Raw genomic sequence first — 66,028 nt, 5'->3', positions numbered from 1 at the left:
GTGATATATATTATACACACTGCTCTGCTTTCTGCATGGACCTTACAGCTGTTCTCTCTGGAAACATCGCTACGCGATGAAAGCAGTTTCTAAAATAATATCCAGGGGATGCATGCATAGCTGTCATTGGCTGAGATAAGTCCGGCCGTGCGTCACGCCTCCACCGTTCCCGGAAATGCATCCGTGGAGGAGCCGTGGAGGAACCATCAGTGTATCCTCGGTTATAGCTCCTCCAGAGAGCCTCCTCGACGCTCGATGCTCGGTCCTCGGTGTGCATTTAGAGAAATGAGACGTCCTTCAAAATGGCGCGCTGAAATTCATTTCCGGGTCACTACCGGAGGACCGAGGAGTCGAGGAGGGGAAATTTGAGTATTGAGAAGCCTCTCCTGTCTGCTAAGATAAGGTCGCCAGCCACTAAATGTTCCAGAATGCCTGAATGCTGCATAATGGCCTTATCAGACACAGAGCCCGGGAATAGTTGGCTGCATAAGTTGATGACTCCATTTGGGGCCACAGAGATGAGCACTTTGAAGGAGTGCATCCCTCTGTAGGTGGAGTACGTCAGTTTGGCTTGGTCCATCTGACTTGGGGCGGCCACGTGGATGTCGGTGCAGTCTACAATCATTCTGCAGTTGAAGGCAGAGGACTGGAAAGCAGCAGGCATGCTCTTTTGTTTTTGTTGCCTACTGGGCACAGTGGACATCATGTTCTCGAACAGCAACCTGTGGAGCAGATGGACCATTGTGTCCTCTGACCACATTACCCACTGTTGCGGTACTGCAGTGGAACAGCTGTGCAAGGTGCAGGTGTGGATAATTCTGCCGGATCTTCATCATGGCCATGAAGACCTGGTCTGCCAGCAGGATGCCCTCCACTTTCCATCCAGCGAAATAGACAATGGAGCCCTCAAAGCGCTCCACCAACAACCGCCACCCTTTTAAACATGGCCTGATCAGGAAGCCCTGTTTCCATTCGGATGACATCATCAGGTAAGCCTGCTGCTGAATATTTGGCCATTCTGATACAATTCTCCCCTGCCAGGTCTGCGGAACAACTGGACTGCACGCTGGAGGGTTCGGCGTCTGCGGACTGCACGCTGGAGAATTCGGGGTCAGTTTCTGCAGACTCAGGCCCTTTGCTGTAGCTGTGGTCCCTGGACTGATTAACAGCTAAGCTCCCTTTCTTTTTTGTCCACTCAAATACACTTGGCCCTTTCTCTTTTCCATGTGGAAAATGGCAGCTGCTTATTCTGCTTTTCTCATCTGGCTCCCTGTCTGCTCGTCTACAATGAGAAAATGATATAATTAATTACTAATAATCATTTAAACCTGTTATTACCAATATTTCACAAATTCTTCATGTAAACTTAAGAGCACAGCTGTATGTTGAGTATGTCAACTTTGCTTGGTTCATCTTACTGGGGGGCAGCTACATGGATGTCGGTGCAGTCCACAATCATTGTGCAGTTGAAGGCAGAATGAATTTATTATTGACTCAGAATGAAGCACAACTTCATGTCATACAATACATTGACTTTATTTGTAATTGTGTAAAAAAATATGAGCATTGATTAGCAAGCAGGACCTGCAGGAACAGAGAATGGTGATGGATGGAGCTGGGAAGAGAGAAGAATAAAGAAAACAGATCAACTTTATTATTGGATATTAAAAATTCAATTTCAAAACAAGTTGCCGCTCCTACAGTTTTCTAGTATGTAAAGATGATTTCACATGACCTATGCAAAATATCACACTCAATACATGTGTGTCTCTGGGGGGTGCATTGTGCCTTTGATGTATATAAATAATATACCATAACCAAATACTATTACGTACAGTGGAAATCAGGTTGCCAGAGCAGGTCAGTCCAGTGTGCATGTTCCTCAGGGTCTCAGCAGTTACAGGTGAGGTAAAGAAAATAAAAGAGAAAAAGGTCAGTAACAACACTTAAAGTAACAACACTTTGAATAATGATCTCTCTTTTAATAATTTACTCTCAGTAATCACTCAACTACTGTCTTTCCAACAAACAGATTGACTCACCCTCATTATCATCACAATGAAACACGTCCAGAAGAATGTCATGCAAAGCTGCCTGCCTTCCTTCGACTCTCTCTGAACTGCCTGATCTTTTAATGTTCAATGTTAACCATTTGTGCAGATAGCATTAAGTAGAAAAGATTGCCGATGCTAATGTGGTGTTAGCCTACCTCCCGCCCCCTTAGCACCTAGTGGAGGGGGCGATAGGCTACTCTTCAAATGTTTCACAAAATACTTACCATCTTACTGTTTAACATTTTGGTTTACTTCATGTTAAGGCTAATACAAATGACAAGGCTAAGTAATGTAATGTAATGCTAACTAACGTGCTTGCTACTAGCTAGGTAGCTAACTTGACTATGTTCCAATGACGTGCGGTGAGGTTCATGGCTGGTGAGGCACTGACTCTTTCAGAGTCAGATTTACAAATATTATATTTTGACCTTGATCGAAATGTTCGGTTATTTTCAAAAGCTTTTTTAGTCTGATGCTTCGATTCATTTTAAACAGACCGTTCAACAAAAGGATACCCAAAATCAAAATATTGGATTGTTCTTTCTTAGTAAGATTCCATGTTCATTACAATTGTGGTCTTACCTTGACTTGAAGATGAAGTCCATGCTATCCTTCTGGACAACAATCTCCATTAAATTTTTGTAAAAGTCCTTCTTCTTTCGTGTAACGTTAGAGGTCCAACTCGGTGTCGTGTAGCCATGCCCGCATCTCTGGTCCTAGGTCGAAGAGGCCGGCTTCCGAGGGTGGTCTATATAAGGGGCAAATGGTGATTATATGGACAGCGGTCTGCTCAGGGTCACCGCACTCGCATGCCGCACTGTCCGCCAAGCCCCACGTCTTCATCGATGTTTTAAAGCGACCGACCCCAGTTCGTAGACGGTTCAGAGTGGTCCACTGCCGGCGCGGTAGGTTGTCTCCTCCAATGGCGCCATCTCCTGGGTCCCAGATGTAACGGTGGATTCGGGAGGGCCCGGCTGACTCCCACTCCTGCTTCCAAGCTGCTGCCAACCATGCATCTCTGGAGATGTCCTCAGAGGTGGAGTTGAGCATCTCTTGAGCTGCTTTGTTGTAGGGGTGGCGGGACTTGAGTCTGCTTGGAGGTGCTGGTGTTATTGTGGTGTTGTGCAGGATGTGCCAGTCATACTTTTGTGCCTTCCTGGCCAGGGCGAGGGTGGCAGCCTCCCGTCGGAGGCCGGCCGGTGCTATTCCCGTGAGGACTGGCAAGAGGGACACAGGGGTAGGCTTTAAGCATCCAGTTATGATTCGGAGGGAGGTATTGATAGCCACGTCAACCTTTCTCGCATGAGGGCTTCTGCTCCAGACTGGGGCGCAGTATTCCGCTACAGAGAAGACCAGGGCTTGAGTGGATATTCGCAGCGTCTTAGCGGAGGCTCCCCAGGTTGTTCCAGCGAGGCGGCGGATCAGTGCGACTCTGGATGTCACCTTGGCCTTGACTTCTTCCAAGTGTTTTTTAAAGGATAATGTCCGATCCAGACGCACTCCAAGATACTTCGGGGCTTGCTAGACCTCCAGACATTTGTTGTCGACGCGCACCTCAAGTTCCCTCCTGGCTTCTCTGGTGCTAAGGTGGTATGCCGCTGCAACTGTTTTTCCGACGCTGAGCTGTAGACGCTACCTTCGGAGGTATGTAAAAGTCCTCCTTATCTTCCTCTAGTTTCAAAAGTCTAGCTTGTTGTTTGCGTCTGCGTAGAATAACAGTAGCAACAAGAACCTGTGGGCTCACTTGCGCCCCCTTCAGTGCGGCAGAGGTTATGGCTGCCTCTCCTGGTGCTTTTTTCATTGCCGTTGTATGATGAGACCAGCGAGCCTAAATATCATATATACGTGAAATAAGTTATTTAGAGACTATGGATGGCGAGGATACATGTAATAAAGGGATCTACAAACATTACATTGGTGACATAGAGTGAGATGGTGCAGGCATGCGCTTAGGGCCCGCTTTCCAGCCAGTTTCTGTGGGGTGACGCGTTCTGAGGTGAGGCAGAGCTCATCTGTGCCTCACCTCACCCCAGAGTAACTGGCTTGAGCGCGCTCACAAAATAAGTGCCCGCGCTACATTAGTGCCCGCGCTCCAGCCAGTTACTGTGGGCTTACGTGAGGCAGAGCTCGTCCCTGCCTCACTCCTCATCGCTCCCATGTAGGAGTTGTAGCGGAGCTCGGCCAATTTGCTGATTTTGACTATAAAAAGCGATTGGAATCATACAGAAATCAACACAGATCAGTGGAGACATGTTATTATTATTATTATTACTATTGAGTTTTTCATGTTTTTCCGTTACATTGGAGTATGACAGGTGAGGCTCTGCCTCCCCTAACTGCACGGGGATGTGTTTTGCTATGTTCCATGCAAAACATGTATATTACCTGATATGTTTGGTCCAACGACTCCTGGTCCTTTCATCAGACGGGAAGCGATAGAACGAGCAAGTGGTATGATCACTTTTGTGATTACAACTAGGGATGCTCCGATCGCCAATTTCGGGGCCGGAATCAGTATCGGCCGATACCGATCGCCGATCCGATCGAGTGGGTGGGGCCTAAATGGAAGATTTAAACATCACTTTAAATCTTCCATTTAAAGTGATGTTTAAACTCAGTTAATGGGGCTCATTCACTGGAGCTTCCACAAACAACAATCAAATTAATTATTACATTCAAATGATGTACATTATTCAAGTTTACATTCACTTTGGATAATAACACGGGAGAAATTAGCGGAAGCACTCTCTTTTCCTCTCTCTCTCTCTCTCTCTCTCCCCTCTTTCTCTCTCCTGACAGCCTGTCAGTATCTCATGCAGCTCACTGATCTAGTAATGAGTGACCCGACAGTGAAGAATAAATATATTTATAATAACTAGTTTAGCTTGTTCCAGAGGTAGATAAAATAGCTAAGTGTGTTAGTAGGTCTAACTCTTGTGTGTTTCGTCCCGCTTACCGGTCCGGCGGGCGGAGCTGCAGGATTTCTGCTTGACACACACGTTGCATACCGCTATTTTACTGTCTTTTTCGGACACCTTAAAATAATGCCAGACCGGTGAAGCCATTTTGGCGAGCTTGTTTTGCCGCACACAGAGAAAAGTGTCATGTATTTTACGTCATGCGATCGGCTCTCGCGATAGGCATGTTTAGAGAGCACCGATCGATAGGTAGAGAGTGAGTATCGGCCGATATCGATCGGTGACCGATCGATCGGAGCATCCCTAATTACAACCTGGTACAAAGCACACAGGCATCTTGTAAAAGTGAATGTATTGGAGCAATCTCTTATATTTATTGGAGGGAATAAATTAGTTAAGAGATCTTCTTCTTATGACATCACTTACGCGACCCAGAATGGGATTTGGAATTTGTAGTCTTTCTAGTTGCGTATTTTTCATACTTATATTTCAACAGTTTTACGACAAACTGTGACTTTTTTTTACATGGAAATTATTGTTTAAGATTGACAAACATCATATGTGTCATTCGTGGCACAATTCAAACGGGATCAAAAGATAACTTTTCTCTCTCCATTGACTTCAATGTATAATTTTCCGCTTCCGGGGTCCCATGGACCGGAAGTAGATGGGCGTGACTTCGCCACTCTATAAGGCCTGTGACCAGTAGTGGAAAGTAACTAATTACATTTACTCAAGTACATGTACTTAAGTAGACATTTGAGGTACTTGTACTTTACCCGAGTATTTTTTATTTATAATACTTTATGCTTCTAATTTATTGCATATTGGAAGCAACTTTTGTACTTTTTACTCCACTATATTTATTTTACAATTTTTTTTCTGAAATGTGAAGATTTGCTTCTTTTGCTATACAATATTTAAAAAATGTGAGTATATTCTGCAATGAGTACTTTTAATAATTTATGTACATTTTCCTGATCGTACTAAAATATGTTTACTTCAGTACCATTCTTGTTGCAGTACTTTTACTGTATTCGTACAGTGTGGTATGAGTAGGCTACTTTTACTCAATTAAAGAATGTGAATAGAGAGGCGAAGTCCCTCCCTTTCCGGTGGACCTCCATGGGACCTTATTTCGGAAAAATTATGTATTGAAGTCAATGGCGAGAGAAACTTTATCTTTCGATCCCGTTTGAATTGTGCCACGAATTATGATGTTTGTCAATTTAAAAGATAATTTTGCAAGTAAAAAAAAATATGTTTTGCCGTAAAACTGTGAAGTAAGACTTTTTTTGTTTGAAACCACTCAATGAACTACATCTCTGGTCTCGCACAACAACACACGTCAACAAGATGGCCGTCACTACTGTCTTGCCAAACAAGGGATTGACTACCCTCACTATTGTAACGTCCGAGGTGTTAAGGCTTCAAAGATACTTCTGTGTAACAAAAACTCAGGAACTTAATACTTTTTGGAGCGTCCCAGATAGTGCCTCCGTTTATTATTGTCGAGTCACACCACACTCTCCTTCACCACTCCAGGACAGACTGCACATGCTCACAACACATGACCTCTCAACCCAATGCTTACATGCGTCCCCCCTTACTGAAAGAAATGTCCCCATTTCCACACACCCATGGTGAGAACACAACAAAACATTAAAAAAAAAACAATACAACCACGAAAAAAAGAAAAAGAAACTCAAAACTACACAATACCCTGCAGAACAACACATGTACGCATGACGTACATTTGAAGAAAAAAAATAATCTTTGAATAAAAACAATACACATCCACAGCCCAAATAAAACATCAACTTGGTATGACATAACCTATTCCCCTGTCCTGCACACTTGAAATGGAAAAAAAACACAACTATGCAGCATAGAATATACAGGAGAAAAGAAGCACACAAGCATGTAAACACCAGTCACCTTGGACAGTTTGGAGAGAGGATTCATCCCCAAACGGGCTACTTAGTTGGTACGTGACTAGGGCTGAACGATTAATCAATTATTTTTTTTTCTTCTTGTGTGTCAGTCATCCACACCAATCAGAAGTGCTGTGCTTCACATGTACCAGCCATTGTTAATCAATCAGAAGTAGCCCATGATAGAAGTTGATAGACAGATTGATCCAATTACCTGCCAAGTGCTTTTGAAAGTGCCTGCCCTTTCCAAATGGCTTCCAATGGAGCTTTCCTAGATGGTTTGGTGAAACAAACCATCTGAGTCAGGTTAGTAATGCTCCATCACATGTTTCTATTACAGGGTGAATCTTAAACTGAAGCTTGACTTTAAAGCAACCCAACGGAAGTTTCATGTAAGTTTAGTTCTTTCACTCGTAGCTCGGGCTGCGGGGGTGCTAGAGACGGGAGTACGTTGATACGACCTTCCTAGCCGGAGTTATGGCCTCATTTTACAATAAACTTCTGTTGGGTCGTTTAAAAACAAATATCGCAAATCGCAATCGCAATATTTGTCATAAAAATCGCAATTAGATTTTTTCTAGGGATGCACGATATTGGTTTTTTGAAACCGATACCGATAACTTCCTGCTTCTCAAGACCGATACCCGATAATAATATAATATATATATATATTAAATGTACCTGTAGTTTTTGCACACCTGGTGGTAAAAAAAAGACTAGTAGTGAGCAAATGACATGAGCATTACTACTATGAACAAAACAAAGCCAAGAACAGTTTTGACTCTTCAAAGTGACCATATTTATTTTCCCAAATAAAGTTCTTGCCTTTTTCAAAAGCCTCGTCGATAGGTAAAAGCCCCGGTGCCTTTGCAGCTGGCTTTGGATTCGCCGCTAGTTTAGCAGCGCAGGCGTCTTTGTACGCTTTTAACACACCATCGTAGCGATGGCGATGTTTCAGGTGACTAATCAGGTTGGAAGTATTATAGCTCGTTGCCTTTTTCCCTCCTCGTGGAACTTCTGCATTGCATTTGTTAATACAAATAGCAAGCGAACTATCTAACTCTGAAACTTTGAAATAGTCCCATACTACCGACGACATGTTTGTTTACTGTCCTGGCTTCACGGCCGCACACCATTTACGTCACAGCCAGGCATGAGTTAGGGAGCGCTGGATTTGTGAAAAACTCCCCACTTCCTAAACCACTAATACCACAGTACTGGCAAAACGGGAGGAGCCGAGTGAAAAACAAGCGCCCCTCATCCCAATCCACCCACACCGCAGTATTTTTTTCTTTTTTTTTACCCAAAAAATATATTGTATATTATCGGGGCTATTAATACTTTTATCGGGTTTATCGGGATGACGTCATAATTCCTAATATCGGACCGATAATTATCGGGCCGATAATTATCGTGCACCACTAATTTTTTCCCAAAATCGTGCAGCCCTATAAGTGACCCCCACTTCATCACCCCTATCCATTCGCCTCTGCACCAGATAAGGCCCCTTCCAGTGGGGAAAATACGGCGTGAAGCTTGTGCTGGAATGTACACTGGTATTGTACGCAAACGCGACCTGTGACAGAAAAGAGTCCCACTCCCCCTCACATGATAGAAGAGATTTCGCCAACTGATCTATAAGTGTCCTATTAAACATCTCTACCATGCCATCAGACTTCGGATTGTAAGGCGTGGTGTGCGTCTTCTCCACACCTAACATGCCGCACAACATCTGATTCGAACTGTCTGCCCATATCAGTGTGCAGAGTTTCCATTACCCCATGCTCCAAGATGTAGTTCTGAAAGAGACACTCCGCGACCGTGGGGGCTTTTTGATCGGGGATGGCATACAGATTTACACATTTTGTGAAATAGTCCTCAACAACCAACACATACCGGTTGCCTTTTGAGGTGACCGGCAACTCCAGTATGTCAGCCGCCACACGCTGGAAAGGTCAAACTGCATGCGAAGTTCTCATGGGGGCATGGTGTTTAGGCACCGGGGACTTCCTTCTCTGACAGGCATAACATTGGTCACACCATGATCGAATGTCACTGTGCATGGAGGGCCAATAGCACACACTTCTTGCGCGTGCCAAAATGCGTTCATACGCCAGGTGAGCACCATGCAAATGTCCCAGGACCTCTGGAACTAAGACAGCAGGAACAACAACCTGAGTAGACTGCCCTGCCTCAGACAGCCAAACAACTCTACATAAAAGTCCCTCCACAAAAGTCAGCCGGGGAAACTCATGCCAAAGTCTCTTCACACCCCGACTAGCATCTTTTAACCTCCATCTAGGGGGCCGTTGGCCATGCTCAAGCCAGGTCAAAACATGTCCGATGTCTGCATCCTTTTGCTGGAGCTCTCTAATACCGGAGCCATCATGTGACAGAGTGAAGATTAGGATCTGGTCCACTGGGGACCCTGAGTCAGGAGAAGGTGGGCCTGAAATCGGTCCCTAGGCTTGGGCCGTGGCAGGAGTCCCCACAGCACACACATCACTAGGACTACTGTCCCCAGCGCCAGGGAGAATTGTACTCAAGGGAGCGGATGTGGCATCGAGACTGCCTGAGTTCTCCAAAGCTTCAGGGGTGTCAGGCCTGCGTGAAAGGGCATCTGCATTTGTGTGTTTGGCCCCACTCTTGTGCACAATCACCCAGTCGTATGGGTCCAGCTCCAGAGCCCAACGGCTACGACGCCCCGTCCTGTCATTGTCAACCTGAAGTCGTCGCAGACCCAACAAAGGTTGGTGATCTGTGATAATTGTGAAGGGGAGAAGACCCAAGTAATGCCTGAAATTACGCACTGCCCACACTATCGCCCACAGCTCCCTGTCGTAGGTAGACCAACGCCGTTCAGCTGCTGTGAGGGAGCGACTAGCGTAGGCCACCACTCTCTCCAGGCCATCCACTTCTTGTGACAGCACAGCCCCCACAGCAATCTGCGAAGCATCTGTACACTAGTGCTGGGGGGAAACGATTATTTTGAAAACGATTAATCGGGCGATTATTTGATCGATTAGTCGACTAATCGAACGATTATTTTTCTGTTGTTCAATTCATAAAAAACGTAATGTAAAAAAAACGTAATGTAAACAAAAATTTGTTCACGATACTGTGTCTCAGGGGATCTTAATATTTAAGAACCTATTAATGTGTTATACCAGATTAACGGAAATAATCTCAGCTAACTGACGATACAAACCATGTTTACCAAAACAAAACACAAGTCTCATAAGAAGCATCTAAATGACCCCTGAGCGAAAAATGCTAACGGACATTGGCACAGATCTCAAGATAAAAGTACCCTTATTACTTATCGTAGCTGCACATACAAGATATCCGATTAAAGCTGAGACTCCACAGATTATGTAGGTACATAGTATCATCACTGAGTGATCTGGACTCGCGACAGGGGAAGCAAATACAGTCATCACAACACGTACCTTCACAGTAGTGCTGTAGCGACGCGTCGACTTCAAAATATCGTCGACGACATATTTCCGCGTCGCTACACACGTGGGTCACCCAAAGCAACAAGCAGTTCGCAATCGCACTTCAAACACAATGGAGACTGAAACGGCTACCACCTCCTCCTCACAGGATTGCGCACGAAGCCCCCAAACGAAAACATCTCGCCCTAGGTCTTCAAAAGCATGGGAATATTTTAAAGTTAGTCCAAAACGCAAAGATATTTATATATTTATATCTCACTGAGACTGCTGCATAGCCTAGCAGAAGCAGCAGCTAGCTGTGGTGGCTACCATTAGCAGCTAGCATTTGCTCTCCGATTTTTTACATAAAATGGAATTATGGATTATAAATTCAATCATTTTTTTATACATAGACGTTAAAAACCTATGGATTAACCGATTCAGCCGCGTTTTTTCTCATTTGAATGCCATTGAACACGTCTTTTGATCAGATTGACAGCTACGGTGGTAAGACGATCTCCCTAGAAGCTCTGTGAAGGTACGTGTTGTGATGACTGTATTTGCTTCCCCTGTCGCGAGTCCGGATCACTCAGTGATGATACTATATACCTACATAATCTGTGGAGTCTCAGCTTTAATCGGATATATTGTAAGTGCAGCTACGATAAGTAATAAGGGTACTTTTATCTTGAGTTCTGTGCCAATGTCCGTTAGCATTTTTCGCTCAGGGGTCATTTAGATGCTTCTTATGAGACTTGTGTTTTGTTTTGGTAAACATGGTTTGTATCGTCAATTAACTGAGATTATTTCCGTTAATCTGGTATAACACATTAATAGGTTCTTAAATATTAAGATCCCCTGAGACACAGTATCGTGAAAAAAAAATTTTTTACATTACGTTTTTTTTACATTACGTTTTTTATGAAATGAACAACAGAAAAATAATCGTTCGATTAGTCGACTAATCGATCAAATAATCGCCCGATTAATCGTTTTCAAAATAATCGTTTCCCCCCAGCACTACTTCACAGAGCTTCTAGGGAGATCGTCTCACCGCCGTAGCTGTCAATCTGATCAAAATACGTGTTCAATGGCATTAAAATGAGAAAAAACGCGGCTGAATCGGTTAATCCATAGGTTTTTAACGTCTATGTATAAAAAAATTATTGAATTTATAATCCATAATTCCATTTTAATGTAAAAATCGGAGAGCAAATGCTAGCTGCTAATGGTTGCCACCACAGCTAGCTGCTGCTTCCGGTCAAGCAGCAGTCTCAGTGAGATATAAATATATAAATATCTTTGCGTTTTGGACTAACTTTAAAATATTCCCATGCTTTTGAAGACCTAGGGCGAGATGTTTTCGTTTGAGGGCTTCGTGCGCAATCCTGTGAGGAGGAGTTGGTAGCCGTTTCAGTCTCCATTGTGTTAGAAGTGCGATTGCGAACTGCTTGTTGCTTTGGGTGACCCACGTGTGTGTGTCGACCATATATACAGTCTATGGTGGCGACGCGTCGACGCGGAAATATGTCGACGATATTTCGCTACAGCACTACTGTACACAGCACGAAACTCTTGGTGAAGTCCGGGTGACACATGATAGGTTCGGCACAAAGACCATCCCGCAAAAACTCAAATGCCCCCCTGGCAATCCTTTCCCGTCAGATGGTTGAGGGGGGGCAGCACGCTGGGCAAAACTCCTCACAAACCTCCTATAATAAGAGCAGAAACCCAGAAAAGCATGCACCTCTGTAGCGGACCGTGGAACCGGCCAAGTCTTCACCTTATCTGTGTTACGGGGGTCAGGATGAAGCCCCCCGGCGGAGATGACGTGACCAAGGAATACCATGTGATCACGGGCAAGATGGCACTTCCTGGCGTTCAATCCAAGCCCAGCTGCCCCAATCCGAATGAAGACCTCCTCCAAAGCAGACATGTGGGCCTCAAACGAACTACTGTAAATCAGTATATCGTCAAGATACACCATGCAGATGTGCCATGGCAGCCCCCTTAACACCAGCTCCATAACCCTCTGGAAGGTAGCGGGTGCATTGGTCAGACCCATAGGCATGGATTTGAACTGGTATAGGCCCTGGCCAGTGGTGAATGCTGTCTTTTCGCGGTCCTCCTCAGCCACTTCCACCTGGTGCTGAACCAGGAGGCCCCCGCCAATGCGTCCAATGTCTCATCCACCCGTGGCAGTGGATGAGAATCCTTTATTGTCACAGAGTTGAGTCCCCTGTAATCCACGCAGAATCGCCATGTGTTGTTCTTTTTCCTGACGAGGACCACGGGCTACAACTCTCTTCAATTATGTCATCCTCCAACAGGCACTGAACCTATCTGCCTATCTCCTTCCGTTTTTCTGGCGAAGTACGGTAGGGCCCGACGCTTGACCGGGGAATGATCACCTGTCTGCATGCAGTGTTTGATCAGACCGGTGTTTCCTGTTCTGCCCTTCCCAGAGCCTAACACCCCTTGGTGTTTCCCCATCAAGGCCTGCAGCTGCAGTCTCTGTTCAGCAGACAACGGGAAGCCAGCCACATCCGGCAGAGGGGTAGCCTCCTGCTGAGAGGGGAAAACCTCAGAGGGGGTGAGTAGCTCACAGTCCTTAACATGGTGGAACACACCTAAATGGGAGCTGGGGTGCAGCTTTAACTCCGTCTCTGTCGGGTTGAGCAGCCTTGCCACAGTATATCCATTCTTCACAGGTGCAACTGTACGTGCAATCACAAGTCCCAATTTATCCCGCACCTCAGGCTCCAGGTAGCCTAAGAAAGAGTCAATGGGCAGACCAGCAGTACGGGGAATATCCACATTAACTGGGACAATCATTTCACTGAAAGGGGGAATAATAGCATCAACAGACATAGAGATGTTACAACATTCTGGTATGAAATCGGTGGCATGCATGAGAGGAATATCAACATCCCCCAGGTGAAGCAGACTATGGAGTCAGATTTGGGTCAATATTCTTGCGCGTAAAACAAGCTACTCACGAGCGGAAAATGTGCTTTTACACGCGCATAAAATGACCCTCGTGCGCAGATTAAACCCCCGCGAGCGGCTCTGCGCTCGCTCGCGAGAGGCTCTGCCGCTCGCTCGCGAGAGGCTCTGCGCTCGCTCGCGAGAGGCTCTGCGCTCGCTCGCGAGAGGCTCTGCGCTCGCTCGCGAGAGGCTCTGCGCTCGCTCGCGAGAGGCTCTGCGCTCGCTCGCGAGAGGCTCTGCGCTCGCTCGCGAGAGGCTCTGCGCTCGCTCGCGAGAGGCTCTGCGCTCGCTCGCGAGAGGCTCTGCGCTCGCTCGCGAGAGAGACAGCCCTCTTGCTTGCTCGCGGGAGTGTTAGCCTCGCGGAGTCTGTCTACGCGCGCGTGAAAAGTTTCTGGCACTTTGGGGCGGAGCCACTGGACTTTGATTGACAGCTGCCAGGAAACCCGGGGTTGCCAGGTTTGATAAATGCCTGAACTGCCAAGAGCCGAGCAGTGACGGCAGCAAAATCAGTTGGACGAGATTGAATGGTAAAGTTGTCCATAAAAAACTATTATATTCGTAACTATTATATTCGTATATTCGTACAGCTAATATATATATATATATATATATATATATATATATGATTCTGTTTTCTTCAAGGTTGTGTCTTCCTGGTCGAATGTACTTATTGTAAGTCGCTTTGGATACAAGCGTCAGCTAAATGCAATGTAATGTAATGTAATATACATTAATTTGATATAAAACAATATATTTTTCAGTGGGCTGTGCCCGTCGAAAACTGCTAGCTACTGTCTGCTGTACGCACCTAGATTTTGCTGCCGTCACTGCTCGGCTCTTGGTAGTTCAGGCATTTATCAAACCTGGCAACCCCGGGTTTCCTGGCTGCTGTCAATCAAAGTCCAGTGGCTCCGCCCCAAAGTGCCAGAAACTTTTCACGCGCGCGTAGACAGACTCCGCGAGGCTGACACTCCACTCTCTCTCGGGCGCAGAGCCGCTCGCGGGGGTTTAATCTGCGCGCGAGGGTCATTTTATGCGCGTGTAAAAGCACATTTTCCGCTCGTGAGTAGCTTGTTTTACGCGCTAGAATATTGACCCAAATCTGACTCCATACAGACCACGACCAACATCCATAACAGCTCGAGCCTGTAACATGAAATCAAACCCCAGCAGAATAGCTTGTGTTGCCCCTCGCACTACATGCATACTTGCCAACCCTCCTGATTTTCGCGGGAGACTCCCGATTTCATTGCCCACTCCCGGTTTCCTCCCGGGGTCATATTTCTCCCGCATTTCTCCCGATTTCTGACAAAATCAGATTTACTCAGGACTGTTTCCACTCGGACTTTAATACAGCTACACCATTGTTTGGTTTCCATGGTAGCGCATCTCTTTAGCAGCGCGCGCAACTGAAAATCTGAGAGGGTGAGGAAGATTGTCACAGAAAACTGAACAAGAATCGACAACAAGATCCTCTGCTCACTCCTTTCCTGTAAAATACAGGTCCAGCCCACACATATGCTACAGGCCGCAAGGCAGTGCACTTACCACTACAATAAGCATGTTACTGTTAATCTAATACAGCTCCGGCGATGATCCACTAGCACCCCCCCCCCCCGCGGTGGTTTTGAAATGCCCCCAACATTTCTGGAGTCTCAAGGTTGGCAAGTATGACTACATGTACAGCCTGCTCCCAATGTTTGCCCCCCAACTGTATGGGGAGAGTCACAGTACCCAGAGTGTCCAACAATTGACCATTTACTGTGCGTGAAAAAGTGTACTGGGTATTTAGTAGGGCTGCACGGTATTGAAAAAAACTGACATCGCGATTTCCCCCCCCCCCCCCGCGGTATATATTGCGGGGTTTTTTAACCTGTTAAACCCCAAAGTCCCGGCGGGTACTTTACTTTTTTTTTTCACGACAGTGTCTCAGGGGATCGTAATATTTAAGAACCTATTAATGTGTTATACCAGATTAACGGAAATAATCTCAGCTAACTGACGATACAAACCATTTTTACCAAAACAAAAACACAAGTCTCATAAGAAACATCTAAATGACCCCTGAGCGAAAAATGCTAACGCACTTTGGCACAGAACTCAAGATAAAAGTACCCTTATTATTACTTATCGTAGCTGCACTTACAAGATATCCGATTAAAGCTGAGGTTCCACAGATTATTTAGGTCAGGGGTGGGGAACCTCCGGCCCCCGGGCCGTATACGGCCCACGAGACAATTTGATAGGGCCCTCGAGGTAACACATGCAAAAAAGAAAAAAAATTAAGAAATCTAGACCGCAAAATAATTAAACAAGCGAGTGCCTGTTTTTCCTGGCCACGGTCAGGGTCCTTGAACACAACACGAGCCTAACGTGTCATCACGTGGTATAGGTCTCGTCCGACAGGGGTTTAGAGCAGCCGGAGAGCAGAGCACCAGAACGCCGCTCCGGGCCGGGACTTCACAAATGTCAGTAGCCATAAGGAGCCGTACACATGCCGCAGTTTTTGCGTGGCTGTGTCTTTAGTTGTAAGCCCAGTGGCGATCTGTTCATCTGTCATACTGATCATACAGTCAATAACTTTGTTGTTATTAGCATCTGGTTAGCTAGCTATGCTAACGAATATAAGAAGCTTTTTCTCCAACCAGTGAGGTAAAGGCACATCTTTATATGATCATTATAGTTATAAAAAAATAAGAGAATAAAGTAAACGGGTATAAAATACTATATGACAGTAAAAAAAAGTTGTTATTAATAAACAAGAATAGTTTGAAAGGGGAGTGATTTGTAAAATATCCATAAAGAAAAAGAAAATCTGCTTCCAGTTCTGTTTCATATGGGTGTTGAGAGATGTATCCATAGATCTACTAATGTTGCTCTTAAAGTGCACCAGATTTATGCTTTTAACTTCAATATTTAAAAAAAAATCTTCTCGGGAGAACATGCCCCCGGACCCCCCTAGAGGAGGTTACGTCCCCCCCCCCCCCACTTAAATCATGTTCACATGGATAGGAAACGAAATTGCACACATCTTGTGTCCTTATCTTTCTGTTTTGATGGTCATGCCACAACCGTGCACGTGCATGCATGCGCGTGTCATGGTAAAATATCTGGATTAAGAGGTTGCTTTTTCTTTGCACAGCATGAAAGAAAGGCCAAATTAATGGGCTGTGATTTTAGTATTTTTAAGCAGACGTCAATAATTTGAACGGCCCTCGGAGGATGTTAAAAAAAGAGACGGAGAAAGGTTCCCCACCCCTGATTTAGGTATATAGTATCATCACTGAGTGATCTGAACTCGGACAGGGGAAGCAAACACAGACATCACAACACGTACCTTTACGTAGCTTCTAGGGGAGATGTCTCACCGTAGCTGTCAATCTGATCAAAAGACGTGTTCAATGGCATTAAAACGAGAAAGAAAAAACGCGGCTGAATCGGTTAATCCATAGGTTTTTAACGCCTCTGTATAAAAAAAAGGATTTAATTTATAATCCATAATTCCATTTTTATGTAAATATCGCAGATGGTAGCCACCAGAGTGGCTACCATTAGCAGCATTTTTTAATGAATAAAACCGCACATCCCTGCGGTGTGAATACCGCGCATGCGCATACCGCGGTTATCGCCATGACACGGTATATCGTTCAGCCCTAGTATTTAGCACACGTTTACGTAAGGCAGACATGGACATTCTGAAGTCCTCAGAAATAAGTGAAACATTGGACCCACAGCCCCACCTAGTGTCAGCAGAAAGTATTAAAATAATGATTACAACAAAATGAAAAAAATAAATTAAAATAGATATAAAATATATTTTAAGATCATGTTTAATCATCTGATTCGTCTGTACATTGCTGTTTTATATGTGTTCTTCTAATTAGTGTCTACAGTGTGTGCCTATTGAGCTGTTTGTTTAGAGCCATGTGGGACAAAACCCGATCCTGCCCCTCCCTCTTACTGTCTAAGTGAACGGTGACTGTAAAAACTACACTGCGCATGCTCAGAATATTTTCCTATTTAATGTGTGTGGCAAAAAATAATGACCATAGGGGCATAGAGCTGCCATCCCCACCATACGTCAGCTCACATCATTCAGAGCTGATTGGCTGTAAGTATGTGTGCCGCGAAAAGTGTGGTGTGTGAAGAGCAGGTGAAGAGGAGAGAGATGCATCCTAAAACCAGGAAGTAAGCTGCGCATGGCTTCCCTCCACAAAAAAGCAATGAGATCTCTCCATAGGATTTTAGAAAATAGCTCAAAATAAGACCTGTGGGAAACGTAGCTGATAGATAAATGTAAGTTTTGTTCAGCCGGATAAGATCCACATGTCAACCCTACTTATATAATTTTCGAATCATAAATCCATCATTTAGATTTATGATAGACTTTTGAAACTACAAGAAGATAAGCAGGACTTTTACAAAAAAGTAATAGAGATTTTTGTCCAGAAGGATAGGCAAATGGACTTCATCTTCAAGTCAAGGTAAGAACACCATTTTATTGAAAATGGGATCTTACTAAGAGAGAACAATTCAATATTGAAATGATAAAATTACATTTTTTGGGTATCCTTTTGTTGAACTGTCTGTTTAAAATTAATTGAAGCATCAGACTAAAGAGGCTTTTGAAAATATAATATTCTGATTTAGGTCAAAATATAATATTTGTAAACCTGAAGAGTCAGTGTCAGTGCCTCACCAGCCATGAACCTCACTGCAGAAGTTTATATATAGACATCTAAGTTGTTTGTGCCCCACCACTTTTGTATAGAAACGCCACTGAGCATTACAGTCGAAAACACCAGCCGATGGTGAATTTAGCGCTGCATCAACAGCAGGATGCGGAGGACAGTAGGGCAAACCAGGCGTGTTCAACCTCATTGCCTGCCTGGCCCGCTCACAACGCCCAGCAATTATCAACGCCTCCTCCATATCAGTCGCCCCCTGTTCATGGCATTTTGCTTGAAGTGCAGGATCGAGGCCAGCCAAAAAACGTCTGAATTTCTCACCATTTACTGCAGCGTGGTCATAATCGGGAAAAGCCTCAGCCACGAGTCTGAAAATGTCCGCCGCATACACCTCCAAACATTCGTTCGCCTGGCGGGGCCGTGCAGATACAGACGTCTGGAAATAAAGCAGGAACTGTCTCTGGCCAAAAGCCTCCGCCAGCTTCTCCTTCACACGTTCGTAATCACACTGCACATCTGCCGGCAAGGTGTCCCACAGCAGGAACGCTGCACCGTCCAGTCTGGTAGGTAGAATGTTCAGCAAGGTAGCTGCGTAGCTCGTGCCCCTAGCACCCCTCGTCTAAGCACGAACAGCGGCTTCAAACTGTTTTATCCATGTAGCGAACTGCCTCTGACCGTCACCCCTAAACATCGACGGCAGCTCCACTTTAATATCATTACTCACAGAACCAGTCCAAGAAGCAGTACATCCGTTATAATCGTCTTCCATATCGCCGTCACTCTTCATTCCTCCGAACACGACGCTTCGACGCTAGCACCGTTAGCACAGCTAGCCAGCAGAGCCGACCAGAAAGTCCAGTAATTGTCCACAGAAAATAATAATCCAAGAGCAGATAAAACACACTCCGATACCGCTGCCACCAATGTAACGTCCGAGGTGTTAAGGCTTCAAAGATACTTCTGTGTAACAAAAACTCATGAACTTAGTACTTGTTGGAGCGTCCGTCCCATATAGCGCCTCCGTTTATTATTGTCGAGTCACACCACACTCTCCTTCACCACTCCAGGACTGCGCATGCTCACAAGTTACAACACATGACATTTCAACCCAATGCTTACACTATTCACCACAATGAAACACGTCCGAATATCATGCAAAGCTGCCTGCCTGTTTTCATTCAATTCTCCCTGCCTGATCTTTTTAATGTTCAATGTTAACCATTTGTGCAGATAGCATGAAGTAATAAAAGATCGCCGAAGCTAATGTAGCGTTAGCCTTAGCATGTCTCCCTCGGGGGCATCCGGGCTTAAAGGTGTATTATAGAATGATCACACCGGTGTGACAGTAATCTTCAAAGGGTTCACGAAATATGACAACTACTCTACGGTTTAACACTTTGGTTAACTTAATATTACTTCATGTTAAGGCTAATAAAAAAGGACAAGGCTAAGCCGGCTGCTAACTAACGTGCTTGCTACTAGCTAGGTAGCTAACGTGGTCCAGCCAGCCATAGATATATATATATATAAACAAATATATTTGTCCCGTTTATATATAGACACATATATTTTATATATAATATATTCTTATGGGGCATCTCTCTGCCTGAGACATCAAAAGGTTTTCTCCTCCCATGATGTCCTGTTTCCACCCCTGTCCACGCGGTGGCGGTAAGGCGCCTCTAAAATGGTCTGACAGCCGCCAATAAACAAGTAGAAGAAGAAGTTCAACGTGTATCAGCTGAGCTGGCTGATAACTCTTCCATAGTAGCTGATTTAGAGCATAACCACAGAATATTGGGATGGAGAATGATACTCTCGTCTCTCTTGAAGATTTAGGGTGAGTTATAAAAGTGACATGTGTGCCTCTGTGGGAACATTATGTGCGCAAGCTGCCATTCAAATGAAGCTTATCAGTCTTTCTTATTTTGGCTTTGAAGTGTAGCTTGCTTTAGCATAACGGCTAACTTGCCTTTAGCTAACAGTTAGTGCAACGGTGATGTTTTTTCATTGCTAATCATGTGAACATTAGCCACTTGTGTGCTGACCAGTATTAATAGACGTTCAGGCTTTTTACATGTTGTGCCAGCAGCTGCGTCAGCACAAGCTGCTCCCATAATTCCCATCAGAGCTCCAACACATTCCTGTCATTTCCCATTCCAGCTCCTCTTTCTAAAAATACACCACCTATTCATTACTATCCTTAAATATATTGTAGCCTCTCACAATGCAGTACACGTCCTGTGCCAGTATTGAGGTGGCATCACCTTTCACTGTGTGCAATTTTACCAAGAACAAAAACCAAGAGAAAAATAGAGAACAACATATTTATGAAAGATGTAGAAAACCTGAACTGCCTGCAATTACCCTTCACAATAGGCAAGAAAAGTATTAGTTTTTCAGTTTTTAAAATGTGCTTAGTCTTGATAGGCAAAGGAACTTCGTACTTGAGTGTGGACTGGAGTCTGCTCTTTGAACCTCAGGACAGCTTATCACTGCTGCATGCTGTCCTGATGGAGCCTCGCGCCGTGCCTGTCCGGGTGGAGGTGCTTTAACATGATCTGTGTGTCTGCAGGTACCAGGGCCCTCTGTTGGAGGATGGAGCTCTGGATGGTGCATTGAGCGGAGGAGCAGCTTCCCCTGAGTTCACTAAGCTCTGTGCCTGGATCAGCACCGAGCTGAGGCTCTACTGCCAGCTGGAGGAGAATGTGCACGCCACTAACTGTGAGACTCATCACTGGTTGTTCTCTATCATGTTCTCTTGTGAGGTTGGGGTTGATGACAATGGCAAAACAAATGTCATATGTGCTTATGTTGATGACTCGTGCTGAGGTTTGGATATTGTCCAATATTGAATAATTAGGCCTGATTAGTAAGATATTATCCAATGGTAGAGGGGGGGGCTATTCTTAATCACCTGTCACCAGGCTTGGGGAGTAACGGGTTACATGTAGTTAGATTACATCATTATGATACAAAAAACAGGTAACCGTATTCGATTACAAATACATTAAAAAACAAGTAATCAAATTACTGCTACATTTAAAAAAGAAAATGGAGATTACTAGCAGGATAACAATGTTTATTATATTATTAAATGTCGATGTACTGAATGAATTGTTTGAATGGTTTATATTTATGCTACTTTGGTTCTTCTTTATTTTAAATGTATTGTATAATGCAGTAGGTGGATACCTAGGTAGGTGGATTTATTAAACAAAAATATAGTCTATGCTTTTGATTAATATATTACATTTACAGAGAGTTTGTAAAATGTACTGTTACTATTTTTTATATGAAATATCTCGGTTTCTTCTTTCCTAAGGTTACATCGTTGCATACACACATCTTAATGATATTTATACTGTCTTGTTTTCATTTGCATTGTATTTGATATTGAGGCAATCAGGTGACATTACTTTCATATTGTGATATTCAGATTAGGTTACTGATGTTTTTGACATGTAACTAGTTATTGTAACAGACACGTTCTCTCTAAGAGAGAGAGAGCAGACCTTTTCCTTGTCTTATGTCATCATGTTTAATGTGTTCGTCTACCCTGCCCCCCCCCCCCCCGCAGGTCCGAGTGAGGCCGAGGCCTTCCAGCTGGAGATGAGCGCCTGCTGTCGGAGCTGGCCTGTCCGTAACCCTGTCCTCGCCAGCGGAGACATCACCCAGAGGTTCCTGAACAGCACCGACTGCCTGCTGCTCCTCAGTAAGATACAGCAACTAATGCCACTTTACTTGGTTACTCACTGCTGAAAGTAATTAGTTACACTACTAGTTACATTACTTTTGGATTACTCTGTAACATCACCTTAGATGGGCCATAAATCAAATGACAAAAAACAATATATAGTTTAACCTCATTAAGCCCAGATCAGCACAAATCCTTAATCTAATAAGGACAGTACTGCATACAGACCTCAGCCTTGTTTTCTTAGCTGAGTTACTTGTAGCGCGTTACCCCCAACCCTGGTTATCATACAATACTAAACGCATTGGTGTGACAGTGACAGTAACCAGTGGACAGTACCAACTGAACAAAGTAACATCTGGTATCCATGAGTAGTACTCTCAAATAATTTGCTATTTAGAGCAACTATTTTGTTACTGTGTTTTTTAAAAAGGTGTGTAGAGCAACAAGTCTGGATGTTCCACTGTTTAATTTTCCACCATACTGTAAGCTGTTCTTCCAGCAAATATCCTGACATTTCAAACAAAGGTGTAACTAGTGATGTTAATAACAGCAGGTAGTCGTTAAGGTGTGTCTGTGTTGTTCATGATGGCTAGTTGCCACACTCAAAGCTGGACAGATATTTCCTTATAATGTTGCACGTTGCTGTGCAGCTACATTAATCCCTGCGCTGCTCACACTGAACCTCACGCTGACCTCACGCTGAACCTCACGCTGAACCTCAACTCTGACCTCACTCTGAACTCACGCTGAACCTCACGCTGATCCTCACTGACTCACGCTGATCCTCACGCTGAACCTCACTCTGAGACCTCACGCTGAACCTCACGCTGAACCTCACGCTGAACCTCACTCTGAACCTCACTCTGAACCTCACACTGAACCTCACTCTGAACCTCACTCTAACCCTCACTCTGAACCTCACTCTGAACCTCACACTGAACCTCACTCTGAACCTCACGCTGAACCTCACTCTAACCCTCACGCTGAACCTCACTCTGAACCTCACTCTAAACCTCACGTTGAACCTCTCTAACCCTCACGCTGAACCTCACTCTGAACCTCACTCTGAACCTCACTCTAACCTTCACACTGAACCTCACGCTGAACCTCACTCTAACCCTCACTCTGAACCTCACTCTGAACCTCACGCTGAACCTCACTCTAACCCTCACTCTGAACCTCACTCTGAACCTCACTCTGAACCTCACGCTGAACCTCACTCTAACCCTCACTCTGAACCTCACGCTGAACCTCACTCTGAACCTCATTCTAACCCTCACACTGAACCTCACTCTGAACCTCACTCTGAACCTCACTCTGAACCTCACTCTGAACCTCACTCTGAACCTCACTCTGAACCTCACTCTGAACCTCACTCTAACCTTCACACTGAACCTCACGCTGAACCTCACTCTAACCCTCACTCTGAACCTCACTCTGAACCTCACGCTGAACCTCACTCTAACCCTCACTCTGAACCTCACTCTGAACCTCACTCTGAACCTCACGCTGAACCTCACTCTAACCCTCACTCTGAACCTCACGCTGAACCTCACTCTGAACCTCATTCTAACCCTCACACTGAACCTCACTCTGAACCTCACTCTGAACCTCACGCTGAACCTCACAAGATAAATGTATCCTCATTGTTGACACAAAGAGAGACCAACAGTGAACTTTGCAATGTTACCATAAACAAGACCAAAAGAAAAATGGGAAGCAACATTTATTTTGAAAGATGCAGACAACCTGAACTGCCGGTTATAAAGCAGCTACAGTTTTATGTGTAGATACTTTATTCATCCCACATTGGGAAATTCTTGTGTTACAGGAGCAACAGTGTGTTTAAACATAATAAAATGAAAAAATAAACGGTACATTTTAAAATCTAAACATAGTAGAAAGACATATCACAAATAATACACAATATAAAAGTAATATTAAAACAATATGTACCATTTATAATGGATCTTTTGACAGCTGACCAAACATTGGTCTATGACAGGTGGATTTCTGTATGCCAGAACAATGAATTCAATCATTCTTAAATACATTTCTGGTGTATTTTCTGTTGTTATTTTGTTACTTTGATTTGGTCAATTTCACATAGCATTGAAACAGTTTCTAAATATGACTTTCTGAAACATAAGTAGGCTGTGAATACATTTTAACCCATCCATTTTTTTCCGCAGCCTTCCTGGTGTCTGAGTTGGAGGCGTCGAGGATGATCCTGGTTAATAAGCCTGAAAAGAAAAGCCAGGAGTCGGGCAGCCCCATGTTCCTGGAGCTGAAGGGCATCTGCATGGCCCTGGGCATGTCCAAGCCTCCAGCCAACATCACTATGTTCCAGTTCTTCAGCGGCATAGAGAAGAAGGTCAGTAGGTCTGGAGACAGACGATGGATGCTCTGACAAGAAAAAGTGAACAGGGTTTACCTGCATCTCAAGCTGCCATTCCGCCTGAGTTCCTGACAGTAGCTGCAGAAAACCCTCCAGTGCTGTCGGATTGTAAAAGTCATAGTGTGTCAATCGACCATTTGAATCTTTTTCTCTATGCCTTTTTATTGTTTTTCATGTTTAGGCATAAACATGCCAATGGTAAATTAAGTAATAAGATATTATTAAATACTCTGTTACAAGTAAAAGTCCTGCATTTAAAATCTTATTTAAAGGTCCCATGTCATGGCCATTTCCACTGATCATAATTCCATTGTTGAGGTCTACTAGAATAGATTTATATTGTGCAATTTTCCAAACTCACATTGGTTTCTCAAACAGCATCTCTGTAAACTACGTGTATTCACTGAATTTCACTCTCTGCCTTTAACGGCTCGTTGTAGCTCCAATAGCTCCAGCCCCCACCCTCCCTGTGAGCACAGTGTGCTCTGATTGGTCGGGACGTTGTGAATCGCGCTAAGCTCCGTGGAGGTGTTGTTTCCTTGTTTAGCGATACACAGGGAAACACAGCCAAACTCATCCTGAGCACACACAAAGTCACAGCCAAAGTAAAAACAATAAGTGTGGCTTGATATTGAGTAAGAAAAAGGTTGATAAACACTGAGAGAATGGGTCTGCAGAGAGAATGGGTCTGTAGAGAGAACGGGTCTGCAGAGAGAACGGGTCTGCAGAGAGAATGGGTCTGTAGAGAGAATGGGTCTGCAGTGAGAATGGGTCTGCAGAGAGAATGGGTCTGCAGAGAGAATGGGTCTGTAGAGAGAATGGGTCTGCAGAGAGAATGGGTCTGCAGAGAGAATGGGTCTGTAGAGAGAATGGGTCTGTAGAGAGAATGGGTCTGCAGTGAGAATGGGTCTGCAGAGAGAATTTCGCCGCGACCCCAACTGTCTGTTATCAGCCTGCAGCCAGGGAGGAGAAATCAGCAGAGCTGCTTGCACTGAGTGTGTGAGGAAGTCCGTGGATTGGTCAATTTGAACCAATCAGCGGGGGCTTAACGTAACGGCTCCACGGATTGGTCCATTTCGTTCCGGGTACGGTTGACATCATGCGTACCCGGAAGAATCAAATGGACAGTGACGTATCTCCAACGAGGCGTTCTGGGGAGGTATTCTCTGTGTTAGAGTTTACTCGCTACAGGGTGTACTTCGAGGGTTTTGACTCTGCACACCGTTTACATGCATAAAACCTTCATAACACACAAGGGGACGGGTAATAACCGGAAAACCATGACATGGGACCTTTAAGTAAAGCACTATAGTATTTGCATCAAAATATACTAAAAGTAGTTAAGCATAAACGGTCCATTTCAGAATCATATATGTTTATTAAATGACTGTATTACAGCCGCCTGAAAAAATGAAGAGACCGCTCCAAATTGTTCTTGAATCTCAATCTCTACATGTATGGCAGCCATTCCATTCCAGTGTCTGTTGAATTCCAACACAGAGGACATGTTTTCAGTAGCTTATAGAATCAAATAAAAAGATGTTAATTTGACTTAAACACATATAAATAATGAAACCAGAGGAACCGATAATGCTGCAGGGGTCTCTTCCTTATTTCCAGAGCTGTATGTTTGTTTTCACCTTTAGTCTATCACAGCTGTAAAGGTTGCACTCATTTGAATTACTGTAATACTGCTGCTGAATTATTTTATATTTATTGTTTAGTGTAGTTATTATTTTTGCAAAGGTATCATCTTAATCTGTAAAGTAGCTAAATCAGTCAGATAAATGTAATGGAGTAAAAAATACAATTTTGACTTTCTAAATGTAGTGGAGTAAGAAATATATAAAGTAGCATAACATTGAAAAATACACAGGTCTCGTATAAAATGCCTCATAATTATACTTGTGTACAGTACTTGAATAAATGTACAACAATGTGTCAATGAGCCTTACACATTGCTATCCTAAGTGTGGTTTAATATGTTGTATTTTCTGTTTGATCTACCATCGAAATGTCCATATATCTTCCCAGCTGAAAAGAAGCCATGAGTAAAGTCCCACCACATCACGTAGGAGAGCCTCTGATGAAGAAGCCCTTGGACCTGTGCACGTGGTGAATAACGAAACACTATCAAGAAACAGAACGTTTTTTAAGGAAACATATAACAATACATTACAATTCTCTCTTTTCCAGGAAAAAATTGAAGCCATCAACCAAGCACTTGTGAATGAGTATGAAATGAGAAGGAAAATGTTGTTGAAACGTCTCGATGTGACCGTGCAGTCCTTCGGTTGGTCTGACAGAGCCAAGGTACGTGGAAGCTTCCTCATTGTGGATGAAGCACAACTGAAGCATTTCACAGAGGACGTCTGGACACTTTGTGTTTACTTAGCAATATCTAGGTTGGGCCCCTCTTGTTCACGTGTGTGTTCTTTTGCCCTGCTGAGGGGAGAAAGGAGTTTAACAAGGGAAGGAAAGTGAATGTAAATGCCATACATAGACACCGAAGCATGTAGATGCATTAGAAAACGATTACTTACGAGTATTGTCAATATCAATAAGTGTGACTTTGTTGATTTAATTGTTTATTTTTTATAAAAACTTGAAAATGCTTTCACTATTTTCTAATCGATTTTTATTTTTTCTGTCATTCCATTAAATCAATCCAAGTGGGACTACGTGACACAATATTATACCCTTTAAATCGCTGCTTCTGATTGACTATCATATTCAAAAATAAATCAAATCAATCCTGCACACCATAAGTGGTACAACATATATATATATATAAAACATGACGGATATATTGAATATATTGTTGTCTCATAAAATGAAAACCCTCCCTTGTGTTTGTCTCTTTACAGACGCATGCTGAGAAGTTGGCCAGTGTTTACCAGCCGCTGCGTTCTGCTCTCTGCCACCAAAAGTAACATCTCTGTCGCTCACCTCCTCGCTGCTCGACAAGACTTCTCCAAGATCCTGCGCACGAGCAGTGGCAAGATCCGGGAGAAGACTGCCTGTGCCATTAATAAGGTAGGTTCAAAACTGAGGAGTCAAACGTTTTCATGCAATATTCAATGCTGTGCATTCCCGTCTCTGTTTATAAGTGCAAGAAGTAATGTTCTCATGACTGTTCTGTGTTGCATAGCACATGTTTGGCCATTTAAATATGGGCTAAAGCTGTTTGAAGTAAACAGTTCAATAACTGATGATTACATATTACCAGTGCAGTGGCTGTTTGGAGCGTGTTCCGAATCAGTCAGAGTGCTCAACACTGCTGCAATATTCCAAAATCCAATGGAAAATTCCATGCTTTTTGGCGAGGGAGCCCTTGCAATGCTAACTTCTGGGCTAATGCTAACTCCACTCTACGAAGGAAGCCCTGATAGACTAAAGAGCCAGCAGACGGTCTTTACATAATTGGATTTATGATACTTTCCTTTGTGCCGTCAAGTGACAGAAACTAGAGCTAAACAAAGCAAAGATTTAAACGTGTGTCTATTTTTCAGGTTCTAATGGGCCGAGTCCCCAGACAGGGGGGGCCGCCCTGTGAGATCGAGGCTCCTCCCCAGAGATGCCCTCCTGGCAGAAGCGTCAGGATGCCCCCCAAGGCGGAGGACACTACAGTGGGAGTGGGCATGGAGGCAGCAGGGGGGTCTACGACCAATACTCCCAAGGTGGACGTGGAGGATATGAGAGAGGAGGTGGTAGAGGAGGAGGAGGGTGGAGGAGGAGGAGGAGGGGAGGAGGAGAGGAGGAGGAGGAGGAGGCAGCAGCAGCAGCAGCAGAGGGGGGAAGGTGCAGGGAGGCTGGGGAGAAGGAGGTGGAGGAGGGAGAGGCTCCTACAACCAGGGCCACTATCAAGATGCAGGAGGTTCATCAGGGGGGAGGAGGGAGAGGGGGCTACGGAGGAGGAGGGAACAACCAAGCAGGCTTTCAGGACTCTGCTTTCCACGGAGGAGGCGGAGGCGGTCACCATGACAATAACCATCAGGAGAGAGGCGGGGGTCGAGGAGGGTCGCGGGGGCAGGGGAAGAGGAGCCGAGGAGGAGGAGCAGAGGAGGAGAGTAGGAGAGTAGGAGAGTAGGAGGAGCAGGAGGAGCAGGAGGAGGAGCAGGAGGAGGAGCAGGAGGAGCAGGAGGAGGACAAGGTGGAGGCTGGGGAGGGAGAGGGGGGCAGAATTTAATCAAGGAGGACAGTTGAACAGTTCTTCCAACAAGGCGGGCAGCACTACAACCAAGCTGGCTTTACTCAAGGCCGACAATACACCAGTTGAAGAAGAGTGGGGGGGGCATCGCAGCAGAGTCCACTCAAGAGACCCACTCCTCGTCATGTTAACTGATTTAAAATGCTTATGATCAGATTTAGAATTTTTAGCATGGGTAAAAGTGGATAAGATGTTAAATGAGGACCTGAGACACACAGACAACACACACTCAGTATACGCTGTTAGGTTATTGTTTTACTACAGAGAGCAGTTCTAAAGTAGGTCTTTTCTTTTTCATACTGGTGTGTTAATGTTTTTTCTGCCGCCTCAATTCAAGTATTCAACAGCTCTGCTATACATGGCTAGTCGATTCGTTGGACTCTGCTGTTTTGACCTCACATTTACACTAAATTAGCCTTATATTGGACATGTTTTTGAAAGACAGGGAAGGGTCCTGAGATTTCAGTGTTACTTTGTGTCTGACATGAGAAGTGCACTCTCTTGAAATCCTTAATATATTAATTGAATTTGACGATTACTTGAAAACGGCTTCACCTTTCCAGTTGCAGTAGATTTGACTGGAATCTCCTTTGTTACTTATTTAAGATGTCATTTTGTTCTGCTCATGGAAGATTGTGTGCATACAAATATGGATGCTGGAAGGTTTGCATGGGTGTGTGAATGGGCAATAAAATCTGAAATGAGAACATTGTGATTTTGTAGTCAAATGTTGCTTTATTATGTCTTATAGTTGATGATAATAATTCACAAACACGGTTTATATATTAGTAAATGAAGCATCAAGTTATGGTGTAGAGGCGCCAATAATTTGGCGTCAGGATATACCAAATGACATTCTGGAATTGGATTGAGCAGATTTATAATAAACTTATATATATATATCTGTTTTAATCACACTGTAACATAGCTAAGGTATTCCATTATTTCATTTAGATAGGAAATAAATAAAAACCTGAGGAGCTTTTATTTTTTAATGAATAGGTACGACGGTAGAAGTCTATTTACAGTCACACGTCGTTCATTCTATATAAATTAATGACCTACGGGAATCCAAAATGATGTTGGACAATGTTTAATCTATGTGTAATGAGCTAGTTGCACAAGATGGCGTCTATCAACTTCCGGCGGCTGGGGTGTGCGATTGTAAACTTCCGGTCTACAGTAGAGCGGTAGAGGGAAGAGCGATAGATAGCGTATAGATAGCGAGAGAGATAGCGTATAGATATTATATAGGCACTATTTTACACTCGATGTCTCCAGACCTACCGAAGGTTAACATCAGTGATGTACATCGGCTGGTACAAGCGGCAGGCTCAGCCCCAAGGAGCAAAAGAGAAAAGGGGTTCAAGATGTAGCTACATATCCTGCTACGTCGACAATTATGAAGGTAAGTGACAAACAAAGCTGTACTGGCTAACTTTGATAAATTGACAGTCTTGATACAGTGTAAAGCGTTTTAATGATGTCCTATTACGTTTTCTTGGATAACATGAATGATATCCAATTCCCAGAGGTGTGGACTCGAGTCACATGACTTGGACTCGAGTCAGACTCGAGTCACACATTTTATGACTTGAGACTCGACTTGACAACATCACAAAAGACTTGCGACTCGACTTGGACTTGAACACCAATGACTCAGGACTTGACTTGGACTTGAGCCTTCTGACTTGAGGTGACTTGCTACTTTAATTCAGAGGTCTCCAACACGCCGATCGCGAGCTACCGCTAGAAGAGCAGACTCCCGTCGGGGAAAGCAGAATCTTCAGCCGCTCCTACTCTTGCTGAGAATCCTTGCAGGCAGGGGCGGGTCTTTATTTAGCTGGGCCACCATGCGGCCAATCATATGCGAGGACACACTAGGATCATACCATTATGTGAAAGAAGGGTGGGGGCACAGCATGTGCAGAGCGACGGGGAGACGGGGAGCCGGATTTAAATGCAAGCGCGTCGGAAAAAGTCAAGAAATGAGCGAAAACCGAAAAAAGAAGCAGCATCTGGCTGCTTTTCAATGATATTGGAGAAAGCAAAGCTGAGTGCAGGATTTGTAAAATGAAAATAACCTTCAGAGCAGGGTAAACACTCAGGATTTATTGTCAGAGGTGGGAGAAGTTCAGACAATTAAAAAAAAGTTACAATCAGGGTTCCCGCGGGGTCTTAACAAGTCTTAAAAAGTCTTACATTTGATAATCAGAATTTAAGGCCTTAAAAGGTCTTAAATATGATTCAGAAGGTCTTAAAAATTATCAGATTTGAAAGGTACTTCTATGTTGCGATAGCGTCTAAATGTGTTTTGGGGGAAATGTCCGGGCTGCAAAGTAACCAGTACGGTAATAGCCTTTCAGTTCCCCCCAACAATTTGTATTGAATTAAATCAACATGGAACCAGTAATCACTAACTTTGTTTCCCCCGGCCCCTATTGGAGAACACCCAGCTAGTAACCTAGCAACCAAGCTTCAGCTCATGTAGCCTGATTGATTGATTGATTGAAAAGTTTATTAACAGCTTGTATATTGGGTACAGTACAGTACAGCTCAAAACATACAATTGTTAAGGGGATGCAGACCAGAGAAAGACTTTCGTCTTGTTTACATCAGGGTCCCCCATTTCCAATTCATCATGTCATTTAAGACATATAAGACATATTTGACATACAGATGGCTTATTTACAATTTACATACAGGTGGTTTTTTACATACAGATTGCTTATTTACAATTTTTATTTTAGATTTCGTTCTAATACATCCTAACCGGACATTTAAGACATACCAAGTCTACAGATATACAGTTAGTAACAGAGTCTAAAATGCGAGTATATACATAGCCTATCTTCGAATCTACTTACAAATAAATATGGGGAAGTGTAAGTTCAACCGTATTTGGTTGGAAAACATCTAATTTAGTGCTTGGTTGAAACCAGTGGAGGGAACGTGTTTGAAGCCCGCTGCACCTTTTGCAAAAATAAATTAGTGTTTGTTTTGCTAGTGGAGCGTTAGCTAGTGCAGCAGCAGCTAATGCAGCGTTAGCTAGTGCAGCAGCAGCTAATGCAGCAGCTCCCGCAACACACCGGGGGACCTCCGGGGCTAAGTTTGGGTCTACGTCAACCCTAAAAGCGGAGGTGCTGTAGACGCTAAATACCGTAGCTAAACACCAATCATACAACAGCAACGATGAAATAGTGTAGCCAAGGCAGCAGAGCTCTGAATATAGCTCTTGTCACTCTCTCTCAGACACACACACACACACACACACACACACACACACACACACACACACACACACACACACACACACACACACACACACACACACACACACACACACACACACACACACACTAGGGCTGCTCGATTATGGCAATAATCAAGATTATGTTGGTCAATAATTAATATCACGATTATTAAATATGATTATGATAAATATGATTACATTGTCATGTTTGTATTAATGTTTGGAACTAATTGAAGCAGGTCACCATTGTAAAAGAGGTCTATGATCTCAATGGGTTTTATCTGTATAATAAAGGTTTTGAATTGAATTGAATTGACTTTGAAAACATCCATTTATTGAACTTTAAAACAGATAATAATTTGAACAGTATCTTTTTAACTGTTGATTACCCTGAACGTATAATTCAACTGAAAAACTAATACAAAAATTAATTAAATACATGATACATTACTAAAAAATTAATTAGATCAAATATGTTGTAGTGCACTGTCACAACCTATCAAAGCAAAATAATCGTTTTTTTACGATTATGTTGTTTTCGTAATTGTGGCAGGCCAAAATCGTAATTGCGATTAAAATATGATTAATTGCACAGCCCTAACACACACACACACACACACACACACACACACACACACACACAGACGCACACTTTTTGTCTAACACGCTAACACAGTTCTGTACTGTTACGCTGTTGTGTTCAGTCACTGTTCTTATGTTGAACATGAATACATTTACTTTGTAAGTGATTATGGGACGTATTTCTTCTTTATTTACATTTTCCTTCATACTTTATTGCCGTGAAATAGGTCTTAAATTCTATTCAAAGTGGTCTTAAAAAGGTGTTAAAAAGTCTTAAATTTGAGTTGGCGAAACCTGCAGGAACCCTGTACAATAAAAAGTCCTGCATTCAAAATGTTACAAGTAAAAGTACAAAAGTATTAGCATCAAAATATACTTAAAGTACCACCTGCAGAGGGATCTAGATTCAGGTGTTCTCTTCCCCATAGAGACCGCCTCGCTGCACATTATCCCTTGCATAAAGATAGATTGTGGGTCCCTTATAACATGTTGTACATAGTAGAAATAAACATTCTGGTCACCTTAACATCAGGGATCTTATCCATTAAACTCCTTCTGAATCAAACCGTCATGGTAGCCTTACCTTACTGATCCCTCTTAAATTAGAAAAACACACGTTACTTTACCAGCAGAGAGAAATGGATTATTAAATTATTAATGTGACTAATAAAGAGCTGTTGATATTAAGTATTATTCTGTTGATCGATGTCATTACATTTGGTGAAAAAACACATAATGACTTGTTTATGACTCGTTTTGTCAAAGTTTAGGACTTGACTTGACTTGAACTTGCCCATCCTGACTTGAGACTTGACTTGGACTTGCAAAACAATGACTTGAGACTTGACTCGGACTTGAGCGCAAAGACTTGAGACTTGACTCGGACTTGCAAAACAATGACTTGGTCCCACCTCTGCCAATTCCCCACAGTTTCAAACAAAGATCTACCTTCAGGGAGAGTGAAGTGAGCATCAGGGCTAGCTGTTACAGGTCCATGAGGAAAGCATGAAAAGCCTCACGATCTCAGAGTAGGGAGAGAAAATAAAAAAGTGTTCATCGGTTCAAAGCCTCAATCAGGTTCATGTTCTGGGTTTTGATTGTGGCTAGAGTAGGGTAACCTGTGATTTAGGATTCAAATAAGCCCAGCTAGCTGACGTGTTGCAACAGATACATAGTGACAATAGAAACTGTTTGTGACAGCTGCTGTTCTTTACTGAATGGTTCGTATAATCCATGTAGTGTCCAATTATTTGTATTGGCCAGTGTTAGGTAAGTTGCTGGTTGTGTACCCTACATCTATGTTAAGCTGTTCAACGTTCTACTAACACTATTTTATGTAGTTATAATATAAGATAATACATTGAGAGAGCTGAGACAGGCAATACAAGGTATCTGTTTGAATGTCCTTAAATGACAGTATTCCAAACAGCAGAACTTCTGTGTATTGTGATGACAACCTGACATGGTTTTAGCCTTTTCCCACACCTACTACTACTGATCAGCCTGCTCTCAGCTTTCTCATTTGTCTGTGTTGTATTGAAGCAGTGTCCTAAATGTAAATACTGACATTTTGTTTTAAGAACTGTTCACCTGTGGAGATTGCAGTGACAAAGTGTTCCTGTGTAGCTGGAACAGCACTCTGCAACCACAATGTTGCACTGCTGTTCCAGACCGCACACTACTCCACACTCTACCTGGCCTGCTCAGCTGCACTGAAACAGAGCAGCGATGGCACAAGCCAAGAACCATGGTAAGTACAGTATGTGTTCACAACAATCCACGGTTTAATGAGTATTTCCTTTGTGCCAAGAGCTGATTTAGTATGTTTCATCAACAACCTTTTCAATTAATTTGACAATTATTTTGTGTAATTAATAGGGTGTGAAACCAGGCAGAGTGAGTGACATGGTGTTCATTTCCACTAAGCCAAAGCAGTTTACAGTTGCTGACGGTGTAAGCAGGTAATATATATTGTCCTAAGTAATTGTATGTAGCCTGCTACAACTTTGTGATTGTTGTCTGAGTGTAACATTGTTCTTAAAGTCCTAATTATTATATAAAGATGTTCAAAGGAGTACATGTTACAAGGCCGTGCGGGGGGAGCTGCCAGACCCAGATGGCCTCAAAGTCAGTGAGGCATACAAGGACTTCTCAGCAGACACCACGAAAAAAAACTAAAGGCTCACTACTCAACTCAACAACTAACAATCTTTCAGAGGATATGTTGGAAATGCACACATTATATATATTTTTGCATCTACTTTCTGGATATTGTACATCTGTTCATCTGTTATATAAACTAGCATTACTAAAGTGCCCGTGAAGTGCATGTTTTTGCGCCAAAATGAAATGGCAGTTTCATTCCTTACATATCATTGCGCCTGTTCATGGCTAAAATATTTTTTTAATTATTACTTAATTCATTATTAATTTTAATAATTACGGCCGTCTAAGCCTACCGGAAGTTGCAGACGATATCGGCTCTGTGACGTCACAAGATGGGCCCTGTTGTGATTGTAAACATGGCGGAGACTTTGGAAAGTGATACAAGTGCGAGAGGAAATGATTGATTTTGACAGGATAGATGAGGAAAGTGGCACAGAAGATGGAAGTGCAGGGACACTCATTGAACCCTACAGATTTGAGCCGCCATGGACGTCAAGTGGGGAGGATAATGGCGACGACATGGACGATGGGGAAGACATTGACCGGCTACAGAACACTGAATGGTTAGCAGGTTAGCAGTGACTGTGCTGTCACTGTCGATTGGAAAATAGGGGGGGGCGTGAAGACTGAAGGGTCCTTTGCCTTGTTTAAAATCTCTGCTTGGGCTCAGCCTCTGGGAAATAATTAGCTTATGTACATGTCATGTGCTAGAGTATTATTAAACTATTAAATTATTAAACCCCACTGAGATAACTTAGGCTACAGTTTACAATCTAATCACTCAGAGTCCTTTACCTCCCTGAGCTGACGTTATCTCTCTCAGTCCCACAGGAGAGGACTCTCCCTCTCCTTATTGTTGAAACAGCAAATCTCCGTTAGCTCCGAGCTAGCACCAGATGCTAACAACAACCCTGTAACTCTCTCAGTCTCTCTTTCTCTCTCGAATCGACCAGTGGCCTCTATTTGTCATGAACAATCAACGAATCTACGAAACAATGACACCAGCCAGGCTCACCTTCATCTTTTGGGAACAGAAACATCGCCACTTCGGCAGACTTGACATTAATACGGCCAGCGGCAATGCATCGCTTCCCGTGTGTTTTTCCTCCCTTTTTTCTTCACTGTCGCCTCCATTGTCAGGTTTTTCTCGATTGGCAATCACTTCCAGTCGACTCCGACACACTTTCCAGTAAAATACTCGCTCAAAAACTTTGATAAATTCGACTTTGAACAGAGAAACAATAAACTGTGATGAATGTAAACACTTCGGCGGCGACCATCTCGTGACGTCACGCAGTAGATCGCAAGCCACGCCCACGAAGGCGGAGGTCAACTGCGGATTTCCCTGCGGCAAATTCAAACTCGTCAAATTCGTTGCTATTCCAACATCTTTTGATATGGTTCCAATGGACAATTTTGGTCATTACTATACGTATTAGCATAACAGATCATGCACAGGCGCACACTTCACGGGGTCTTTAAATATGCAGAGACTAATTGAAATGTTTAAATATGTATTTTCCCCCCCCCAATATAACATCAACCTATGTTTTGTAAAAGTTTATTAAATTAATCTGTAAAATGTTATCATATTGTGGATTTATTAAATTATGTATTTTCCTTTGTTATTTTATGTGTGTGTTTGTTTTGAGGATATAATTCATTAGTACCTAAACATAGTATGGTATAACTGCTTTTTGTAATGAAATACACAATTGGTTTGGGAGCAAGAAATCTTTAATCGTTGTTGCCCAGGCTTGCCGAAATGAATGGAAACTTATCTCCCGATTATAACATTGTGTAACTTGCTGCTGTTAATACCGTCAAACTATGTGCTTTATGTGCCAAATATATACTTTATTTTTTTTTATCTGTATTTTTGAAAATTATGTATCTTTTTTTTAGCATATGGTTATTATATTATAACTTAGTACTTTTTAGCATATTGTTTATTATATTATAACTTAGTACTTTTTAACGCATGTCAGATATTCAACACTAAGCTGTCTGTGGCTCTTTCCTGCTTCAACGCTGTACATTTCCCCTCTGTGGGACTAATAAAGGTATTCTGATAACGGGACAGAATTTGTACAAAGGGGCACACAGCAATGTAGTGGCGACTTTCTTACACGCTGGAAGGCCAATCGCTTTTCTTTTACCCCGAAATCCCGCTCCATTCTTGCTCTCGGTGTGACATAACAAACTGTCCAGCTGTCAAAACTATGTACTCAAACCGGAAGTACTCCAGCCGCACCACCCAAGCCGTCGGAAGTTGATAGACGCCATCTTGTGCACAGAGCCTATTTAAAAGAACAAGTGCCGGTGTTGCAGTATAATTTGAGGTCATGACACTGGCGACATTCTATCTATTTTCGTCATAGGAAATCCGGGGCGTGTACATTGAGGACCCATTGTTGACTTACCAGTGTCGATCGCCTCGTTTGCGTTTACGTCATATTTTGCTATATCTGCCTTTCATAAGATCACTTTGATGCACATTCAGTACTCGTATGTGAGGTGGTGGGTGAGAGGTGGATATCGTGACGCTTACAGGGAGGTATCGAACATTACAAAGTAGGTGACTGTGTGGCTGCCTGTTCAAAATATACTACTTGAATAAATCATTTAAATTATATATTTGTGTCCCTTTCATTTGTACATCGTTCTTAATGTGATGTATAGCTTTGATAGCTGTCCATACCTTCAGACAGGCTAAAGTAAAACACAAGTTGTTTATATTCACAGCCCGAACGCTCATCGACATGACTGGATCACTCATGACAAGTTGTGATCAGCTCCGATTAAATTGTGATATCAATTCTGTACCTATTCTCCAGGGAGCACGTTTTTTTTAATGAAATACCTGTATCCCTCTCATCACAACAAGACTCTGTGCAGGAAAAACAATTACATACATGAAAATAACCTTGATGCATGGGAATGAAACACACAAACTATCTTCCGTGGCTATACTGATATGTCACAGTAACGGTAAACCACAGAAAAGTAAGTCCAGCGGGGCACACGTTGAATACATATAATACAGTAGTTCTATTATGCCTTTAAGCCTATACGTTTAACCCATAAGAACCCGGACCCATTTCTACTTTTGGGAAATTAAGGGGAACGTCATTTAGACTAAATAGACCACCGAGAACAGATTTCTAACAAGTAACTCCCCCTAGTGTAAAATATCTGAAATGTGACATATATGTCACATTGGGCTTTAATGGTAAAGTAACTCTTATTATAACTTCATTAATGAGGATGATTTTTTGGTTTACATTTGTTTGAACCATACTTTGAATTGAATAATAAAGAATATGTTAACTAAATATAATTGAATCAGCTAAATTAACTGAGCAGATCATAATCATATTTGTAATTGTGCATATATGTCACTCCGGGTTTACTGTGAATGTTTAGGGTTAATGTCCCGATGTGACATCAGTGTCACAGCAATATTTATGGCATTTGTTTCATATCAATTTAATCAATAAATGTTTCTACAACAAATCAGAAAAGAGCCGAAGACAGCTTAATGTTTAACAAATTACATGTCATGTAAGCATTTTTATTCTTAAATGGCTTGAATGTTAACTTTAGCAACAAAAAACCTTTCCAAATGTAGCTAGTTCTGTCACATGTGTTAGCCTGGCACATGGACATCTTGGACATGTTGTTATGGGAACACAAAAACAAATGACAAGGACCATAACCCACCAGACTGTTCAGTGTGTGTCACTTAGGGACTTCATGAGATAAAAAGGCTAAAGCTGTAAAGCTGATCCAGTCATCTCGATGAGCGTTCGGGCTGTGAATAAACGACTTGTGTTTTTACTTTTAGGCTGTCTGAAGGTATGGACAGCTATCAAAGCTACTATACATCACATTAAGAACGATGTACAAATGAAAGTCGGACACAAATATATAATTTAAATGATTTATTCAAGTTTGCAATATATTTGAACAGGCATCCACACAGTCACCCTACTTTGTAATGTTCGATACCTCCCTATAAGCGTCACGATATCCACCTCTCACCCACAACCTCACATACGAGTACTGAATGTGCATCAAGTGATCTTATGAAGGAAGATATAGCAAAAGATGAACGTAAACGACAAACGAGGCGATCGACATGGTAAGTCAACAATGGGTCCTCAATGTATACGCCCCGGATTCCTATGACGAAAATAATAGAATGTCGCAGTTTGTCATGACTCAAGTTATACTGCAACACCGGTAATGTTTAACTCCGTGCTGACGTAGACTTTTATTCTGAAGGAATTGCTCCGGATGTTGTCCTTTCTCACTGTAATATTTCCCGGTGTGCAGGTTTTTAAGCATCTGTGCAGCCGACTGTAGAAAAACACGTTTAACAGCACATTTGCTTAGAAATAGTTTCCCTTTGGTGTATTCACTCTTCGGTGGAGGAGTTTGAATGCCCTCTTGAACACCAACTATGTACCGCCCGGTAAACCTGGACACGACATGTACCGCCCGGGTAAACCTGCACACGGCCCGCCGCCGTTCGGACCCTCTGCCACGCCATGGCCCTCCTTTCAGACACGGAGGGGCCCTGTAGGGCCCCCCCCCCCAGGACACACACCACCTGCACCTTGTGGACCCTTTTCAGCTTCAACGCCGGATAACCATTATCTCCACAGCAGGCCACAAGAGGTCATTTCACGAGAGTACGTACCCAACAGGCTAGCAAAGCTAGCTATCTATGCTACATGATTCAAATAAGGGGTTTGCTAACAGAGAAGTATGCTAGCCATCAGCGGTAGGACCACAGCTACGTATGCCCCTGCTGTTGTAATGATCTAAGTAAACTTAGAGTAAATGCTACCTTTCTTCTGTTAAGTGTATTGAAAATTAGAGAATATTGGATCATGTCACTAACATAGCTAACATCAGTGCTGGAAAGTAACTAAGTACATTTACTCAAGTACTGTACTTAAGTAAATTTACTCAAGTACTGTACTTAAGTACAACATTTGAAGTACTTGTACTTTACCCAAGTATTTTTGTTTTGTACTTCTTAATATTTCTACTCTGCTTACAATTTGGAAAGACATTTTTTATTTTTCACTGCACTTAAAATATGTATTTACTAGTGACTTTACAAATTTCGATTTTGACGCATAATACTTCATAATAATAATAATAGATTTATTTTGTTAGCGCTTTTACAGGTGCTCAAAGAGGCTTTACAGATATAGTGAAAAGAACAACAAAATAATATATATAGTTAAAGTCAAATTTAAAATGAAGCCATACAAAAACAATCACACACTAAAAGCCAGATTGAAGAGGTGAGTTTGTAAGTTTTTTGAAGGTGGTGAGGTCAGTTGCAGTCTCTGATGGGTTGTTGGGAGTGAGTTCCTGAGGGAGGGGGCAGTGACAGAGAAGGCTCTGTCCCCCAGGTCCGGTTGATTGATGTGGGTGGGGATGGATAGGAGGTTGGCTTCTGATGAGCGGAGGCAGCGAGAAGGGGTTGTGGTGGGGGTGCAGCAGGTCTGTGAGGTAGGGGGGGGGGGCTGGTGTTGAGGGCTGTTGGAGTAATCAGGAGGATTTTTGAAGTGATTCTTTGTTGGACGGGGAGCCAGTGGAGGTTCTGGAGGACGGGAGTGATGTGGTCTCGGGAGTGGGTGAGGAGGCGGGCAGCAGAGCTCTGGATATGTTAGAGTTTATTGAGGAGGTTGGATGGTATGCCGTAGAGCAGGGGTCACCAACCTTTTTAGGGTGAGGGCTACTTTCAAAAAAAATAAAACAAGTCGGGGGCTACTTTTACTCCTCTTTTTTTGTTTTGCAGTGTATATATTTAGCACATTTGAATGTTAATATGCTTACCTTTAACCTTTGTGTGCTGTTTGGGTCTGTGGGACCCGTTTTCAGTGTTTATTAAAAGAACATGTATGCAATCTAATTATTTTAACCTGCTTTATTTGGGGGTGGACGGGCCTCACCTCCTCTAGGGAGGAGATGTTTTTTAAAATGTTGAATGCTGGTGCACTCTGGTGTATCCATCAATTCTGGTGAATTTATGGATACAGCTCTCAACACTCAGATGAAAGGGAGCTGTATACTTTTCAATAATCCAATCATCTTTAGAATATGATCACAACCAATAACAAATAATTTAAACTGGTTTATTCTTATCTTATGTTACCTAGTTAGCATTCTTTCTTTCTATTTATGCATATTTTACTAATCACTCTCCTTTTAAACTGTTTTTAGTTTTTTTACTGTCCTATACACATTGGAATGATTTCTTACTTTATCTATATTAAATAGATAAAGGTGTGCTCTCCAGCTCACTCTCTCTCTCTCTCTCTCCCTCCCTCCCTCCCTAGCTCTCTCTGTCTCGCTCGCTCACAGAGGCTTGTGTGCTCCTCCGTGGCGATGACGGCTTGCGTTAAAAAAATAATAATACACATATTTGTAAAGTGGGGGGGACACAAACGGGATTCGAAAAGAGAGCGGGGGAGCATGTCCCCCCTGTCCCAGTGGAAATTACGCCATGCGTTGTGTGTGCTACAAGTGCAATAAATAAATATGCAAGTTGCAACACACAGAGCAAAACTCTACCCTCATGTGCTGTTAGGCTGTTCAATGGGCTGATGTGTAGATTATGCCAGAAGGGAAAATCAGCGGGGAGTGCCCACATTGCTTTTTCTTCCCGACTGGCAACTCTGGACCCGCAAATCAAGCAAGAACGTGGATTGGTCGATATTCATTGTGGGGGGTGGCGGGAGGAGGGGTGTTGGATAGATACTAGAGTTCGCTATGATTTAGGTTTCGTTTATGCATAGGTTAGATTCTTTTAAAATACATTTCCTTTTTGTTTTGTGTTATTTTACTATAATTTGGATTGCTTGACGAGCTATTTTTAGAACATGCCCCGCGGGCGACTCACATTGCCCCTGCGGGCGACTAAGTGCACGCGGGCACCGTGTTGGCTACCCCCTGCCGTAGAGGAAGCTATTGCAGTAGTCGAGTCGTGATGTGATGAATGCATGAATCAGGGTTTCAGCAGCAGAGGAGGAGAGTGATGGACGGAGACGGGCAATGTTTTGAGGTGGAAAAAGGCGGTCCTGGTGATGTGATTGATGTGGTGATTGAATTTGAGCTGACTGTCGAAGATGACTACCCGAGGTTGCGGATGTGAGGGGGGGGGTGGGTGATAGAGTATTGCTGTCAATGGTGAAGTTGACATTCTGGATGTCTTTGATAAGGGATGGGGGGCCGATGATGATGTCTGATTTGGCACTGTTCAGTTGGAGATAGTTTGTTTGCATCCATGCTTTTAATTTCTGAGAGACAGTGGTGAAAGTGAGTGTGTTGTGGGGGTGATGGTTTGTGTTGAGATATAAAGTTGGATGTCATCGGCGTAGCAGTGAAATTGAAGGTTGTGGCGACAAATGGTTTTGCCAAGGGGGAGCATGTAGAGGATGAAGAGGAGGGGGCAAGCACCGAACCCTGGGGGACGCCTTGGGACTGAGGAGCTGTGGAGGAGGTGCAGTTGTTGATATTGATAAACTGATATCTGTCGGTGAGGTAGGATTTCAGCCAGGAGAGTGCAGGTGTCGGTGATGTTGAGTGATGATTCGAGGAGAGACAGCAGGATGGTGTGGTTGATGGTGTTGAATGCTGCGGTGAGGTCGAGGAGGATGAGGAGGATGAGGATTGTTCAGGCTGCCGGAGTCAGAGGAGAGGAGGAGGTCGTTTGTGATTTTCAGAAGAGCTGTTTTCTGTGCTGTGTTTTGATCGGAAACCGGATTGTGAAATGGCTCAAAGAGGTCATTGGAGCTGAGGTGGGATTTTAGTTGTGATGCGCAATGACACGTTCAAGTATTTTTGACAGAAAGGGGAGGATTTGAGATGGCCGGAAGTTGGGACATGATGTCAGTGTGTGAGTTCCAGGTCTTTTGAGAATGGGTGTGACAGCAGCCAGTTTGAGAGAGGGGGGGGAACTGATCCAGATCTGAGGGAGGAGTTAATGATGGTGGCGATGAGTTGGGAGATGGCAGGGAGGCTCCTTTAACAAATTTGGAGGGCATTGGGTCAAGTGTGCAGGTGGAGTTAATTCCGGTCATGAAGTCGGAACAGTTGCATGGGGGTCACAGGGGAGAAGTGGGACAGGGGCTGTGAGGTGAAGGGGGGGGGAGCCAGGAGGGAGGTGGGGGTTGCTGATGAGGTGTCAGATTGCTGTAAATGTTGCTGATTTTGGTTTGGAAAAACAAGAGGAGGAGTTGCACTGTTCGGTGGTGAAGGATGAGGTGGCGTTGTCACAGGGTTTGAGAAGTTTGCTGATGGTGGAGAACAGATGCTTGGGGTTGCTGGAGCCAGACTGGATGAGTTGTTGAGTAGTAATTAGACCGGGCTGCTTTGAGTGCGTTACTGTACTGCTGGAGATAGTCTTTTGTAGATGGGACTGTTAGTGTGGTTTTCTTGTGTTGGCAGTTCCAGTTGACGTTTCCTTGATTTCCTTTGCGGAGTTCGGGGGTATACCAGGGGGCGGAGTGTATGAAAGAGACATTTTTTGTTTTTGTGGGGGCCCAGTTCATTGAGATAGAGAGGGTGCTGTTGTAAAAGTCCACAAGTTCAGATGGGTTTTCAGAAAGTGGGGGGGGGGGGGGACAGACAGACATCTTGCAGGTAATGGAGGCAGTGATTGCTGAAGGTGAGATGGATTTGTGTGGTAGGTTATTGTGCGTTTTTGCTTTTGGGCGGCGATGGGGATGTTGATGTCCATGATGATGGCCAGGGGCCCAGGAGTTCAAAACTTTTAATCTCAATCAGATCCGATCAGATTTTGAAATCCCATTTTTTGTGATCCAGGATCAGAACAGTCGGCCAAATGTTGTCCCTGGAGTTCAAAGCAATTCAGGATAGGATTACCCTGATCCAGATTACGACTTTTTAAGATGACTAGATCCTGAATATCAGTGCTTTAATCCTACCGATCGCCATCTTGTGGATATGAAAAATAATACAGGGAAGACAAGAGACCACATTGCAGAGACATCTATTGTCCGCAATTACTTTTGAAAGGTGATGACAGATGATGGGCTTTTTCTTTGTTGAAGATATTTTTAATTTAATCGAAATTACATTTGTGATTGACAATCTTTGTTGTGATACTTTTATGAGCATAAACATTTATGTCATCACATTTGGTTGAAAACAAAATAGTGCCACCACAAACGTGAGTAACAAATGGAAAAATAAAATGTATTTCCCATGAAGGCTAAAAATTGTGTGTATTATTTCAGTTAACAAACTTTGCCATCTTGTTTAAATTGAAACATATTTTTAAATAAATTGTACAAACATTTTGCTCTGGTAATCCACTGGAAATCCACCCCTCTGGTGGGATCAGGATAATCCAGTTTTTTGGATCAAACTGATCCCAATCCTGTGTTGTCGGTTTGAACTACCCGTTTTGAAGATTTGATCCAGATTAAAGTTTGGATTGGATTTCCTGATCTGACCGGAATATCAAAGTGATCCTAAATCCTGTTTTTTGGTTTTGAACTCCCCCAAAAGATAAATCTGATCTGATCAGATAGGGAATTACAAGTTTTGAACTCCTGGTCCCTGGTGATCAGAGATGTGGAGATTGAGGCTGGACAGATGCTGGATGGTGTTAGGATAATATATGATTATCGCTATCGATTAACCCATCCAACATTATATTTAAGTAAGTATAAACCATGAGTGGGTTAAAAGAAAATTAAATTGGCAGCATTCTTTTATTGGAAGCCAAGACGTTTTTTATTCAGAAATATTACACAGTTTCAGCTCCTTAAATGTGAACATTTCAATTAGTATTTCTTCAGTTACATTTTCCTAATCGTATTTAAATAAATTACTTAAGTACCATTCTCGATTAAGTACTTTTACTGTACCTGTAGTAAAGAATGTGAATTAGTACTTTTACTCAAGTAAAGATTCTGAATACTTTTCCACCACAAAACTTGCTTTAGACTTTATTTAATTATTCCATACTAACTCACCAAACCTCAGTTTGTGTCATGAATATTGTACTGTGGAAACAAAACATGTGGATAGTTCTTTTAAACTCACAAGACCTTACAAAATTATATTACTCGATAGAATTTTGTCATACATTTTTGAGTTTGTGTATTCTTAGCTCACCAATTATGAATTGGGTTGAAACTTGCTCTGACCATTATGGGAACCCTAAGGATAATTTGCAACATGTATTCATGTCAGCTGTGTCAGCTGCATGTTTTATAGTAATTTAATGAAGATAAAAGAAATGTTATAAACAAAAACAATATTAGAAATCCATTGTTCCTCCCACTTCGGGGAAATTTACATTGTTACGGCAAAAGGACAGTGTAAAAGAAACATAAGGGTGCTCCGATCAAACGAAAAACTCATCATTCACTGCTGATCTGATTTGAACGTTAGCTCTTATTACTTATTTGCATACTTTCTCGACTGAACTTTAATTCGATCTGGGTGCGAGATAGCAAGCACATCATCTCCACCTTATCCAGAGAGGTTTCTCTTTGGGGAAACACAGAAATACAAAGTGCAGAGGAGCAGACTTATTGTTGCTCAACAGAGTTTATAGAACACACTTCTTGTGTGAGGATAGGGCTGGGCGATATGGCTATCTCTATACAAATATATATTGCGTTTAGGGATGCTCCGATCGATCGGCCGGCGATCAATATCGGCCGATTACTCACTCTCTACCGATCGATCGGTGGCTCTCTAAAAATGCCGATCGCGAGAGCCGATCGCATGACGTACATTTATTACGTAAAATACATAACACTATTCTCTGTGCACGGCAAAAACAAAGCTCGCCAAAATGGCATCACCAGTCAGGCAGTATTTTAAGGTGTTCGAAAAATGACAATAAAATAGCGGTATGCAACGTGTGTGAAGCAGAAATCCCTGCAGCTCCACCCGCTGTGACGAACCGGTGAGCGGAGGCAAACACGCACTAAGAGTTAGATCTAACACCTTAGGCTATTTATATCTACCTCTGGAACAAGCTAAACTAGTTATACATATATTTATTCTTCACTGTCGGGTCACTCATTACTGGATCGCATGAAAACGGATACTGACGGGCTGTCAGGAGAGAGAGAGAGAGGGAGAGAGGAAAAGAGAGCGCTTCTGCTAATTTCTCCTGTGTTATTATCCAAAGTTAATGTAAACTTGAATAATGTACTTCATTTGAATGTAATAATTATGTTGGTTGTAGTTTGTGGAAGAGCCAGTGAATGAGCTGAGTTTTTAAACATCACTTTAGATGGAAGATCCCCATCTGCGATACTGATTTCCGGCGATCGGCCCCCAAAATTGGCGAACGGAGCATCTCTAATTGCGTTATTTTAAAAACCTTGTGAAACTTTATTTATGCATTTTCCATTTTTCCCGACAACCGTTACTCATACCTCATTCACAACCAACGGTGTTTCAGGGCCGGTTCGGAGCTGGAGCTTGAAAAGCACCGGGTTTTCCTGTTCATACCGCTACGGAGCAGCCTCTTAGCTTCAGGAATCCGGTTCGTTTCAAGCACCAAAAAATTGTCCGCCTAGAGCAAAAGCACCGCATTCGTCACGCTTAAGTCGAGGTGGGGGACGCAGGGGGGAATCGAATCGTCGTTGAAGTGATGATTACGATTGTAAAGCAGTTGTGAAGTAGCATGTAACGACGTTTTAGTGGTAGTAAGTCGTCCCATTTTCTTCCATTTCGTTTTCGACAGAAGCAAAACCAAAACGAGTAGCGCTTCAACACAATCGGCCAGTGTTGGTTGTTGTCGGTGTGAGCTGTTGTAGGGTTCCCGTGCGGTTTGGCTTTATGAAGCAGGCACGCAAACGGTTACGTCATGACGCAAACGATGACGCAATGACGCAGCACCAGTCGGACTCTGGGCGGTATGAAAAGAGCCGGAGCTAAACCGAAGAAAGACCGGTTCCTGAATCCGAAAAGCTCTAACACGGAGCTTGAATCCGGAGTTGCGTTGGTGTGAATGAGGTATTTGTCGTCATTTCAGTGCATGAAGAACTTTCTTTCAACACATTTTGGATCAACCACTTCCCTTGGCTACAGTGGCAATACAAACGTACCTGATTCACAATGGGTAAGTCTGTGTAAGCAGATGTTTTTGTTAACTGTTGAATAAAAAAGGACTAGGTTTGCCAGCCGTGGCTTTTTTGCGTCACATTATACTTATTATGCCTCTTTAATTTGTTTCTTAAGCTTACATGCAACCTTCCTTAACGAATAATTAATAACCTTAATAGTATAACTATAATAAAATTAAGTTTTCTTTAAAGATCCCCTATTATACTGTTTTTCATCAATATATTATAAAACATACATGTATATACAAAACATGTCTCTGAAGTGTTTGGCTTGAAATACCAAACAGATCATGCATTGCAGCATCCATAATCCCCTCTGTTTTAGCCCCTACTCCTCTTTTTTTTGTTTTTTGCAGTGTATATATTTAGCACATTTTAACATTATTATATGCTTACCTTTAACCTTTGTGTGCTGGTTTTGGTCTGTGGGACCCGTTTCCAGTGTTTACTAAAAGAAAATGTATGCAATTTAATTATTTTAACCTGCTTATTTGGGGGGTTGGCTCACATCCTCTAGGAGGGGCCTCACATCCTCCAGGGGGGGCCTCACATGCTCCAGGGGGGACCTCACATCCTCTAGGGGGGGGGCCTCACATCCTCTAGGGGGGGCCTCACATCCTCTAGGGGGGGCCTCACATCCTCCAGGGGGGACCTCACATCCTCTAGGGGGGGTCCTCACCTCCTCTAGGTGGGTCCGGGGGCATGCACCCCCGGGAAGATGTGTTTTAAATGTTGAAGTGAAATGCATCAATCTGGTGCACTTTGAGCACAAAATGAATGTATGATACAGCTCTCAACACTCATATGAAAGGGAGCTGTATACTTTTCAATAATCCAAATATCTTTAGAATATGATCACAACCAATAACAAATCATTTAAACTTGTTTATTCTTATCTTATGTTACCCCTAGTTAGCATTCTTTCTTTTATTTATGCATATTTTACTAATCACTCCCCTTTTAAAATGTTTTTTGTTTTTTTTACTGTCCTATACACATTGGAATGATTTCTTACTTTATCTATATTAAATAGATAAAGGTGTGCTCTCCCTAGCTCGCTCGCTCTCTCTCTCTCGCTCCCTCCCCCGCGGGCACCGTGTTGGCTACCCCTGCTTTAGATGGAAATAAGGAGCCACTCCCCACGCCCCTCTGAGAGATATTTGGTTAAAAATAACCCAATGGTGCTCGAGGAGGAGATTCAGGTGATCAGGTGGGGGGGGGGGTTATCTTGGTTAGTTATTGGCTAATGGTTACACAAGACAAAACATCGTTATGACATCATAAAGTGGCCAAAATCTGATCAGCTTATTTTCAGACAGGTTTTTATATGAATCAGGACAACAAAGAGAGAGAGAATGTTTATTCCTGAAACTTTCAGAATCTCTTAACACATGTTTATGTATAAAAGACATGAAAATGTGGATTTTTGCATAATAGGTGACCTTTAATTGTTATTTATGTAGTAGGACATACGGTATTGTAATACATTTTTCCTGATTCTAATATTTGTTCATTAATCTGTAAATCTTTGTATATTGCTTCCCATTTTGTGCAGTACAAAAATACAAAGGAATCAAGGATTGGAAGAGCCATTGGACCTTGCACAAAGGTTTTGCAGCATTCATCTACAGCTGGAGAAGGAGTCTTGCCGGTCCACAGAAAAACTCACACAACCAATTTTTGTTTATTGTTTCTTTTTGATAGAACTGTTTATTTACGACCACAAAGTGAATCATAATCATTATGTTTTTTCATATACAAACAATTATTTGCCTTAATCTTGCCTTGTTAAAACGGTCAAAACACAGGGATGGGCAAATGGGTGGCTCCTCTTTTTGTGGCCCCTCAGATTAATTTATAAACAACGTAATTAGTAAAAAAATAAAATAAAAAATATTTTTTTATTTGTAGTACTGATACCGTCCACTAGACTCCTAGTTACGTCGCGAGCTGCGTACATGATTTTAGTTCGGCAGCCAAATACCGCGAATAATCTGTGACGTGTTTGTGTGTATTGTTGTTTCCCGGGGAAACACTCACAAGAAACACCGGCTGTTGTTATGCCTGCTGTGACGTTAAGTTGCCGCTTGTAATTATGCTGTCACAAGCTTAAAAGTTGTATTTATCATCTGAATTTGGCGAAACAAGTTTAATATTCTAAAAACCAAGACTTTGTTTATTTGAAATCAGATGAAAACAAACTGTCACAGACCCTGACGTGTTTTAATTCATAATTTCAGCGGGAGGGAGGGGGGAGCGGTGCTGAGGAACAGCAGAGTGTCTTAGCTAGGTTCAAGTTAGACAACTACAATTACATACAATACATGTCATTTTGTGTGTGTGTTCCAAGTGAATCTGCGGCCCCCTGGTGGCCAGCACATACATTATGTGGCCCCCACCACCATCCAAGTTGCCCATCCCTGGTCTAACAGCAAAAGAAACTGATTCCCTTTTTCCCTAAGACAAAATAAAAAGAATAATGAGAAATAGTGGTTTGATTAAAATATAAATGTTTTACAAAAGCCTGTTGAAAAGTGTTTTTCCTATCATTTTTTAACCATACTAGTACCATGACTCCAAAGGCCTGGGAGCAACAGAAAGCAGAGAAATTTAGCTTTCTTTTTAAATGTACACATCTTTGTAAAATGTGCAGTTCCAAAAGCGTTTTACATAAGGACATGCTTGCACATATGCTAACCACTCACATAGAACATTTTACTGATAGTGAATCAAAATAGCTTCTCTGTGATTTTTTTTTCCTTATTCCCTATGGCATTTTGTTCACAGTACATCATTGAAATTGATAAAAACATATTAAAGATATAGAAAAAGGGTCCCAGAGCTAGTGTGCTCTCTAACCTTCGCTTAAAAAGCTTCATATGTTTTCCACTCTCCCCTTCGTAGGTGAGCACTATTGAAACAACTCATTATTACCTGCATATTTGTGGCAGATTTCAATTTGAAACTTGCATGAAAATGTTCCTTCTGTGTTTAATACTGTTGTATCACGTGACTTGAATTTTGAATTGAGCCGTCCCTTATAGATAATATCTCTTTATGTTAGTGATGGGAATTACGGCTCTTTTTAGTGAGCCGGATCATTTGGCTCGGCTCACTAATGGCGCTTTTTCCACTGCAGGGCCTCGCTCGGCTTAGTACGGTATGGCTAGTCCTTGTTAGGCCAGGCTCACTTATGCTGCGTTCCCATTACAGTTTAGGAACTGGGGCAGGAATTATAATAACGCAGTGTCGGCGGAGCCGTGACGTCATCTTCAATGCAACACCACAGAACAACATCAGCCATTAGCTGTTTAGCACTCAGAGCTCACAGCTCCTCATATCTGTTCAGAAACTAGACAAAGTTAAAGGAGACCTATCATGCTATATTTTAATAATATATTGTAGGGCCATACCTATATAAGGTATATTTATACGTTTCTTTTTTCAAATACCAAAAAGATCATGCATTTTAGCCATGCCTCATTTCGCTCTATTTTGCTCTCCTCCACCCCTGTCTTTGCATGCACTGCAGCTGACCATGCCCCCCTGCAAAGGAGGGGGCCGAGTTACGAGGTCATGTTATCATGCTGTTACCATGCCACGGCAACCTCTCATTCCCCTGATAGGTTGGAGAGTTGGCCATATAGGCGGAGCTCCTCGTCACTGACGTCAGACTATTTTCAAATCTGTATCGGTCTGTATCAGATCCGTTAAAGCCCCGTTTTTAGAGATTTTGGGTATGGAGGAAAAGAGAGAGGGTTGTATGTTCCTGACACTTGGTGAGTTCCCTGACACACCGGGGACACATATTAATGTATAAAGACGTACAAAGGTGCATTTTGCATGATAGGTCCCCTTTTTAAAGTACAAACCACAGACTGCCTGTGTCATGGCGAATACAGTCGCTGGTTTATTTATGTCTGTAGGCTGTTTGTTGTGAGGTGTGGACGGTTCGGAGCATATACACCGTTAGCTTAGCCAATCTCCATTCAGAAAACATGCATTTTAAAAGGTTTTCGCCTGCCGTCTGTCTGCAGACTTGTCAAAGCATTATTCATGGTTTTTACTAACCGGTATCAGTATGTTGTTACGTCGGCATCGGTATAGGGTATCATCACTGTGCGACCTGAACTCAGGGGCAGCGAAGGCAAAACCAGACAACACACAACGTAGCTTTACGTAGCCAAAACGGCAAATACCTCTTACCTTTGCTGTCTTCTGATCAAAAGTTGTGTTCTATGGCATTAAAATGCGGAAGACGCTGCTGAAGGTTAATCCAATGTCTCTGTCACTTTGAAATGATTACTTATAATCCATCAGCATATTTATGATCAGATCAATAAGCCTAGTTTTCAGCTTTCATAGCGTAACATAGCTTTTCGGTTTGGGCAAGCTGTGTGCGCATCACTCTCACTCTCTCAATGGTAACGTGTAGGTGGATTTAGGATCTCCCCCTTGATTCTATTGGCTCTAACAGTTAAAAGGAGGTGTCACCAACATCGACCAATACACCCAAATGACCCCAGAGGTGGGTTTCTTTCTCCTAAACCTCTCTAAAAGGTCACATTTCACTTTTTTTTGCATTAATCTTGATACAGGGTACTTATTATATGTTATAGTTTGGATTCCTAAAGCTTTAGTCTACTCTACTGTTTTTTTTTTTGGACGGGGACACTATAATTTACATTTTTCTACTATGTTCAATCTGAATTTACTTTAAAATAAACAAATCTATATTGATTCTGACTTTTCTTACATCCAACTCACAGGTTTATCATTGCTTTGAGAAAAAAGATTATTAATTTACCCCTTTTTAGAAGTGAAGATATAGTCATTTGTTCTGGGAATGTCATTTCGAGCCTGAGACTGCAACGAAAGTAACAAACACAATGCAATATCCTTTTCAATTTCAAAGAACACAAATTGGGTTAGTTACATTAACAAATAACCATAAAACAACAATACTGTACAATAACAAAATGAATGCCTTGAATAAACCAAAATACTCTCGCGCCGAATATTCACTGCTGATTACTACAGGATTTGGAGTCATTGTCATCGATACCACTTTTTATGTCTCTTGCAGTGGACTGATGAAGTTTTGCCACTAGAGAATTTTCTTAATCATAAATAAGCAACATGTCAAATGCTGTAGGAACACTGAAAACCACCTTCCCAAATGTTAATAGCTATATAGTACAGTATACAATGAAACTGAAAATAATCTCTTATTCAACAAAATGTATACAAAATAGATGGAATAAATAGAGAAATGTCAAACTGATTCAGCTGCAAAAACGGATTAAAAAGACATTTGAAATGACTGATGAAATTAAGGAAACTGATTGTTTCTGTATAGGGCCGGTTAGCACTTCACTTTTACCATCATTAAAAAACAAAGGAGCATGTACATACATTAATTATACCTTCAGTAGTAGCATAGCATATAAGTGCTAATGCTTTATTATGTGCCTACATTGGCAACAATGCTAGCTCCTAGGTTTTAACTTGGTGCGGGACTACGTCATTGGTCCATTTCTTTAGTAATTGTTTTATCGCTTTCTGTTTTCCCTGTGCACATTGTTTACATATATTGTATCTCCTTTTTGACAGTCAATACGGTTAAAGTTTTAGTCAGAAGTCAAATAATAATTTGGGCTCTCTAAAAATTAAATTATTTCCAAATAATGGATATTTAAAAATAAATGTCCCCTAAAAATATCCTCACATTCAGCTTAATTCAATGTTTTGTATTATTAAACAAAAACCAGATCACATAACACTTTTTCAACATTCAGAAAATGAAAAGTAAACTACTTTCCTGCAACAATTTGGTACTAAATGTTTGAAGTTTGTTTGTTCTAGAAAGAAACCAACTTTACAGCATTACTCATTATGTATGCCAGCATTGACCCTTATGTCCAGACTGTTTCTTCTATACATGAACCCAATTGTTGCTGATAATGATATGATGATGATATGAATAGGCCTATTCCTTTTATGTCACACAGCTGATTTTAGGCCTGTCCAGCATTTTATTTGCGGAAAGATCAAGCACATTTTCCTTGGAAATTGAAAACGTACTGTGCAATCTGTTGTAACCATAGACCTTTTAAAACGGTTACCCAAGTTTCTAAAAATGTTTAGTGTACACTTTTTACTCAAACATTTAAAAACATATTAAGCATATACAACGGCGCCCCTTTCAATACGTTTTTTCTCAAGTATGCTAATACAGTTATGTATTGTACAGCACTATAACATGAATTCTGAATACTCTCAGCCCCACTGTAGCAGCTTCTCCATAGGACCGTAGTACAGTGATTGCTGTGGGAGGCAGCCAGCAGATCGTCCCTTCTCCACAACCACTGCATATTCCCATCCCAAAGTGGAATACAACTCCGGTTGAACATCCTCCAGACAGCAGGTACATCTTTCTATGTTGTGTAATTCTAAGCAGGAACAGTTGAACTAATGCTTATGTTGAGTGTTCTCTCTCATTTGAAACAAATGCATGCTGCTTTTCAGTGACCAAGCTGGTGAGGAATTCCTGAGATGCATCGCAACAAAACAAGCCTTTGCCAGACTATCTCAAAGGGAACATGGCATACAACCTGGCTGAAGCTTTTAAGTCGGCAAGTGTCCTGAAAGAAGCAATGAAATCAAATCCTGAGTTCCAGAAGAATACATCCAGGAGCAGAAGCCGCAGTCGAACCCGCGGAAAATCTCGAGCCAAGAGCCGTGCAAGAAGCAAAAGCCGATCGCTAGACCGAAGCGGACGGAGCAAAAGTCGTGCTCGGGGCAAGAGTCGGCCAAGTAGCAAGAGCAGGGCAAGAAGCAAAAGCAGGGCGAGAAGCAAAAGCAGGGTCCGCAACAGGAGTCGGAGCCACAGTCGAAGCAAGACGAGTCATGTGCGGAGCAAGAGCCGGGTCAGGAGGTCCAAGTCACGAAGCAGCAGTGCTGAAAGGAGGCATGGAAAAGACAAAAAGAGAAAGAGGAGCACCAGCCCCAGCTTTGGCAGCAGTGTTGGCATCAGTCATAATCTGACAGAAAATAGTCTGTTAAAAGGACTGAAGCTGGTCATGAACAGCAAAGAACTGGAGGAGCGGATGCCCACTCTCAAAGATGCCATCCTCACTATTCAGGTAGGGCTCCTCGTCCATTTTCTAAAATGCTCTGTGTCAACCAGCACAAAAACTGGGATTTATGAATAATAGCATCTATGTAAACCTGGACAGAAGTATATCTAGTGTTTTATTTTAACTAGGGCTGTCAGTCGATTAAAATATGTAATCGCGATTAATCGCATGATTGTCCATAGTTAATCGCAAATGAATCGCGCATTTTTATCTGTTCTAAATACACCTTAGAGGAATATTTTTCAAGTTTTTAATATTCTTATCAACATATGAGTGGACAAATATGCTTTATGCAAATGTTTATTATCATTTGAACAATGACAAATATTCTCATGAATATTAAAACAACAACCTCTGAACATTAAAATATTCGCCTCAATTCAATGGAACTCTATAATACAATAATATGTGTGTGTGTGTGTGTGTGTGTGGTGTGTGTGTGTGTGTGTGTGTGTGTGTGTGTGTGGTGTGTGTGTGTGTGTGTGGTGTGTGTGTGTGTGTGTGGTGTGTGTGGTGTGTGTTGTGTGTGTGTGTGTGGGTGTGTGTGTGTGTGGTGTGTGTGTGTGGGTGTGGTGTGTGTGTGTGGTGTTTGTTGTGTGGTGTGTGTGTGTGGTGTGTGTTAGTGTGTGTGTGTGTGTGTGTGTGTGTGTGTGATGTGAATGTGTGTGTGTGTGTGTGTGTGTGTGTGTGTGTGTGTGTGTGTGTGTGTGTGTGTGTGTTGTGTGGATGTGTGTGTGGTTGTGTGTCGTGTGTGTGTGTGTGTGTGTGGTGTGTGTGTTGTGTGTGTGTGTGTGTGTGTGTGTGTGTGTGTGTGTGTTGTGTGTGTGTGTGTGTGTGCCTGGACACTGCAATCATGTTGCGCACACTACCCGTGCTGAGTGTGCTGACTTTTCGTACAATGTCCCACTGTCTGGCTTTCTGCATAAAGTCAAGTGCTCTCGGCACAAGTTTGTGGCGAAATGTCGCTCCTCTGTTTTCATTTAAACAGCTCCTTATATCCGTTAGCGCAGCTAGCTAGCACCAGATGCTAACAACAACAATACACGTAAGGTTCTCTCTCTCGCTCGCTCGGGCCACACATACACACACCCTCCCGGTCCTCCAATAGCCAGTCGGTTGCCTGCCGCGTGAGCGTGGAAGTATGGTCTGCTGCAAGCGGGCAGCAGGAGCGGGGCTGTCAGCATCAGCTTGTAGATGGTATTTTAAACTCGATGCGCTCTAAAGCTACGGGGCGGCCGAGGACAAAAAATACACATGCGTTAATCGCGTTAAAATAATTAGTGGCGTTAATTTTTGCGTTAACGCGACAGCCCTAATTTTAACACTTGAACACTTGATCTAAAAACACGATGACTGTAGCTGTTAGTGAATTAGGGTGAAGATCCGCCACAGACCTTAGGCACGTTCACACCGCAGTACTTTTCCCACTTTAGTTCCGATATAGTTCCGAAATGTTGCGTTCACACCAAAAAAAGCCGGAACTAAAATTAGTTCATGAGAACCTTTTCACCCCCTTTTCCATCCCTGCTAGAGAGCAGGGACTTTCGTGGGAGAAAAGGTTCCTATTGGCTGGGCGGATTGCAAACCACGGCCCGTAAAACTCCCAAAAAGTTTGTGAAGCCGCCATTTTATTATCCTCGCATTAGCATTATTAGCATTAGCCCAGCGCAGAAACGCAGAGAGACTAACTTATGGCAACACAAAATAAAACATGGAGCGGTGGAGACGAAGAGGTGTCGGCGTTCTGGCGATTTACTCGGAAGGCTTCAGTAGAAGCTGCTGGGACTCCCAGCAGCTTCTACTGAAGCCCCCAACTCTGGGGACTTCCGGCCGGGGACTTTGGGCGGCATGATACGCCGTGAAGTGGTTTGCGGGCCTGCCAGTAAACCCAAAACAGAAGAAGAAGTGACGTCAGCGGCTTCATTTGCCTAATCCTCCCCCAGGGACTTATTCCGGTGTGAACTGCGATCTGTACTTAGTTCATGAGAACTAAGAGTTCTCATGAACTAAGTTCTCATGAACCTTTGTAGGGAAAAAGTACTGCGGTGTGAATGTGCCTCTTGTCAACTGCTGTAGGTCACAGTAGTGTAAAAAAAGTACAACATTTATTTAAAAACGTCACGAAGAAAAGCAGAACCCGATTACCCCATTATATCCATTGTGGCATGAAAAACGCAGTCCTTGAAACATGAATATGATACTAACCACCAAAAAGTTGGGAATGCTCTTGTCTTTTACACACGTTTTAAAATACAGTGGGTGCTGGTGACACGATGGGGAGCTAGTCAATAGAATCCTGGCTATATTCTTGTGTTGGTTCATGTTATACATTTTGTTTAGCTTCATATCAAAACTATGGCTTATATATCAACTTGAAAAATAGAATTAGGCCAGTGGTGGTTTTATTGTGTTGCTAATTATTCTAACTTCTCTCCATTTCAAAAAGATACAGACCAAATCATAACCATTAACATCTGGGATTTACTTTTAGTTATGGTATGGTGGCAGCTCTCAGTATTGTTGTTAGGAGATGTCAGGGTGGATGGGCTGCCACATGGAAGACACTCCAAATAGTTATGGGTTTGAGGCTTTAATCCGTGCTGGACTTGAACCTACCAAGCTAAGTCTAAGACCTATCGACTGAACTACCAAGCCTGCAAGGTCCAGTGTGTTACTGCCAACACTGTTCATACCACATTCTGCACAGTGGACATCCACCTCCATGGATATAGCTCCTGGTATAAAACATTTGCAAACATAGACATGTACGTCGTTTTTTTCCTAAAACATTGAATTAATAGCCAAACAAGATAACAAGGGAAGAAGCTTGCTATCTGCTAATTGTATGTCCTTGTTATAATTTTATTTGTGCAGGGTTCAGATGGAAGCAGAAAAAGTGGAGCGTGTTCATGAAGAGCTCAGACATCAGCAACATGAGAGCAATGATAATTCATCATCATTGGAAAATGACAGTATGCTACTTCCTCATGACAGAGTAGGGAGCGACTTCTCTTGGCTGCAGGCGGAGAGTCAGCAGGAATCCGCAGTCGTGAATGCTGAGGAGCTTGAAGACGAAGAGTCGTTCTTGTACGGTAATGAAGACCACTGGAGAAAAACAAACCAATAAATCCTCCACCACACTTTTTGCAGCATACAAACCACAGGGAATGGATAGTTCAGGCAGTCAACAGAACAAACCCATTTTCAGTAGCTTTGGGGATATGCTTGATCTCAAGCAAACCCTTCAAGGACTTCCTCGAGCGTAGCCTCTGCCAGTCTGGACAGCAGTGAGTGTGAGAAGATCAAGAACATATTAAAAAGTCTGGACACAGTAGACGTCGGCAAGATCATGGGGAAGATGCAGGGTCAAAAGGTGGAGAAGCAGCGGTCTCCTGCACCTTCCAGTTCAGAGCGGACAGCAAGCAGCCTTAGCCCTGCCCGAGCTGGGTAACCCTAATGTACGGCAAGCTCTGCAGTCCCTACAGTCACTGATCAAAGGTAAGAATACTGTGTTAACCACGGATTGATTTAACTGATCATTGCCATCACCTCTTCAATCAGCTTGTTCATTGAGTTAAAGTGGCAACAATTGTTTGCTTTAAATTATCATTTTGAATAAATGTTGATTGCCAAATGTAATGGCTGTTAAAATAACAACACCATCAGCGTTTAGATGTATTCCTTATAAGCTTCACCCTTTACTCTGTAATTCTGTTTGCCACCAATGAGATCTCCCCATTTGAATTAAACCAAAAAGGATGTGCGTTAACAATTGTGTAACCAAAACAGGAAGCTTTCGTTTTTCCCAGTGACTATCGGTAGCTATCCCCAGTAACCAGAGTATCAATGTTAATTATTTGTAGTTACTTTCCCCAGTACGGTGGAACAGCAGAAGTAACTGTGTAAGACAAAATGCAGTGTATTGTCTTTAGTAGTAGGTCCAAAGGAAAAAAGGTTTGTTAAAAAATACCACTTGGAAACACAGTTCTCAGTTCCCATGGACAGGGCAGACAAGTGACTTAAACAAGTTATCAGGGCAGCAAACTACCAATCACATTTCAACAATAACTATAACCATGTTTGCTAACAACTGGTTAAATCCTCACATAAATAAGTGCAATCTAAACTGCGAACTATTTGTTGATTGGCCTTGGGCGAAATGGTAGGAAGTGATGCAGCTTTTTATTGTGAAAGGTAAGAGCGGAAAGAGTGTGGTGCTGCTGCCATTAACAAGGTGAGCGACATATAGTTGTCTAGGTTTCAGAGTACGGCGCATACATGTTATTATTTACCTTAATAAGTACAGGCGGACTCATTCTCTCAGCTTCGGTGCTTAATGCCATATCTCTCTCTTGAGATGTTTCAGCTCATATATACGGCTCTGATTTACGACAGAAATGTAATGCTGTATACCGCAATACTTTTCTAATGTCTCATTTGGAATCACAATTGATTTCTGATCTGTTTCTCTACAGGTTGCCAAGGATAAGATGAAATAAGAGGTGTATCAACTGAAGTCCGCTGGATCAATGATTTATCTTCTCTGACTTTATTGTCTAATGCTTACGATTGTGATTAAGAGGATTATATTGTTCTTCTTCTTTCTTTAAGCAACAAAGGAGATAGCAGTGAACAAAATGATGGCAAGTTGGTACATCGCAGACCTCCTCTGATAATCACAAGGTATTGATTTTCAAGCTGTGCTACTGACAGTGATAACAATGGATGCATTTATAGAATCACAAAACCCCTGGATTATTTTGGAATTGTGCATGTGTTTTGTAGGCACGTGACAATGAGGAAGGGAAAGAATGACAAACTGCCCGATGAAAAAAATGGAATCCTTGATGAATGAGCTGGAAGGATTGTTGAAACAGGATGGTAAGGCAGGTCTCCTGTGATGAATGTATCCTTTAGCGTAAATACTCTACATACTTCACTGTCGTCTTCTCTCTTACAGGATGAGTTTTCTGTCACCAGTGATTGGGTTTACTGTCAGAATGTGAGGTAGTTCATTGGGGATTTTGAGTAGTGCTGAAAACCCATGCAGCCATCCACCGCCATGGGAACTCGGGCAGTGTAAGTATAACTCCTGTTCATCTCTGTGTGCTTGTCAACAAATCCATTAAAAGACTGAAAACAAGGAAGAAGGCCCGCTTTAAAACTCTTTGATCTTTACTGTCTTTAGTCAATTTATAGTGAGTCGTAAGGCCAGAATGTCCACTTTGTGTTGTATTCAAAAGAATCTTATGTAACTTATTCATCCAAACTAAATATTTGTATTTAAACACTGAAGACTGTATGCTCATAAATTTGCTTGTTTTTTTGGGACTAAATCTTAACTGGCAGAAATGATTAAATGCAATGCATATTCATGTATTTATTTATTAACTTTCTTGATTGCTCATGTTTTGTACTAGTGTTTTTTAAATCTTTTTAGATGTGTCGGCCGGCAGGGGGGTCCTTTTTTTAGAGATTTGTTTGTCTGTGTTGTTTTTAAAATGTGTTTTCATGTGCCAAACCAAATCTTCTTACTGGTTTAGAATAACAAATAAATAACCTGAACCCTGTTACCTTTTCCCAATCTTTAAGTTATGCCCAAATTCATTTAAATAATGCCCATAGCTTGTATATTGAAATGTACACTCACCATAACATTTTTGCTGGAAAATCATTTTATTTATGTGTTTTAGCATAAAGCGCGGATGGACAGGAATGCTGAAGACAGCAAGGGACCCTCGCACCATTTGAGCAGCTGCTCTGCTCATCCACAACCCTCAGAAAGGAGGGACCACAGGGGCTCTGAATACAGAGAGTCAGCAGAGCACAGGAGTCACAGAGACCACCAGCAAGACCACCAGCAAGACCCCCAGCGAGACTGGAGGGACGACAGGGATCACAGAAGCAAAAACCACAACGAGGGCGGGAGCCACGGGGACGCCATGGGAAACATGTCCTTGAAACAGGAGATGAGGAAGGAGAGGCTCCTCATCACGGTGTCTCGTGGACAGACCCCTCCTCCTAAAGGGAGGGCCAAAAAGGAGGTGAACAAGGAGCAGAACATCGGGAGTCTTAACAAAATCAAAGTGGAAGACACTGACGGCAAGGGAAATCAATCCAACAGCAGCGGAGAAAAGAAAAGCCTAGTAAAATATGAAAGCAGCGACAAGTAATGATAATGACAAAGGTAAAACACAGAAAGACAGATCCCCTAAAAAGAAAAGAAGAGAAGAAGGAAGGAACGAAGAAAAAAGGAATGAGAAGTTCCTAAGTGTTGAGTTATGCTTGAACCTACACTGAGAACCACTGGTTATTTTGTATAGGTGTGATCCGCAGAGGAAGGAGTTTTCATGGTGTTAGGAAGTGCACTTCCCTTAGATAAAGATTCATATAAATGTTATCTTTGTGAGTCTCTGGTTGAGAGGGTTCTCGCCTGAAGTTTTGAGTTATTCGAGGAGTAAGTTCCCTCGCTCTGCGACTTCCAAACACATCGGAGACTCATCTCTACCTAGACGCACAGGTGACATTTCGAAAATCTTCTTTGGCTGTAAATCGTCCAAAATGTCAGCATGCTTATTTTTGCTTTGTTGCTTCCTACAGATTTGACAATGAGAATGAATATGTTGCTGTACAGTAAGCTTTCAGGTAACCCCCACATCCTGGTTTGATGTTTCAAGTCAGCGTTTTGAAGGATTGTATTAATACCATAGTTACCGTGTACCGTGATGGAAATGTGATGTGTGTATTTTACAGTTGTGTTTCACTTTCCTACTTGTCTGTATTTTTATCTGAAATACAAGATCACACACACAAGTCTGTCTCCTGTTTTTGACATTTTGAAATAAAGAAATGTGTTTACCACATCATTTGAATGAGTCAAATGCTATTGCAATCAAGAGATCAGATGAATGCTTCATGGGTTTGCAGTGCATTGGCTAGAAAGATTGTCTTTTATTGTGATTTGTAGTAATGTGTTTTTATTACATGTACAGCACTTTGGCTCGACCAAAAATCGCTTTTTTAAATGTGCTTTATACATAAAACTTGATTTGATTTTGATTTGATAGCAAAAGAAGAAGACAGTTTACAGGATAGCAGAGTCCTTCACATAGCATTATAGAAAGTCAAATGCTGTAGGGTAGTGCTGTATTTATGATATCTTACGCTTATATATCTTTAAAACTACATTAAGGTGGCAGATGTAATTGCTGCCTGGGTTGAGAGACTTCCAAAGTGTGCTTTTATGTTCCTCACAGTGAGTCCTGACTGTGGAGGCAATGAGAGACCTGTCTTTGTTGTTAATAAAGGATGGGAGTCTGTTTAATATTAACAAGTGTTTTTCCAGGAGGCAAGGGTTTTTCTGTCAGCACAGTATTTCTGAAACTATAATATCACAGCCTTTCCAAATGTATTTTTTTTTTTAAAGCATTTTCTCCAGCAAACTTTCTCACCAATTGCTGTATGAAAAGTGAGATCATATCAAAAAGGTCTAAGAAAAGTTAAGATTCCTGCTGTGAAATGAATAACCTGAAACAAATAACTGCATGGAATTTCGACATAATGATATGAATAATAATACGTTTTATTTGTATAGCACCTTTCATACAAGAATCTCAGTCCAAAGTGCTTCACAGTAGACATCTTAAAATACTCACAGAAAATCGACATCACATTTAATACAATAACCAGTAAGGCAAAAAAAACGGCTTAGAATAGACATATCAAAAGATTGATTAATGGTACGACAATAAAAGTGTATTAAAAGGAGGATAGTGCAGAAGAAAATAAAACTTGTAGTTTTAAAAACATAATCCAGAATCTTAAAAGGACTGGCGATAATTTCACCCGGCTTTGTCCATGTTTCACAAGAAGAAGAAAAAAGCAGGCTGGCACAAAAAACACAAACTGATCTGAAAACATTTAATGAATAGGTGAATCTGATCACACACACACGCATACAGATAAATGAACAGATACAAATACAAACTTATAAATACTCCATCTACAGTATGCATGCACATAGACACAACCATAAAATGATGCACATACACATATTATGGAAAATTAATGCAGATACATGTAAGACAATAATATTGTTTGAAATATGATGTAACTATGGTCTCCTTACTTTGGTCCTTACAGAGGTAGTGGATTAATAAACTTGACATTTTTGCGTTCCATGCAAAAAAGTATTTTGTGCAAATAAATGAAGGCGTACTAAAGAATGTTTCCTGACAGTGACGCCTCCCTTCTCATGTCAGTGTTAATTTCATGTTTTTTGTCCTTCCCCACTTTTCACCCACCAGGCTCATTGTATGTCTTTGTCTTTAGCTGCACTGGTTAGCTGTTAGGAGCTGCTGACAGCAGAGAGTTAAGTAAGAAGTCAAATAACCAACTTTATCATAACATAATCTTTAGTATAAATTACATTTTTGTTGATTGACCCCGTAAACTTTAATAATGACAGAAAACATACCTTTTGGATTATAATTCCTATTCCGCTCTAATGTGTGAGTGTTTAGTTGTAGTGTTGTAAAGATGGACATGTATTGATATAATCTTGCTTTATTGTATGCCTCTCTGTGAACACCTAGTCCAGATCAGTGGTATTCTGATCTTTGTTTCCTGAGATACTCGCAGATACGGCCTTATTCATTTAATGGAGATTGATAGTGGTTTGATTATTATAAGCAGATATACGCCATCCACTTTCTTGTATTTTTAACCAATTAAAAACACAATAATATAATATTTCATTATCCTTATTATAATTTGAAAGGAGACACTGTGCATAATGAGCACTTTTACTTTTAATTGACTTACATGTGGCTGATAAAACGTCTTTACTTCTACTTAGGTGCCATTTTGAATTCAGGACTTTGACATTGAATGGAGTATTTGAAGACCAAAGTGTTTTAGCTTGTCTTTAAGTAGAGGAGAGGATTTCTTCCACTCTGCCTGACTGACTGTGGTGTAGTCGAGATTATAGGACCTTTGTCTCTCTGTTCCCTTTGTTTGAATGAGTTTCCTCCTGGGTGTATTGGTGAGAGGAGGGTGTTGAATCTGTTTGGAGACACCTGGGACCTGCTGGATATCCTCCTGGATCTTCTTCATAAGATGTCAGCATGGTTAGTTCATCTGTACACAGCATGTCTGTCTGTTCCGGTTGTTGCTCTTCCTAAGTGTTCTTTACTGTACTCTGCCACTTTAAGCATGATCTGTTCCACGTTATTCTACTCTACTAATCATCATCACTTTTCTTACAGCTGATTGGCCTCTTCTGGACTAAATAATGTTGTTTCTTTATATATATTTCCATAGAAAAAGGATTCCCCTCACCATGTCCCCTCTTGCAGTCTAGGTGCTTCACTGAGATTTTGGTTAAAGTGGATCTATCATGCTATATTTGAATAATATATTGTAGGGCCATACCTCTATAAAACATGTCTGTGAAGTTTTTTTTCAAAATACCAAACAGATCATGCATTTTAGCCATGCCTCATTTCGCTCTATTTGCTCTATTCCAGCCCTGTTTTCACAGGGGCTGATTCTGTGGAAAATGAGCTGCAGCTGACCACGCCCCTCTGCAAAGGACAAGTGTCATGTTACCATGCTGTAACCATGCTGTAACCATGCTGTTAGCATGCCACGCAACCTCTCATTCCCCTGATAGGTGGAGAGTTGCCCATATAGGCGGAGCTCCTCGTTTCTGACGTCAGAGATATTTTAGATCTGTGTCTGGATCAGATCCGTTAGAGATTTGGGTACGGAGGAAGAGAGAGGGTTGTGTTTTCTGACACTTGGTGAGTTCCCTGACACACCGGGGACACATATTCATGTATAAAAGACGTACAAAAGTGCATTTTGCATGCTAGCTCCCCTTTAAGTTAAATGCTTTGACATTGAATGCAACTTGGCTGGAATCAAGTTGCCAACTATGCCGTATGATTCGTCAGCTTGTCCAACGTGATCCAATGTGATCATAAGAAACTTAGAATATTAACTATTCTTCTTTAGGATTTTGAACGTTTTTTCCTAACCCAATCCAATCCTGTACAGATTCTTAAACCCATTCAGGAGTGTTTATTCCCCCTACATAGTATGGCTGTATGTTAGGAAGCATACAGTAAAGCTCCATTAAAGCTCTCTGTGTTTGTGTCTCTATTACAAAGTCACCCTTTATTCTAACTGTCGCAATATACACAAACCAAGATGTGTCTCATAAGCATAATGCACACTTCTAATTTCCCCCCAGAACCAGCTAGTGTAAAATAAAATATATCAAGACTGGGCTTTTCCAATTAGATATAATTGTCTACACTTTTAGGTACATGTCTGACATACTGATTATACAGCCAAGGTGAGTTTTTGAAACACTATGTGAAACACTAAATCCTTTGCAGGAACATTAAAGTATAGAATGAAAATAAAGCTTTCATTTATGCAGAACTGTGTGTTTGAGCTGCATAATGATGAATAAGAAAGAGGATTCTTCTAAATGTGTTCATGTCCAACCATGAGTTCCTGGTCTTCTGTTGATTTATGGAAAAAGGTCCCATATACTCTTTTATACATATCCAACAATTATGTAAAGGTTTATGCTTGTTAAACTGTCATAATGAAATAAAGAAAGGACAAACTCAAATGTGGCCTTGTTCTTGTATTTATTGTTGATATATTTTCTACCTTTTATTAATGATAGATAATGTATTTATTGCAAAGAGCATCATCATCACTTACTTCACCATCAGTCAGGAATAATATCTTATTAGCACTAATACACCACATTGTAATATACATGTTATAAATCCTATTGCAATGTGCACATTTTTACCGTAACTTGTGTTTATGTTTTATTTGATCTTTTATTTTACTTTTACTTTCACGGTTTATGTTCAAATCAATATTTTGATTCTGTTTTTTATTTATTTATCTTTCATTTATTGTAGTTTTAACTGAAGCAGCCAAGATGAACATGAAACATGAAACCACATTTTTCCAGGGATAAACAAACTATTCTGATTCTGATAATGCTTGCCTTCAGTTACAGTGAATGAGAAATGTACGTAAGTGTGAGTGAATAATGCACATTATTTTCCCCAGAGGTGACTATACTGTGCAGTAAAGGCCATAATAAATCGAGTCCCCGGTTTAGTATTCCTACGTGTATAACGTTGAGATTATTGCATTAAAGGTGTAGACACAATCTTTTTTTTTTAGCTTGAACAAAACAGTCTCCCCTGACTTGTAAACTGCAACCGGCAAGATATTTTAGCAGACCGTTGTACACTTCTTTTGACAAATATATATATCTATATAACAATAATTAAGTAGGGATAAAAACACATATACCAAGGACCCATACCTAATTTTATTTACTTAGAAAAATAAACAGAAAGAATCATTTCACAGATAACTAATATTTTTGTCGTCCATAAAAATGACAACTTTTGACACTGTCCTGATGTGAGTGTTCCGGACAGAAAGGGCTGTGATACTCCTGTTGGGCAAGCAGATGGAGAGCAGCTCTCATACATACACAAGAGATACAAAAGGATGTGAACCCAGGCCAACTTGGGGCCCCAAGTGACATTGTGAGATGAGGCCCTCCCCCAACCGACAGGAGTGAACAACATTTTTTTGGAAATATAATTCCTGTTTATTATTATTATCAACAGTTACTTTTGTATACAGTGAGGTAAATGTGCATGTATGTCGTTCAGTATGCGTTTACAGGTGAATACGTCTGCATTTCCTGCCAAATACTAGCCTCAAAAAGATTAAAATATGTATTTCTTTTTTCTTTTTTTAGTCAATTTATTGAACATGTCAGAAACAAAAACAATAATATATATATATATATTTTCTTTTTTCTCACTCAAATTAATAATTATAACAAAGTACAACAAAAAAACAACAATAATTCTCAAATAGTCTCTGTCATGTTCAACAGGGGCAAGAAGAAGCTTAAAAAAAACATTTTTGGTCCTACCCCCTCTAGCATATATTTTTCTTATAAATAAAACATTAGGTCATCGTCATCAGCGACATGTTTGTCTTGTTAATTAGTTTGCTTTTTGTTTTTTTTAAAAACAATCAGAAAGAAATTACTTTTACAATTACAAGAAATAACAACAAATGGGATTTTACAGGTCCTGTTCATAACCATTAATGATTTGGCTCCTAAATAATACTTTCAGTTTAGATAGACTTGTACAATATTTCAGTGCATCATTACAGTTATTCCACAGACTAACATTTTTTTTTTTTGTATCTTATATATTTGTATTGAAGACACATACAAAAGACATTTGGTACATTGACAGGGACCACAGTTCAAAGTTACTAGTAACCATTTAGTCTCTACTATTGTGCATCAATTAACAAGCCATACATGGTTAATTATCTCTTGAAGGCA

General features: G+C 41.9%; 2 protein-coding genes and 1 long non-coding RNA gene across 4 annotated transcripts; 2 read left to right on the top strand and 1 right to left on the bottom strand.

The window, feature by feature from the left end:
• The first annotated feature begins 19,680 nt into the window (after nt 1-19,680).
• Nucleotides 19,681-29,042, top strand: fam98a (family with sequence similarity 98 member A). Its single transcript, XM_034223320.1, is given in 16 exon segments — nt 19,681-19,859; nt 20,595-20,743; nt 21,600-21,734; nt 23,912-24,101; nt 26,152-26,204; nt 26,207-26,232; nt 26,314-26,430; nt 26,985-27,035; nt 27,037-27,153; nt 27,630-27,684; nt 27,687-27,853; nt 27,856-27,996; nt 27,998-28,202; nt 28,205-28,297; nt 28,300-28,317; nt 28,320-29,042. Coding segments are annotated over 16 exon segments (1,632 nt in total). The 5' UTR covers nt 19,681-19,821; the 3' UTR covers nt 28,397-29,042.
• On the bottom strand, nt 25,476-35,586 carry LOC117550805. The gene is made up of 2 exons (XR_004569709.1): nt 35,344-35,586; nt 25,476-26,562 (listed from the first exon to the last, which is right to left on the bottom strand). It is a non-coding gene; the product is annotated as an uncharacterized LOC117550805 (long non-coding RNA).
• Nucleotides 35,587-51,310: 15,724 nt separating this feature from the next.
• LOC117550776 (transcription initiation factor TFIID subunit 1-like) lies at nt 51,311-60,476 on the top strand. Of its 2 annotated transcripts, XR_004569701.1 has the most exons (5): nt 51,311-52,898; nt 53,000-53,616; nt 56,485-57,108; nt 58,222-58,689; nt 59,304-60,476. XR_004569701.1 is itself a non-coding variant. In XM_034223303.1 (2 exons), the coding sequence occupies exon 2, from the start codon at nt 59,316-59,318 to the stop codon at nt 59,781-59,783; it is 468 nt and encodes a 155-aa protein (XP_034079194.1). In that variant the 5' UTR covers nt 58,551-58,689; nt 59,304-59,315; the 3' UTR covers nt 59,784-60,476. The 2 variants fall into 2 exon arrangements, 1 of the variants encoding a protein (XP_034079194.1); XM_034223303.1 differs by lacking the exons at nt 51,311-52,898; nt 53,000-53,616; nt 56,485-57,108 and having other exon boundaries at nt 58,551-58,689.
• Nucleotides 60,477-66,028: the final 5,552 nt, after the last annotated feature.

This window comes from Gymnodraco acuticeps, unplaced genomic scaffold (genome assembly GCF_902827175.1).
Source record: "Gymnodraco acuticeps unplaced genomic scaffold, fGymAcu1.1, whole genome shotgun sequence".
NCBI classification, from domain to species: Eukaryota; Metazoa; Chordata; class Actinopteri; order Perciformes; family Bathydraconidae; genus Gymnodraco; species Gymnodraco acuticeps.
This window is presented reverse-complemented; position numbering and strand designations above follow the sequence as displayed.

Excerpts from the sequence above, each read along its gene's own strand:
- LOC117550776 (XM_034223303.1), top strand. The coding sequence starts at position 59,316 with ATGGACAGGAATGCTGAAGACAGCAAGGGACCCTCGCACCATTTGAGC.